The sequence below is a fragment of the Salvelinus namaycush genome, chromosome 21 (genome assembly GCF_016432855.1).
Source record: "Salvelinus namaycush isolate Seneca chromosome 21, SaNama_1.0, whole genome shotgun sequence".
In the NCBI taxonomy this organism is placed as follows: Eukaryota; Metazoa; Chordata; class Actinopteri; order Salmoniformes; family Salmonidae; genus Salvelinus; species Salvelinus namaycush.
The window spans coordinates 41,717,012-41,789,100 of NC_052327.1; the positions used below are offsets into that span (position 1 = coordinate 41,717,012).

General features: G+C 41.2%; 1 protein-coding gene across 1 annotated transcript; it reads left to right on the forward strand.

The window, feature by feature from the left end:
• The first annotated feature begins 25,016 nt into the window (after positions 1-25,016).
• LOC120066005 (leucine-rich repeat-containing protein 4C-like) lies at positions 25,017-26,957 on the forward strand. The gene has a single exon (XM_039017042.1). The coding sequence runs from the start codon at positions 25,017-25,019 to the stop codon at positions 26,955-26,957; it is 1,941 nt and encodes a 646-aa protein (XP_038872970.1).
• Positions 26,958-72,089: the final 45,132 nt, after the last annotated feature.

A 72,089-nucleotide genomic window follows, 5' to 3' on the forward strand; every position in this document is an offset into this window, starting at 1 on the left:
GAAGTTAATCTTTAAACCTATGTAAAATATGTTTTGTTTTCTGAATTTTTATAATGAGTATTTCTGTTTTTGAATTTGGCGCCCAGCAGTTTCACTGTCTGTTGAAAAGGTGGGACGCTACCGTCTCACGTGCCCAAGAGAGGGTAACTTGTGTCAAACGTTTCGGGTAGCCTTCCATAAGCTTCTCACAATAAGTTGGGTGAATTTTGGCCCATTCCTCCTGACAGAACTGGTGTAACTGAGTCAGGTTTGTAGGCCTCCTTGCTCGCACACGCTTTTTCAGTTCTGCCCACAAATGTTCTATGGGATTGAGGTCAGGGCTTTGTGATGGCCACTCCAATACCTTGACTTGTTGTCCTTAGGCCATTTAGCCACAACTTTGGAAGTATGCTTGGGGTCATTGTCCATTTGGAAGACCCATTTGCGACCAAGCTTTAACTTCCTGACTGATGTCTTGAGACGATGCTTCAATATGTCCACAGAATTTTCCTTCCTCATGATGCCATCTATTTTGTGAAGTGCACCAGTCCCTCCTGCAGCAAAGCACCCCCACAACATGATGCTGCAACCTCTGTGCGTCACGGTTGGGATGGTGTTCTTCGGCTTGCAAGCATCCCCCTTTTTACTCCAAACATAATGATGGTCATTATGGTCAATCAGTTCTATTTTTGTTTCATCAGATTAGAGGACATTTCTCTGGCTTTTTATGGCGGTTTTGGAGCAGTGGTTCCTTCCTTGCTGAGCGGCCTTTCAGGTTATGTCGATATAGGACTCGTTTTCCTGTGGATATATATACTTTGGTACCTGTTTCCTCCAGCATCTTCACAAGGTCCATTGCTGTTGTTCTGAGATTGATTTGCACTTTTCGCACCAAAGTACGTTCATCTCTAGGAGACAGAATGCGTCTCCTTCCTGAGCGTTATGACGGCTGCGTGGTCCCATGGTGTTTATACTTGCGTACAATTGTTTGTACAGATTAACGTGGTACCTTCAGTTGTTTGGAAATTGCTCCCAAGGTCTACAATTTTTTCTCTGAGGTCTTGGCTGATTTCTTTAGATTTTCCCATGATGTCAAGCAAAGAGGCACTGAGTTTAAAGGTAGGCCTTGAAATACATCCACAGGTACACCTCCAATTGACTCAAATGATGTCAATTAGCCTATCAAAAGCTTCTAAAGCGATGACATAATTTTCTGGAACTTTCCAAGCTGTTTAAAGGAACAGTCAATTTAGTGAATGTAAACTTCTGACCCACTGGAATTGTGATACAGCGAATTATAAGTGAAATAATCTGTCTGTAAACAATTGTTGAACAATTACTTGTGTCATGCACAAAGTATATGTCCTAACCGACTTGCCAAAACTATAGTTTGTTCACAAGACATTTGGAGTGGTTGAAAAACAAGTTTTAAAACTTCTTAGGGATCAAATCCCGTTAACAGGATCGATTTGAGAACAGCCATTGAAATTGCAGGGCGCCAAATTCAAACAATAGAAAACTCATAATTAAAATTCCTCTAACATACAAGTATTATACACCATTTTAAAGATACATTTCTTGTTAATCCAACCACAGTGTCCGACTTCAAAAAGGCTTTACGGCGAAAGCATACCATGCGATAATGTTAGGACAGCACCTAGTCACAAAAACATACAGCCATTTTCAAGCCAAAGAGAGGAGTCACAAAAAGCAGAAATAGAGATAAAATTAATCACTAACCTTTGATGATCTTCATCAGAAGGCACTCATAGGACTTCATGTTACACAATACATTTATGTTTTGTTCGATAAAGTTCATATTTACATCAAAAAGTCTCAGTTTACATTTGTGCGTTATGTTCAGTAATGTTTTGTCTCCAAAACATCCGGTGAATTTGCAGAGAGCCACATCAATTTACAGAAATACTCATCATAAACTTTGATGAAGGATACAAGTGTTATACATAGGATTAAAGATAAACTTCTCCTTAACCTTTCTAGGACACACGTTCCGCTAGCGGAACCCCCCCCAACATTCCGCTGAAAAGGGACATTCAAAAATATATTTTTTAAATATTTAACTTTCACACATTAAACAGCCACCACTAACATTGAGTGGCTGCTGCCAACATACTGACTCAACTCCAGCTCACTTTAATAGTGGAAATTGATGGAAATTGCTCAAAAATGTATCACTAGCCACTTTAAACAAGTCCACTTAATATAATGTATATGTATATACTGTACTCTATATCATCTACTGCATCTTGCCATCTTTATGTAATATATGTATCACTAGGCACTTTAAACTATGCCACTTTTATGATTACATACCCTACATTACTCATCTCAAATGTATATACTGTACTCGATACCATCTACTGCATCTTGCCTATTCCGTTCTGTACCATCACTCATTCATATATCTTTATGTACATATTCTTTATCCCTTTACACTTGTGTGTATAAGGTAGTAGTTGTGGAATTGTTAGGTTAGATTACTCGTCGGTTATTACTGCATTGTCGGAACTAGAAGCACAAGCATTTCGCTACACTCGCATTAACATCTGCTAACCATGTGTATGTGACAAATACAATTTGATTTGATTTGATTTGATATTTCACGACACATTAAGTGTGTGCCCTCAGGCCTCTACTCTACTACCACATATCTATAACACAAAATCCATGTGTACATGTGTGTATAGTGCGTATGTTATCGTGTATTTGTATGTATATGACTATGTTTGTGTTGCTTCACAGTCCCTGCTGTTTCATAAGTTGTATTTTTATCATTTTGTTTTACCTAATTCTACTGCTGGCATGAGTTATTTGATGTGGAATAGAGTTCCATGTAATCATGGCTCTATGTAATACTGTGCGCATCCCATAGTCTGTTCTGGACTTTGGGACTGTGAAGAGACTCTGGTGGCATGTCTTGTGGGGTATGCATGGGTGTCTGAGTTATGTGCTAGTAATTTAAACAGACAGCTCGGTGCATTCAACATGTTAATACCTCTCACAAATGCAAGTAGATACTGTTGATTACCAAGATACAAGTAGATACTGTTGATTACCAAGATACAAGTAGATACTGTTGATTACCAAAATGACTAAAGATTCCGGTAACTTTGGTATACAGCAGCTTCCACACTTCTAGCAACAATCCTTCTCAGGGGCTATCCCACCCAGAAAACACCCCTTGGCAGCTCGAATTCAATCACATCCACCACAGCAATGTTAACATAATGTTACATGGTGTTAGCAATAGGATTTGAAATATGGGTAAAAAGAGAGAAACAAATATGGGAAAAGGAGCTCCTGCTTCAATATTGCATTGCGAGTGTGACTGATTTGGTATTTTTGGTACCCTGTTCTCTCCTCTTATTGGAGTACTGCGTAAAACATCAGGCTCTGCCAGGAGCTGACCTGATTCAGTTTTTGTATCTCATTAATGTGTGTCTCTCTGTAGGCACCTCACAGTGCCATCATGTCTTTTCCTTCCACCATCCACAGGCCGTCCCAGCACACCTCCTCCTCCCTCACAGAACATCTTCTTGGTCCCCAACATCCTCCTTCTCCTGTCCTATCATACCATCCATGCTATCCATATCACATGCCAAGCTCTGTCAAAGCCCCACCATGTTACTGGCAGTCAGGACAAAAAAAACTCATCATGATTGCGCGCTGAAGCGATGACCAAGTGGAAAAAGCCTCAGCAGCATTTTTCACTGGTTTCTTCTCTCCCTTTTATCCCTGCTCTATGGCAGCCATGAATGTGGCTGCAGTGAAGGGGGAAAGAGAACGTTTGTGGGCCGCAATTTTTTTTAAAGTCCTTTCTACGTTGTGCTCCTTGCCCAGGGTAGAAGCAGACACCCTTGTATCTTTGTGTGCTGCTGTTACGGGGGCTGTGTGAGTTACTATGCTTGTGTTTATGTACACACGCATGTGCCTTTGTGCAGGCATACTTTAGTGTGTGTGTGTATGTATGTTTGTATGTGTGTGTGTGTGTTTCCCTGTTTCTCAGGTTCATCGAGGAAGGTATCTGACATGCCAGGGTGGGCTGAGCTCACTGAGCAAGGTGTCCTTTGTGTTTGTGAAGTGTGAGCCCCTCCACTGGAGGGATATTGATTTGGTGTATCATGCAAAAGAGGGGCCTTTCGTTTTTGCTACTACCAAAGTCTATTTCCACTTGGTTGCCTCCAGGTGCTGCGTTGACAGGTCCTCCTATCATGTCCAAAAGAGCGAGAGAGAGAGAGAGAGAGAGCGAGAGTGAGAGCGATAAAGAGAGAAAGAGAGGGAGAGGGAGAGGGTGTGAGGCAGGATCATACCAGGATTCTGTGAGTAGTTGTGCCATGTCCTGTGGGCTGTAATAGAAATTACAGTGTTTTCAGACACTGTGTGACTAATGCTTCCAGTCAAACAGAGTTAGGTTACATCTACAGTTTGCATACTATGGACATTATGCAGTTATCAGTTATGCCTTTCCATAGGTAAAGTATATCAAATGAAACATTGAAATTGGTTCAGATTATTGCAGATAATATTTATATTTTAACCTTAAAAAAGAACATCACTTCACTCACTACATAGCCTTTCATTTTCTGATTCAACCATTGACAAACCACATGGAAGCTACCTTATTTGAAACATTATTAAAAGTGTGAATGAGGTAATCCAACCACAGGATGAAGAAGATAACCCATCTCTAAATATGTGGTAAGAACTAGATATGTGACCGACCGCCTCGATTCGATCTTATGTGGCAACATTTAAAATTGTGTATTTTACATTGGGATAAAAGTAGAGACTCAGAGCTGAAAAATGTTATATCATACACTACAGCTGAGGAACAATGGGAAAGTAATTCTGATTTGACAGTTGAAAGTAATCTTGTAACCCCACTTTTGAGAAAATGGCCCTTGAATGTTTGGGTACACCTACTGGAGAGCTCTTCTTTGTCTAAACCCATTCAGCATCGTTCACACCCTCTTAAGCCTTAGCCACACCCATCTCTTTAAGGATTCACATGTGAGGCCATGAGGTAAACAAACAGTATATCAAATAAAATTGAAGTTTATTTTTCACATGCACAGGATACAGAAGGGTAAATGGTACAGTGGTTACTTGCATAGTAACAAAATCAAAACCAGAAAGTGTACAGCTAAAAAATATTGTATAAATATTTCATCATTATTAGATGACGCTTACCTGACACACTTCTCAAAATTGATGGGTCATGAAAGGAAATGCTATAACCACCCCCCGGCCACATCTAGCTAAGTGGATGGTTCACTATTGTCTAGACATGTACACATGAAATACAATAGATGGTCATAATCACCCCCAAACACACCTGGCTAATTTGATGGGTTATGTAATAATCCGGCTGAAGTGGAGTCTTTTATTTAGACATGGAGCTAGCTAGCTAGCTAAAAAATGAAACAGCATAATCCCAACTCATACTACGGTAGCTAAAGCTAACAAACTAGGTTAAATGTTAGCTAGCTAACATTAGGCTATTTCTGTTGACTAACCCCATTCCGTACACATTTGTGCATCCGCGGCATTCAAACGAGGTTGCAATGAAAACTAACGGGGCGGCAGGGTAGCCTAGTGGTTAGAGCGTTGGGCTAGTAACCGAAAGGTTGCAAGTTCAAATCCCCGAGCTGACAAGGTACAAATCTGTCGTTCTGCCCCTGAACAAGGCAGTTAACCCACTGTTCCTAGGCCGTCATTGAAAAATAAGAGTTTGTTCTTAACTGACTTGCCTAGTTAAATAAAAAGATAAAAAAGGTTAAATGTAAGTCGCTCTGGATAAGAGCGTCTGCTAAATGACTTAAATGTAATGGGACTGTAGCGACTGTGTTGCCATCAAAATCTTGGGTGTGAACTATGTTTCTATTCAAGCGTTGATTGACATGGTAAGGGCCCGATAGTATTGGAGAAAAGTTGAAAAAACTGAGCCCTCTGTCGATGTATGTTAAATTGTGATGTGTCATGACGTAATGTACAGCACGCATAATGCAACTCATTCTGTGTCATACAGCCTCTCTCCACCAGGTGTAGCGCTTCTCTCGCAGTTAAAAAAAAAGAAAGGGACAGGGACAGGGTAAGGGGGATACCAAATCAATTGTACAACTGAATGCATTCATTTTTTGCATCATCACTGCAAACCGTCATGACTCTCAAAAGCCGTGACAATCACTGTTTACGTCTGAAGATAACTTTAACTTTTTTTAAAATCTTTCTTTTGGTGTTTTTCAGAGTCAGTAGAAGGGCCTCTTTAGTGTTGTATGTTTTCATAACTGTGAACTTAACTTTTTATGGCTGCAGGGGCAGTATTGAGTAGCTCTGTTTAAGGTGCCCATTTCAAACGGCCTCGTACTCAATTCTTGCTCGTACAATATGCATATTATTGTTATTATTGGATAGAAAACACTCTCTAGTTTCTATAGCCGTTTGAATTATGTCTCTGAGTGGAACAGAACTCATTCTACAGCACTTTTCCTGATATGGAGTGAGATTTCAGAAATCTTGGCCCCTGCTCCCAGGTCAGTTCATAAGTCCCTGTGAATGCTATGATGCTACAAACACTGCCTACGCCTTCCTCTAGATGTCAGTAAGAGGTGACAATTTGAATGGAGTTGATTGCGCAATCAGGGCCTGTATAAAAGGCCAAAGACCGGATGTACCGTTCTTTTCCTGCTGCGCCTGACGCACGATGTACGTCGGACCTGCTCTCTTTCCAAGCTTGGGTTTAGCCAGTAATATTTCGCCGGTCATGTTTTTACTCGTTATAGGTGTTAAAAACATCATAAGGTAGTTAATTTAAACCGTTTTATAGCAATTTATATCCGTTTAGTGCGATTTTGAGGCATTGCTTTGTGTTGCACTTTGAAGCGCCGGGCACATTTCGGGGTCCCGGTCGAACGTTAGTGGGCATTTCGACGGACAAGAGGACATCTTTCGACCAAAAGAAGATTAGACCCAAGAAAGGATACATTGCCCAAGATTCTGATGGAAGATCACCTCATAGTAAGAAATATTTAAGATGATAAATCGTTGTTCTGTCGAAAAATTTTAAACGCATATTCCGCCATTTTCTTTGGTATAGCTTCGCTTGGCGAACCCTGTATTGCACAGTAAGGATAATTTTAGAAATGTAATTAAGCGATTGCATTAAGAACTAATTTGTCTTTCGATAGCTGTCCAACTTATATTTTTTTAGTCAAGTTTATGAATAGTTATGCATGAGACAAGATCACTGTTAAAGATGGCGCCCGACATTTTCAGGCTAGTTTTGCTAGTATTGTCATTGTATAACCACGTTTTTTTGTGGCTAAATATGCACATTTTCGAACAAACTCTATATGTATGTTGTAATATGATGTTACAGGAGTGTCATCGGAAGAATTCTGAGAAGGTTAGTGAAAAAATTAATATATTTTGGCGATGATTACGTTATCGCTCTCTTTGGCTTGAATCAATGCTCGGGTAACGTTTGCACATGTGGTATGCTAATATAACGATTTATTGTGTTTTCGCTGTAAAACACTTAGAACATCTGAAATATTGTCTGAATTCACAAGATCTGTGTCTTTCCATTGCTGTGAGCTGTGTATTTTTAAGAAATGTTTTATGATTAGTAATTAGGTAATTCTCGTTGCTCTCTGTATTTATTCTAGTCGAGTTGTGATGGTGGGTGCAATTGTAAACTATGATTTATACCTGAAATATGCACATTTTTCTAACAAAACCTATCCTATACAATAAATATGTTATCAGACTGTCATCTGATGAGGTTTTTTCTTGGTTAGTGGCTATCAATATCTTTATTTGGCCGAATTGGTGATAGCACCTGATGGAGTAAGAAACTAATGGAGTTAGAAAAGTGGTGTCTTTTGCTAACGTGGTTAGCTAATAGATTTACATATTTTGTCTTCCCTGTAAAACATTTTAAAAATCTGAAATGGTGGCTTTATTCACAAAATCTGTATCTTTCATTTGGTGTCTTGGACTTGTTAATGTGTGAAAGTTAAATATTTAAAAAAAATATTTTTTTGAATTTCGCGCCCTGCACTTTGAGCTGGATGTTGTCATAGGTGTACCGACCTCGGGCTTGCAGCCATAAGAGGATAACCTGTTATGGCTGCAAGGGGCAGTATTGAGTAGCCAGTTAAATCGTGCCCATTTCAAACGGCCTCGTACTCAATTCTTGCTCGTACAATATGCATATTATTATTACTATTGGATAGAAAACACTCTCTAGTTTCTAAAACCGTTTGAATTATTTCTCTGAGTGAAACAGAACTCATTCTGCAGCACATTTCCTGACCAGGAAGTGGAATGTCAGAAATCGATGCTCTGTTCAACTTCCTGCCTATACATGGGCATGACACGTAAGAGTCTACGTACACTTCATACACCTTCCCCTGGTTGTCAAGAGGCGGTGAGAGAAGAAATTTCGTGTTTATCTTGGTCTGAGGCGGAATTAAAGCTCTTTGTATGACGTGACCGTCCATTTCCTGTTTCTGGAGCGCGCGAAAGGGGACATGGATTTGCCTTCTGTTTAGCTGTCGTTATGGACGACTAACATCTCCGGTTTAGATTTTATTTGATACATGTGACCATATCATCGTAAAGTATGTTTTTTCAATATAGTTTAATCAGATTATTGAAATTTTTTCGGGAGTTTTGCCGTGTTCCGTTCTCTGACTTTGTTGACGTTGGAGAGATCCGTGCCACTTGGCAAGTGCCCATGCTAAATCAAGAGGGAAATTTGCCGTTCCAGATCCAAACAACGACTGTTCTGGACAAAGGACACCTTGTCCAACATTCTGACGGAAGATCACCAAAAGTAAGAAACATTTTATGATGCTATTTCTAATATCTGTCGTGCATGTGAACTGGTCGTGGGCGCCCAAGTGTTTCTGGCTATTGTGGCTACGCTAATATAACGCTATATTGTGTTTTCGCTGTAAAACACTTGATAAATCGGAAATATTGTCTGGAATCACAAGATGCCTGTCTTTCAATTGCTGTACACTATGTATTTTTCAGAAATGTTTTATGATGAGTAATTAGGTATTTGACATTGGTGTCTGTAAATATTATGGCTGCTTTCGGTGCAATTTCTGATTGTAGCTGAAATGTAAACTATGATTTATACCTGAAATATGCAAATTTTTCGAACAAAACATATGCTATACAATAAATATGTTATCAGACTGTCATCTGATGAAGTTGTTTCTTGGTTAGTGGCTATTTATATCTTTATTTGGTCGAATTTGTGATAGCTACTGATGGAGTAAAAAACTGATGGAGTAAGAAAAGTGGTGTCTTTTGCTAACGTGGTTAGCTAATAGATTTACATATTGTGTCTTCCCTGTAAAACATTTTAAAAATCGGACATGTTGGCTGGATTCACAAGATGTGTACCTTTCATATGCTGTATTGGACTTGTTAATGTGTGAAAGTTAAATATTTAAAAAAAATATCTTTTGAATTTCGCACCCTGCACTTGAGCTGGCTGTTGTCATAAGTGTACTGGTGTCGGGCTGCACCCCAAACAGGTTAATGCAACCGCTGTGTCAGATTTCAAAAAAACTTTACGGAAAAAGCATAATCTGAGTACGGCGCTCAGACGACAAATCAACCCAAAGAGATATCAGCCATGTTGGAGTCAACATAAGTCAGAAATAGCATTATAAATATTCACTTACCTTTGATGATCTTCATGAGAATGAACTCCCAGGAATCCCAGTTCCACAATACATTTTTGATTTGTACGATAATTTACATCATTTATGTCCAAATTCCTCCTTGTTGTTCGCGCGTTCAGGACACAATCTAAACTCACGACGTGCGTGCAAGTCCAGTGGAAAGTACGGACGAAAAGTCCAAAAAGTTCCGTTACAGTCCGTAGAAACATGTCAAACGATGTATAGAATCAATCTTTAGGATGTTTTTAACATAAATCTTCAATAATGTTCCAACCGGAGAATTCCTTTGTCTTCAGAAATGTGATGGAACGCAGCTAACTCTCACATGAACACGCATGGTCAGCTAGTGGCACTCTGGGAGAGACCTTACTCAATATCCTCTCATTCGCCCCCACTTCACAGTAGAAGCATCAAACAAGGTTCTATAGACTGTTGACATCTAGTGGAAGTGCAAGATGACCCCATTTCCACTGTATCTTGGATAAGCAAAGAGTTGAAAACCTACAAACCTCAGATTTCCCACTTCCTGGTTGGATTCTTTCTCAGGTTTTTGCCTGCCATATGAGTTCTGTTATACTCACAGACATCATTCAAACAGTTTTAGAAACTTCAGCGTCTTTTCTATCCAAATCTACTAATAATATGCATATCCTAGGATCTGGGCCTGAGTAGCAGGCAGTTTTTGAAATGTAAAAAACATTAAGAACAACTGTTCTTTCCATGACATAGACTGACCAGGTGCATCCAGTTGAAAGCTACAATATACAGCTGAAGTCTGAAGTTTACATACATAGGTTGGAGTCATTAAAACTAGTTTTTCAACCACTCAACAAATGTCTTGTTAACTTCTAGTTCCTCCCAAACCCGGATCCGGGAGCACCCCCACCAGTAAAAAAGCTGACTAGCATAGCCTAGCATAGCGTCACAAGTAAATACTAGCATCTAAATATCATTAAATCACAAGTCCAAGACACCAGATGAAAGATACACTTCTTGTGAATCTAGCCACCATTTCTGATTTTTAAAATGTTTTACAGGGAAGACACAATATGTAAATCTATTAGCTAACCACGTTAGCAAAAGACACCATTTTTCTTACTCCACTATTTTTTCACTCCACCAGTAGCTATCACCAATTCGACCAAATAAAGATATAAATAGCCACTAACCAAGAAAAAACTTCATCAGGTGACAGTCTGATAACATATTTATTGTATAGCATATGTTTTGTTAGAAAAATTTGCATATTTCAGGTATAAATCATAGTTTACAATTGCAGCCCCCATCACAACTCTCACTAAAATGACTAGAATAACTACAGAGACCATCGTGTATTAGCTAATTACTCATCATAAAACATTTCTTAAAAATACACAGCGTACAGCAATTGAAAGACACAGATCTTGTGAATCAAGACAATATTTCAGATTTTCTAAGTGTTTTACAGCGAAAACACAATATATCGTTATATTAGCTTACCACAATAGCAAACCAGACAACAGCATTGATTCCAGCCAAACACAGCGATAACGTATTCACCACCAAAATAAAATTAATTTTTCACTAACCTTCTCAGAATTCTTCAGATGACAGTCCTGTAACATCATATTACACAATCCATATAGGTTTTGTTCGAAAATGTGAATATTTAGCAGCACAAATCGTGGTTATACAATGTGATCAGTGGCAACAGGTCATGCATTCTGGCCGGCGCCATCTTGGAAAGGCACCTAATCTAATCAATAAATAATCGTAAACTTGACTAAAAAATACAGGTTGGACATCAAATGAAAGATGCATTAGTTATTAATGCAACCGCTGAGTTAGATTTTTAAAATTAACGTTACTAGACATACAGTGTGCGTTACAGCCAGACTAGTGCCGCAATAATGGCGGACAAATCCGTTTACATTTTTCCACATAAATACGGAATAACATCATAAATAGCTCTTACTTTTGGACGAGCTTCCATCAGAATCTTGGGCAAGTGGTCCGTTGTCCAAAAGAATCGTTGCTTGGTTGTAAAACGTAGTCTTCAACTTCGGAATTAGCAGCTAACAATAGCTATGTGGCCACAGCATGCCCAAATCCTCAAAACGCAATACTAAGTAAATTCCGAAAATAGCAATATACTCGCATAAACTGATATAACTCGGTTTAAAATAACTTCGTTATGATGTTTCTAACACCTATATCGAATTAAATTACAGACGGATATATCTAAGGTCGATAACTGAGCGTTTCAAAATGCCATTCTGAGGTCCTGCTTTGCGCAATGACGAACGTCGAAAAGAGAGCTCCCCTCGTTCCTTGGCCTTTTATAAACTCTGAGAATTACGTAGACACTCCATTCCACTTCTCATTGGTTACTGACATCCAGGGGAAGGCGGGTGCAGTTCATGTCGACCCATAGGATACATACAGAGCTTTAAACTGATCTGAGAACAGAGCCTAATTTTCAGACCTTCGCAGTTCCTGTCATGGATTTCGCTGCAGAAAGAGTTCTGGTTCACCCACAGACATAATTCAAACGGTTTTAGAAACTAGAGATTGTTTTCTATCCAATAGTAATAATAATATGCATATTGTACGAGCAAGAATTGAGTACGAGGCAGTTTAATTTGGAGACCAATTTCTCCAAGTTCGAAATAGCACCCCCCATAGGCTCAAGAGGTTAACAAACTGTAGTTTTGTTAAGTCGGTCATGACATCTACTTTGTGCATGACACAATTCATTTTTCCAACAATTGTTCACAGACAGATTATTTCACTTATAGTTCACTGTATTACAATTCCAGTGGGTCGGAAGTTTACATACATTAAGTTGACTGTGCCTTTAAACAGCTTGGAAAATTCCATAAAATTATGTCATGGCTTTAGAAGCTTCTGATAGGCTTATTTACATCATTTGAGTCATTTGGAAGTGTACCTGTGGATGTATTTCAAGGCCTACCTTTAAACTTAGTGCCTCTTTGCTTGACATCATGGGAAAATCTAAAGAAATCAGCCAAAACCTCAGAGAAAAAATTGTAGACCTTGGGAGCAATTTCCAAACAACTGAAGGTACCACGTTAATCTGTACAAACAATAGTACGCAAGGACCATGCAGCCGTCATACCGCTCAGGAAGGAGACGCATTCTGTCTCCTAGAGATGAACGTACTTTGGTGCAAAAAGTGCAAATCAATCCCAGAACAACAGCAAAGGATATTGTGAAGATGCTGGAGGAAACAGGTACCAAAGTATATATATCCACAGTAAAACGAGTCCTATATCGACATAACCTGAAAGGCTGCTCAGCAAGGAGGAAGCCACTGCTCCAAAACCGCCATAAAAAAGCCAGACTAATAGAACTGTTTGGCCATAATGACCATCATTATGTTTGGAGGAAAAAGTGGGAGTCTTGCAAGCCGAAGAACATCATTCCAACCGTGCTTTGCTGCAGGAGGGACTGGTGCACTTCATAAAATAGATGGCATCACGAGGCAGGAAAATTATGTGGATATATTGAAGCAACATCTCAAGACATCAGTCATGAAGTTAAAGCTTGGTCGCAAATGGCTCTTACAAATGGACAATGACCCCAAGCATATTTCCAAAGTTGTGGCTAAATGGCTTAAGGACAACAAAGTCAAGGTATTGGAGTGGCCATCACAAAGCCCTGACCTCAATCCATTTGAAAATTTGTGGGCAGAACTGAAAAAGTCTGTGCGAGCAAGGAGGCCTACAAACCTGACTCAGTTACACCAGCTCTGTCAGGAGGAATGGGCCAAAATTCACCCAACATATTGTGGGAAGCTTGTGGAGGCTACCCGAAACGTTTGACCCATGTTAAACCATTTTTAGGCAATGCTACCAAATACTTATTGAGTGTATGTAAACTTCTGACCCACTGGGAATGTGATGAAAAAAATAAAAACTGAAAAAAATCAGTGTCTCTACTATTATTCTGACATTTCACATTCAAAAAAAAAAGTGGTGATCCTAACTGGCCTAAGACAGGGACTTTTTACTAGGATTAAATTACTAGGATATACTTCATATGGCTGCAATCCCGGTGACGGGATGATGTGACAACAGCCAGTGAAAGTGCAGGGCGCCAAATTCAAAACAACATAAATCTCATAATTAAAATTCCTCAGACATACATGTGTCTTATACCAATTTAAAGGTAGTCTTGTTGTTAATCCCACCAAAGTGTCCGATTTCAAATATGCTTTTCAGCGAAAGCACTACAAACGATTATGTTAGGTCACACCAAACCACAATAAGCACAGCCATTTTCCCAGCAGGAGATAGCAGTCACAAAAAAGCTGAAATAGAGCTAAAATTAATCACTAACCTTTGATGATCTTCTTCAGATGACACTCATAGGACTTCATGTTACACAATACATGCATGTTTTGTTTGATATAGTTCATATTTATATAAAAAAAATCAGAGTTTACATTGGCGCGTTACATTCACTAGTTCCAAAACCATCCGGTGATTTTGCAGAGAGCCACATCAATTTACAGAAATAGTCATCATACATGTTGATGATAATACAAGTTATACACATTGAATTATAGATATACCTCTCCTTAATGCAACCGCTGTGTCAGATTTCAAAAAAACTTTACGGAAAAAGTAAACCATGCAATAATCTGAGACGGAGCTCAGAACAAGAGTCAAATTAGCCGCCATGTTGGAGTCAACAGAAACCAGAAATTACATGATAAATGTTTCCTTACCTTTGATAAACTTCATCAGAATGCAGTCCCAGGAATCCCAGGTCCACAATAAATGCTTGATTTGTTTGATAATGTCCGTTTTTTATGTCCAATTAGCTACTTTGGTTAGCGCGTTTGGTAAACAATTCCAAAGTCACAACGCGCGTTCACTAAAACGTGACGAAATGTCCAAAGGTTCCATAACAGTCAGTAGAAACATGTCAAACGATGTACTGAATCAATCTTTAGAATGTTGTTAACATACATCTTGAATAACGTTCCAATCGGAGAATTACATTGACTTCAGTTGAGCGATGGAACGGAGCTGCCTCTCACATGAACGCGCATGTTCAATGAGTGGTCAGCTCATGGCAGTGATTACTCATTCCTGTCTCCTTCAGCCCCCCTTCACAGCAGAGTGATCAGACAAAGTTCTTCTAGTGGAAGCCGTAGGAAGTGAAAACTCATCCATATCTCGCTGTAATTTCAATGGGAGCTTGGTTGAAAATCTACCAGCCTCAGAAAAAATCCAAACAGGAAGTGGAACTTCTCAGGTTTTTGCCTGCCATATATGAGTTCTGTTATACTCACAGACATAATTCAAACAGTTTAGAAACTTCAGAGTGTTTTCTATCCAATACTAATAATAATATGCATATATTAGCAACTATGACTGAGGAGCAGGCCGTTTACTCTGGGCACCTCTGTGCACCTTTCATCCAAGCTACTCAATACTGCCCCTGCAGCCATAAGAAGTTAAATGTCAGGAATTGTGAAAAACGGAGTTTAAATGTATTTGGCTAAGGTGTATGTAAACTTCCGACTTCAACTGTATATACAAAAATATGCGTACACTCATTCAAAATAGTGGATTCGGCTATTTCAGCCGCACCCATTGCTGACAGGTGTATAACATCGAACACACAACCATCTCCATAGACAAACATTGTCAGTAGAATGGTCTTACTGAAGATTTCAGTGACTTTAAACGTTGCAGCGTCATGGGTTGCCACCTTTCCAACAGATCAGTTCTTCAAATTTCTGCCCTGCTAGAGCTGCACCGGTCAACTGTAAGTGCTGTTATTGTGAAGTGCAACAATGGCTCAACCGCAAAGTGGCAGGCCACACAAGCTCACAGAACGGGACCGCCGAGTGCTGAAGCAGGTAAAAATCGTCTGTTATTGGTTGCAACACTGACTATCGAGTTCCAAAATGCCTCTGGAAGCAACGTCAGCACAATAACTGTTTGTTGGGAGTTTCATGAAACGGGTTTCCATGGCCGAGCAGCCGCACAGAAGCCTAAGATCACCATGCGCAAAGTTTGCTGACACTGGAGCAGTGGTGAGATGAATCACGCTTCACCATCTGGCAGTCCGACAGACTAAACTGGATTTGGTGGATGCCAGGAGAACACTACCTGCCTGAATGCAGAGTGCCAACTGTAAAGTTTGGTGGAAGAGGAATATTGGTCTGGGGCAGTTTTTCACTAGGTCCCTTAGTTTTAGTGAAGGAAAATCTTAATGTTACAGCCTACAATGACATTGTAGACAATTCTGTGCTTCCAATTTTGTGGCAACAGTTTGGGGAAGGCCCTTTCCTGTTTCAGCATGACAATGCCCCCATGCACAAAGAGAGGTCCATACAGAAATGGTTTGTCGAGATCGGTGTGGAAGAACTTGACTGGCCTGCACAGAATGGAAGCATGTCCCCGCAGCAATGTTCCAATATCTAATTGAAAGCCTTCCCAGAAGAGTGGATGCTGTTATTTCAGCAAAGGGGGGACCAACTCCATATTATTGCCTATGATTTTGGAATGAGGTGTCCACATACTTTTGGTCATGTAGTGTATGATCCCTTATTGATGTCACTTGTTAAATACACTTCAATCAGCATAGAGGAAGGGGAGGAGACAGGTTAAAGAAGGATTTGGCGTCCAACTCAATATTAGGAAGTTATTGTTTTGTATACCCAGTGTATATTCCTACCTACAGTATGTGGTGAATTTAGGTCAAATTTATATTGCAGTGGTTACGCCTTATATACTGTAAAGGTTGACCTTTTTAACCCTGGTATTTGTATTCATGTTTGATGTTGTATACAGTTTGTGATCCTTAACCTCAAAGTATTGTCCAGTCATTGCTCTGAACTGGGTCTGCATTGCTTACTCTTCCCCTGCTGTCTGATGGCTTGGAATTTAGTTGAAACATATGCCTCTGGCTACATTGGCTTTGTCGTATCAAAGGGCATATACATCCCCAAAATAAAGAGACTGGGCAGCAGAACTAGTGATGCTCTTCTCCTGCTGCCTGATGGCACATGGGCTGTAGTCATTACACCCACTGTACCTAGCAGTGTGGCGAGAGGACTATCAGGGAGCGTGATTGCATGAAGCTACGCCATGATGCTGGGCCATGCTCTGAGGGCAGAGAGCTACTGTGCTGATCAGGGTAATTGGCCTCTGCAGTCCAGCTTTAGGAGTCGGTAGTAATTGTCTCAGACTGCTTGTCCAGGGTCAGATGGTGTTATACTTCTAATGATCAAGGTTGGGTTTTCAGTCTGAATCTGATCCTACATCTTTGGCGAGCCACAACATCTACCCTGTGCATAACTCTAATCACCTGGAATTGCCTGATTGTTGACATTGTGGAGGCCTTTTCATTTCATGACAGAGATGGCACGTTTTTAACAGCTCTCCTTCTCCTTAAGCAGTTCTCCCCATTGTCAGCTACATAGAAAATTAATTCACAAATCTTGCTTATCTAATTTTTGCTGCATTCTGCCAATCTGGGTCATGCTTTAGCCATTTCCCCTGCTCTCAGGCTTCCAAGAAGCCTACTGCCAGTTCATCGTCTCTTATGGGGACAAAAGTTTAAAAACCTATTCATTTCTTAATCTCATTTTGTTTATCTTTTTTCCATCTAATTCCCTCCCAGCTCTAAATCCAATTTCGCTGCTCTCATTGTCAGTGAGGAGACGGATTGCTTCGTAAATCAACTTCATCTTCTTTTCTCTCTCGTCATGAATTGGATTGCGTACCTCTGATTTCATTGTTTAATTTATTTCAAGGCTCTATTGGTGGAGAATTAGGGGATGAGGAAATAAGTAGAGAATGACATTGCATAAGGGGATAAGGGATACAGCTGTCTATGGGGTGCTTTAAAAGTAGCTACTAATTTAACTTCTGCTGGATTTAGGTAGTGAGTCTTACTGTATCTTATGGGCAAAAGTTCGATCAGCTTAATGTACTGCACTGAATATATCCCCTCAAATAGTCACCTCCAATACAATGTAAATCCACAAGGCATGGTAACCAATGAGTTATGAGAAAGAAACCAGGCAAGCCAAAATAAAGTCACATTGTGCCCTAAATTTCTAACCATTGTCAATTGCTTTCTGTCTTAATGCCCAACAAATTAGAGGAGCTCGACTGGAATGCGATTTTCAGCCTTGTGTGTGATCCCTGTCACATTTCTCTGATCTCCCGAACAGAAACACCATGTCCACCCTCAGGCTATGGGCTGATCAGAATTGGGGTAAAGGTAATTAACTTTTACCGCCTCAGAAACCCGGATCCGGGATCACCCCCCACCCCCCCCACACTGATTAGCATCGCTAGCATAGCGTCACAATTAAATAGTAGCATCTAAATATCATTAAATCACAAGTCCAAGACACCAAATGAAAGATACAGATCTTGTGAATAAAGCCACCATTTCAGATTTTTAAAATGTTTTACAGGGAAGACAAAATATGTAAATCTATTAGCTAACCCCGTTAGCAAAATACACCACTTTTCTAACTCCATCAGTTTCTTACTCCATCAGGTGCTATCACCAATTCGGCCTAATAAAGATATTGATAGCCACTAACCAAGAAAAAACCTCATCAGATGACAGTCTGATAACATATTTATTGTATAGCATAGGTTTTGTTAGAAAAATGTGCATATTTCAGGTATAAATCATAGTTTGCAATTGCAGCCACCATCACAAATCTCCCCAAAGCGACTAGAATTACTACATAGAGCAACGTGTATTACCAATTTACTCATCATAAAACATTTCTTAAAAATACACAGCTCACAGCAATGGATAGACACAGATCTTGTGAATTCAGACAATATTTCAGATTTTCAAAGTGTCTTACAGCGAAAACACAATAAATCGTTATATTAGCATACCACATATGCAAACGTTACCCGACCATTGATTCAAGCCAAAGAGAGCGATATCGTTATCATCGCCAAAATATATTAATTTTTTCACTAACCTTCTCAGAATTCTTCCGATGACACTCCTGTAACATCATATTACACAATCCATATAGAGTTTGATCGAAAATGTGCATATTTAGCCGCACAATTCGTGGTTACACAACGTGATTAGTGGGCAAAAAATCAAGCAATTTGCCCGGCGCCATTTTGGAAAGGCACCTAATCTTATCGAAAACTATTCATAAACTTGACTAAAAAAATACAGGTTGGACATGAAATGAAAGATGCATTAGTTATTAATGCAACCGCTGAGTTAGATTTTTAAAATTAACGTTACTAGACATACAGTGTGCGTTACAGCCAGACTAGTGCCGCAATAATGGCGTCACTAATCGCCATTATTGAGTTTACATTTTTCCACATAAAAACGGAATAACATCATAAATAGCTCTTACTTTTCGACGAGCTTCCATCAGAATCTTGGCCAAGTGGTCCTTTGTCCAAAAGAATCGTTGCTTGGTTGTAAAACGTTGCATTCAACTTCTGATATAGCAGCTAACAATAGCTAACAATAGCTATTTTGCCCCAACGTGTCCAAATCCTCAAGACGCAATACTGAGGAAATTCCGAAAAATAGCAATATACTCGCATAATCTGATATAACTCGGTTTAAAATAGCTTCGTTATGATGTTTCTAAAACCTATATCGAATTAAATTACAGACGGATACATCTAACGTTGATAATTGAGCGTTTGAAAATGGCATCCTGAGGTCCCTCTCTGCGCAATGGTCAGCGTCGAAAAGAGGGCGCACCTCACTCCTTGGCCTTTTATAACCTCTGAGAGCTACGTATAAAGCCCATTCCACTTCTCATTGGTTACTGACATCCAGGGGAAGGCGGGTGCAGTTCATGTCGTTCCATAGGATACACACAGACCTTTAAAACTGATCTGAGACCAGAGCTTCGCTCTCAGACCATCGCAGTACCTGTCATGGATTTCGCTGTAGAAAGAGTTCTGGGTCACCCACAGACATAATTCCAACGGTTTATGAAACTAGAGAGTGTTTTCTATCCAATAGAATTAATAATATGCATATTGTACGAGCAAGAATTGAGTACGAGGCAGTTTAATTTGGCGACACCCAGAAAAAAAAAATGCTAACTGCTCCCCCTATTGACAAAAGGTTAAATAATTAATGGCCTTGGTAATCATGAAATTAACCGATAGTTACAGTAATAGCCTGCCCATCCTCCAGTGAAAATGGGACGTATTTTGTTCCAGAGCTGGCCTTATGGCTGGACTCACACAATGGAGAATGTACTGTAGCTAAGAACTTCTTCAAGACCACTAGTGTGGCTCCCTCATGCATACTGTAGGTTGCAACACTGAAGTCAAATGTCATTAAAATACAGTACTGCATCATGGTGATTCCACTGATCCATAGTGACAGTCAGACAGACACAAAGCTATATGAGCACAAGCATCAAAAATATATACTCATCTCTGAACCTGCTGCAAAAGAACATATAGAAACTTAAGAGCACAAACACATGAAAGTACACACGCATAATTTTTCTTACATACTAAGGCATGCATGCACACATGCCCGCAAACAAGCAAACACACACACACACACACACACACACACACACACACACACACACACACACACACACACACACACACACACACACACACACACACACACACACACACACACACACACACACACACACCAGCACAGAGGAGAGGCAAGCCTAGTACAGCATACACATCCCCTAACAGCATGACATATAATAGATCATCATTCCCTGCTATCTTTGTGGCTCTGCCTTTTCACAGTCCAGTCACAGAGGCCTCTGAGCATCACTGCGAAGTGTAATCAGAACTTTCCTAAAATGTCTGCTTGACTGAAGGACTGGTGGGTGGCAACTTTCCTGTTATTTATGTCCCCACAGTCTGAAATATAAATCACATCACAGCTTCAGACATGGCTGTGCCTGCCTCCACTCCTCCTCTCCACTGGAGAGATACAGCACAGATGTTGGAGGAATTATTGTGATTTTGTTTTATGTGACTGAGATTGAGACTGCAAGGGGAACACTCTCAGAAACAGAAATAGATATAAAACACACTGCCAAGGTCATCGCAGGTTCATATTGTGGTTCACAGTGTGAGTGAGTGAGTGAGTGAGTGAGTGTATTGTGGGGTAGACGGGATCATTTCTCTCTCTGTTTTTATGTTTGGGGTTTTGGCACCTTATGGTCTTGTCAGATCCTATCTGAAATGGTTGATGTGGCCATACCCTGTATGCACCTGTGAATGACAGGGGATTGCTTATATTTTGGGCTCTGTGTGGTGCATGTCTGTGTGCACGTGTCTCTGTCTCTGTCTCTGTCTCTGTTTTGTGTGTGTGTGTGTGTGTGTGTGTGTGTGTGTGTGTGTGTGTGTGTGTGTGTGTGTGTGTGTGTGTGTGTGTGTGTGTGTGTGTGTGTGTGTGTGTGTGTGTGTGTGTGTGTGTGTGTGTGTGTGTGTGTGTGTGTGTGTGTATTTAATCCTGTAACCTTTTTTTTAGGCAGATTATGCATAGGGGTTTTACGGTGACCGTATTACCGCCACACCAGCGGTCACAAGTCATGACAGCAGTCAAATTCCACGTGAACGTTTAGTCACGGTAATCATGGTTCTCCAAGCTCTGATGCTGCTGATGACCATTAGTAGCCTACCAAACTTGATAACTGCCTGGTACTCAGCACTCTACTGGCCCTCTAATCACTCTGACATCAATGAAAATTTGAAAATCTAATCAAACACTTCATGACAGCATAAGCTCATGTTGCTCAACATTTCTATAGGCTATGGAATTGCGTGAGAAAACAGAGTGATGGCCTCTGTTAAAAAAAGGAAGATCCCATCAGCTTTCTACACACTAGGCCTACTATATTTATTTCTCAACTTTCCTAATATTAAGCACATTGTTTCTCTTTACAACAGGAGTATAGCCTACCTGGCTGGCATGAAAAGGAACCACGGGAAAAGTGTCCTCCATATGCTATTTAAGTGCATAGATGACATGTATTTTTTTCTACTGCCCTTGTTTCGAGTAAGGTGCATGATAATGGTCCATTCTAAATCACAACAAATTTAACACATATTATTTAGTGTATGTAAAGACAAGATTACATCAAGAATAGTGTGATGGTTAACAATATTAGCCTATCACATGTGAATGATATATTAGCCTATCACTTGTGAATGATATATTAGCCTATCACTTGTGAATGATGCCCAGTTTATTGCTTTGCAATGGGTGTAGAGCCTAGCTGGCATACTATACATAGCGTGTGAGTTTGCGGAAGATAATTTTCACTATTAAAATGCACCTTTATAATAAAAGCATTACATGCATAATTGTATTTGTGGTCAATTTTGAGAATGTGTTTTCCTGCTAATGGAACATTTGCTCTTATAGCCTACTGCTGTGTGAACATTGCTGCGCTTATAATGTGAAGAAACAGCCTAATAGTTGATCAACACTCTAAGCTAAACGTTCTCATCTGTTGCATCAGGCTCATTGCTTAAAACAGGTGTTTTGATGATAGTGATTGTATTCATTTGGGATCTATCGCATCCCACAACTGTCCCAGACTATGTTTGGAATATTTGTTTCTCGCGCAGAATAGAATAGGTCAACTGTTGTACTACGGGGGATAGTAGATTGACATAGGCTTTTGCTGTTCGCTAGGCCTACTCATCTTATTGACTGACGAAAAGTAAATGTGGACAGTTCTTCCAATATCTTCCATATGCACCTCAGAGTTGGATAAGGACACAGATCACGAGACCGATAGCCATGTGAGTGAGAGGTGCTTCGACATGCAGCCGGGAGAAGGGAACTATCATTATTATATTCAGCCCAAGGGCACAATGGGCACTGGCCCCAAAAGGCATAGATTCTTTTAGGGGGCATTACGGCCACACAAAGTGAATGCAGCCGCGAAATTCGAGGCATTATCAAGTGCTTGTCAAATTGGGAATGAGAGACTGATGAAGTGTGTACAGCCTTTGCAAAAAACAATGAGCCCTCATGCCTTTCATGCAACTTTTTTCAAATCATCATTAGAGTTGCATCATGCAGCCTTAGAATGTATAAAACATCTAATCATAAAGCCCAACATTTGTATCACAATTAAAGTTACATAAATAACTCTAAATTAAAAGGATAGGCGTTCCATCAACGGGACAGTTGTAAATCATACAGTGCATTTTGTCAAGATCGCAGATTTTAGAGAAACAACAAACGTCGGTACATATAAGTGTCTTATATCGGCTGAAAACTTAAGTTGTTGTTAATATAACTGCACTGTCCAATTTACAGTAGCTATTACTGTGAAAAAATGCCATGCTATTGATTGAGGAGAGCTCCTAACAACAAAACACTTTTTTCAACGTGATAGGTTTGATAAATTCACCTCTGAAGGTGACATGTGTACTTACATTCTGAAATCTTGCTCTGATTTATCATCCAAAGGGTCCCAGAGATAACATGAAGTGTCATTTAGTTAGATAAAATAATTTTGTATGTCCTTAAAAGGTCCATATAGCACACACGATCGATTTTGTATTTCCACATGTTCAATTTGCAAATAAAGGAATCTGTGAAAATCTCACCCTGAACGTTGTTTGAACGAGTCAAATCATGTTTGTTTCTATTCCTCAGATATCCTAGAAGGTAACATGACTTCACTAGTTCATTAGGAGTGTAGTATATCCTATAGGACACCATATTTGGTCAGAGAGCGATGCCTTCATGGCACGCCGAAGACGCGGGCGGCCATCACTTGAACGACTGTATCTTTGTCAAATAAGCACCAATCGGGGTCAAACAAAGCTATCTAGATAGCCAATGAGCTGGGATTTACGGGAGTAAACCATGTATATGTCATAAAATGTAGGTACTAACCTTGTACGACAGCATGCCTTTTCATTTTGGAGAAAAAATACAAGGGTATTCAGAGTTATAAAGTTATGAAAAATGGTTGTTTTGCAAATGTTGAACTTATAATATGGATACTAATACTTGGAAAGCTAAATAAAATTCCAAGTATACAGATTTGACGATATTCTTGCAGAAAAATGGAATATGAACACGAATGGGTTTTTCATGATTTGCCCAAATGTACATGGGGACTTCACACTAAAAGTCTTGAGGAGCAGTCATACTCCAAGTTATCCATCTGAAACTTTGTACATACACTGCTGCGATCGTGTGGACACTATCGGAATTACAACCAGAGTGATGGCTATAACAGTGACCTTTCTCTTGCATTTCAAAGATTGTGGTAAAAATACACCGGTTGGTTTTTTCTTTATATTTTCTTTTACCAGATCTATTGTGTTATATTCTCCTACATTCAATTCACATTTCCACAAACTTCAAAGTATTTCCTTTCAAATGGTACCAAAAATATGCATGTACTTGCAACAGGGCCTGAGCTACAGGCAGTTAGATTTGGGTATGTCATTTAGGCGAAAATTGAAAAAAAGGGGGCTATCCCTATGAAGTTTTAAGCATATAGGAGTACCTGTTTCTTTCTTAACTGCTCAACACGGAATAGCCACTTGTGTGCACTCCCTCAAATCATTTGGGGAAAATATCCTTTCTATTTTATTCAGCTATGTTCAGTTGTATTATTCATACTACAAAATAATAAGAATAATGCCATTGATCTCTAAGAATATCTTGTCAGCTAAATTAATTAGTGTAGCCCATAGCCATTGAAATAGCCAGATCATGGCCTACAGTAACATAAGGACAACTCAAAGTATGCTACTCTGTTCCTCTAAAATAGACTACATATCATGTTTCGTTAAACCTGTCTAAAATAAATAATGTGTTTATTGTGATGGTGTAGGCTATATTACATGGATTTATTAGACTTTTTAAAATGTAGATGTTCCAAAGGTTTGCATCAGTGATTTGTAGGCTATATGTGGAAGCCAGGAGAAGCTAAATGTGTTTATGTTAATTAGCGGTCAATTACCGTGAGACCGGCAGTTATTTGCTTGACAATCACCGGCTGACTAAATGTAATGACCGCCACAGCCCTAATTATGCACGGTTTATCCTTTCAATGTTTCATTGCACAAGAAATGCATTAAAAGGCTTCAGAGCATGTGTCATCACTCAGCGCTCATGTACACATGTTATAATTATATCTTGCAAACACATTATAAATCACATCATATTGCAATACATGATGGCGTTGCATTTACATTCCTCCCTTTTAACCTACCCCTCCCCTTTCTCTCTTCTTCTCTCATTTCAGCCTTCCCCAACCCCGCCTCTTCCCAAAGAGTGGATGATCCAGCCAATGAATTATGAATGTTGAACAAAATGACCTCTTCTTGGCAGCAGCAGACGATGAGAGGTCCTAGGTGGAACCGGGTCCTGTCCGACCCTTTGTTCGTGCTGCTCCTGGCCCTCCAGCTCCTGGCGGTGGCGGGTCTGGTGCGCGCGCAGACCTGCCCATCCGTCTGCTCCTGCAGCAACCAGTTCAGCAAGGTGATCTGCACCCGGCGGGGACTACGTGATGTCCCAGACGGCATCTCCACCAACACACGATATCTGAACCTTCAGGAGAACCTCATCCAGGTGATCAAGGTGGACAGCTTCAAGCATCTGCGGCACCTGGAGATCCTCCAGCTCAGCAAGAACCACATCCGCAACATTGAGATTGGGGCTTTCAACGGCCTGGCTAGTCTCAACACCCTGGAGCTGTTCGACAACCGCCTCACCACCATCCCCAACGGGGCCTTTGAGTACCTCTCCAAGCTCAAGGAGCTGTGGCTGAGGAACAACCCAATCGAGAGCATTCCCTCGTATGCGTTCAACAGGGTGCCCTCGCTACGGAGGCTGGACTTAGGGGAACTGAAACGCCTCTCGTATATCTCAGAGGGAGCTTTCGAGGGACTCAGCAACCTGCGCTACCTGAACCTGGGCATGTGCAATCTCAAGGAGATTCCCAACCTCATCCCTCTGGTCAAGCTGGACGAGCTAGAGATGTCAGGGAACCAGCTGACGGTCATCAGACCCGGCTCCTTCAAAGGGCTGATCCACCTGCAGAAGCTGTGGATGATGCACGCCCAGATCCAGACCATTGAGAGGAACTCCTTTGATGACCTGCAGTCGCTTGTGGAGCTCAACCTGGCCCACAACAACCTCACTCTGCTGCCCCATGATCTCTTCACCCCCCTGCACCACCTAGAGAGAGTCCACCTCCACCACAACCCCTGGAACTGCAACTGTGACATCCTGTGGCTCAGCTGGTGGCTCAAAGAGATGGTGCCGGCCAACACCAGCTGCTGCGCCCGCTGCAGTTCCCCAGCAAGCCACAAGGGGCGCTACATCGGTGAGCTGGACCAGAACTATTTCCATTGTTATGCACCGGTTATCGTAGAGCCTCCGGCTGACCTGAACGTGACAGAGGGCATGGCAGCGGAGCTGAAGTGCAGGGCAAGTTCTCTGACCTCAGTCAGTTGGATTACACCTAACGGCTCCATTATGACCCACGGTGCATACAAGATCCGCATTTCCGTGCTAAACGATGGCACGCTCAACTTCACCAACGTCACCATGCAGGACACGGGCACCTACACCTGCATGGTGAGCAACTCAGCGGGCAATACCACAGCATCTGCCACGCTGAACGTGTCATCCACAGAGAACGTCCTGAGCTACTTTACCACAGTGACAGTGGAGACCATAGAGCCAGTGCATGACGAGGGGCGCACCACAGTTGGGCATAATGTGGGCCCTACCCCCTCTGCCGGCTCCTGGGAGACCGTCTCATCCACATCTACCACCACCACCACCACGGCCCGGACACCCCTCTCCACCCGGGTCACAGAGAAGACCTTTACCATCCCCGTCACAGACCTGAACGGCGGCTCAATGACCGGCCTGGACGAGGTGATGAAGACCACCAAGATCATCATCGGATGCTTTGTGGCCATCACCCTCATGGCCGCTGTCATGCTCATCATCTTCTACAAGATGAGAAAGCAGCACCACCAGCAGAATCACCATGCACCCCAGCGCACCATCGAGATCATCAACGTGGACGAGGACTGTGTGACGGGCGGGCCGGCCATGGAGGGCCACCTGACTCTTCCCCCGCTCGAGCATGAGCACCTCAACCATTACAACACCTATAAGACTGCGTACAACCACGTCTCCACCATCAACTCCATACACAGCTCGGCGCACGAACCTTTGTTAATCCGGGCCAGCTCGAAAGACAATGTACAAGAGACCCAGATCTAAAACTTTTTTCATAATGAGACGAACTGATAAAATTACTAAAAGGGACATTATTGGATATTAGTTATGAGGACTATGAATGGGAAGTGGAGGACTTGACTCACTGTGTGTCCAGGGTATCAGTGGTTGATGTTTATTCAATGACATTGGGAAGGAACTAGGGTATGTCTAATGTTTCAAAAAGTGTCTTTACAAAACAGAAGTTATTTATTTAAGAAAAAATATATTGTGGTTAATCAAGAAAAAAACTGTATTCTGCAAATATTTTTTCAGCACTTATTTCATCAGATGTTTTGTTTTTCTTCATTTGAGGGAGGGTGGTTTACTAATATGCTTACAAACTCTATGTGACTCTAATGCTAACCATAAGTCTGTATGTGATGGCAAGTTGGCAATCACTTTTTACCCCACATACTTTGAGAATTTCTAGATAACCGCAGAGATTTCCTCCTGCCACAAATTAATTGATGAAATCTTTTGTGACCATCTGTTAATTTAGATGGATTAAAAGCTTGGTCGTTATCTGAGGGTGAACGCTGGGACTGTCAGCGATGAAATCTGATAATAACACAATATTTCATTAAATCTTCCACTCAAATGCATTAGACACAGATGTACACTTGGCTGTGCCATCGATAGATTGGGGACGTTAAACGAGGGAAGTGTGTTCCAAACTAACCCAGGGCCAACTGTTAGCAACAAGCGATTCATAGTTGTTTCACTGTGTTTATTGCGCCAGAAAGTCACACGTTTCACACAGTGTTTTTGTCTCATTTACACGTTGTGCATTTATACTATTTGTGATTCCTTCTTTATTCTATTTGCTCTAATCCATAATAACTTTGTGAGTCACACAAAGGTGCTTTAAGATCACTTTGGCAAATGTAGTCAAGCATATGAGAGCTCCCTGAATGTCATTCCCCTTGTTTCCATCTGACACCATCTGTTATAATGGTGTGCCATTCCATCACAGATATGGGCGCATTTCCAGAAGATTGCTGTATCATATTAATGTGGTTCCTGAGAAATTAAGCACTTCTCCAGGTGTTGAAAGATCTAATAATTTGTCCAAAAGAAGATTCCTAGAACTCCCCCAATAATTCTGATGTAATAATCAGAATTATAATAATCCTGTATGAACTCTCTGTGACCTCTGACCCCTGACTTCAAGGAGCTGATTGGTGAGTGGGAGAGGGAGTTTAGGACCCCGAACACAGCTGTTTCTTCCAGCACATTGCCTGTCGTCTGTAGTCTGTTCCCACATTGGGCACGGCAGCCTCAGATTCACACCGGGCTCCTGCCAAGTGCAGGATGAAGCCCAGAGGACAGAGTGCCAGGGCTTTTGCAGAGAGAGGATTTAGGTATGAAGCGTGTGACGTCGGGCATCAAGCAGATGTTCAGGTCACACCTGCATCCCTCTACCTCGGCCATGGCACCATTTCCATTTTAATTGATGTGCCTGCAGGGGCTTTGGGTGGACAGCTTTTCACAGGCACCCTGTTCCCTGGAAAACGTTCAATAGGCCCCACAGTGAAAGATGGTGCCATAAATACAGAGGCCAGACAAGTACCCTTCACATCCAAGGCTTAGCCACATGCCCCAGGTGTCTCTTTATAGATGAGGTGAACTGATATTTTTTTCTCCCTTTTACTTTTGATCTCCACACCCTCCATAATGTCAAACATCTAAGAAAGAGTATGCAACAGTCCTTTTTCATTCGGTTCCATTCTGTTTCTTAGAAAATAAATGATTGTGTACTATTTTACATTTTCCAGAAGGTTAGGGGTAAATTCTCATCATTGTTTCCCATCCAGATGTCATCTAGTTCTTCTCTGGGAGAAAGCACTATTAATGATATGATGTCAAATACAGTAGTGGGCTGATTCATTCACCATAGAAACCATGACCTTGAGCGGAAAGGCATGAGCTAACAGAGTTCCCATTGGCTAGATGCTTTACTCATTACTCATAGTCAAATGGAAATATTTCTATGGATAGCATTAATGGAAATGCACCTCAACTATGTCACAATATTTTTACAGTGACGTAATAGTATGTCATCCCCTTGCACTTGACCAGTGTTTGGCAATAAACAGTAAGGTATAGAGGTTGTTGCAGATGATAATGCTATGTTGTGTCATCCCAGTTACTTTTCCACTTAAACTTAGACAGTAGGGGATGCAGGACCAGAGAATAGACAAATGATGCAATCAGTATAACAGTCACTTTTACAGTATACTTTTGGCAGCAAGTGCACAGAAAGACGTAATCCACAAAGATGAATGAATAACTCATTTTAATGTCATGTGGCACTTAATGACGTCATTAATAATTAAGTAAACTCCATCTCACATGAGCTTCTTCAACCCAGTTTTAGTCAACATGAAACAAATATGTTCCTCAGTGTGACATCCCTGCCAATACAATAACTACTCATGGTGAAACATGTTTACATGAAGTTTAGCACAGTGGTAAACCATGTCTTTGTGTGTTTGGGGATCATGGTGTGGTCTGGATCCAAAAGTTTGAAATAAGAGTTTATCTATCTTCCTTTCTCTTTCCTTCATTATTTTGAGACTTTTCTGGTGAATCTATTGAAATGTAGTCAATCCATCTCATTCTGTATGTACTGTACCTCAGTGTTTTGGTTGGGTAGATGGGGCAAGATGTTGTTCTTTCCACGTCATTTTTATTTTTCTCTGGAAGGGAATGCTGTTCTAGTGGTAGATTTATATAAAGATACATTTTGAAATAAAATAAAACAAAAAAAACATTTGTAAATTTTAATTTTACATGTGCCAACAAACTGTTCAACAAGTGAAAAAGAGAAACATGCTGTAAAAGAATAAGAAATTGATTATCATGTAAGTATACTTTCATGACCTTAAAAAATATGAAGATTGATTATAGAAACCAGAGTTTGTAGTTCATACACAAAAATAAGGTTACAAATAAACTATTGTTGTTTTTCTGTACGGTCTGGTTCTTATTTACAACCTTTTTTTCTCTGTAGTTAGAGCCACAAACAACACACCACCCAGAAGTGTTTTCTGTGCAAGGAAGGTCATCCGTTGAGGTTGCGGTATAAGTAAGTGAATATGACAGCTGTATATGAAGTGATAATAGCTTTTTCTCCTTCTATTCATTGCATACAGCATCACGGTCTCTGCATATAATTATGGAGATTGCCAGCAGGTTACAACGATGACTAATGTTCTTGTAAATGGTTGATTGTCTACAGTGGGAATGATTATCAAATTACCACTAGCACTCGTCCTTGTCAAGTTTCATATTAAAGACTTTGATATAGACCTGGAAAGTGTGAATGATGATGGTTATTACTTACTTTAATTGTTGTACAATCTGGTGAAGAACAGGAAACTGTAACAGGATCAAAGGATACAAGGTGCTAACAATATGCCTTGCTTCTCAAATGAAAGACCTTTTACAAGTAAGATAACACGTCTTGTACTGTTACTAACTACTTACTAACTAGTAATGATAACTAACTGTGATTTAACAACAGTAAACACATTGTCACCATCCCCGTAAAACCCCACACCATCAGCAGTTAGTCAAAGCATGTGTTCTTATAGTACCCTCCCGGGAGGAGAGGTCTGGATTTCCAACTGTGCTTGACTTTTTCACACCAAGGTTTATGAGATTTGGATTAATTAAACTAATCATAAAATCTGATTGTTATTACAGATAATCTAGGCAAGTCTATTGTTAGCACACTTTACATAACTGAGGATTCAGACGCTTGAGGGGAGGAGAAGAAGCATTAGCAATGAAATTCAATTGAAATGTAAATGTTCTGCAACTTGGATGAATTTGTCTTTTGTGTGTTTGTGTTTGCAATAACATGGTGTACAACAGGGTGTTGATACAAGCCACAGTGTCACGCCCTGACCATAGTTTGCTTTGTATGTTTATATGTTTTGTTTGGTCAGGGTGTGATCTGAGTGGGCATTCTATGTTGTATGTCTAGTTTGTCTGTTTCTGTGTTTGGCCTGATATGGTTCTCAATCAGATGCAGGTGTTAGTCGTTGTCTCTGATTGGGAACCATATTTAGGTAGCCTGTTTTGTCATTGTGGGTTGTGGGTGATTGTTCCTGTTCGTGTGTTCCTATGTTCCGTGTTCACTATTTCGGGACTGTAGCGTCTTCGGTTATTTTTGTCAGTTTATTGTTTTCGTTCTTGTTGAAAAGTATTTGAATAAATATGAATACTCACTACGCTGCGTATTAGTCCGACATTTCCTACTCCTCAGATGAGGAGGATGAAGAAGTGGATGAAGTTACAGAATCATCCACCACAACAGGACCAAGCAGCGTGGTAACGGGCAGCAGCAGCAGCAGCAGCGAGATCTGGACTATACAACTTGGGACGAAATAGAAAGGTGGTCGGTCGACCCAGAGAGAGTGCCGGAGCCCGCCTGGGATTCTCTGGAGCAGTGCGAGGAGGGATACCGGCGAATGGAGTTGGCACCGCGATCAAGAAAGCGCGAATGGAAGCCAGAGAGGCAGCCCCAAAAATGTCTTGGAGGGGGGCACACGGGGGGTGTGGCTAAGCCAGGTAGGAGACCTGAGCCAACTCCCCGTGCTTACCGTGGAGAGCGAGCGTACGGGCAGACACCGCGTTATGCGGAAGAGCGCACGGTGACTCCAGTATGTGTGCATAGCCCGGTGCGGTACATAGCAGCACCTCGTATCGGCCGGGCTAGATTGGGCATCGAGCCAGGTGCCATGAAACCGGCTCTACGCATCTGGGCTCCAGTGCGTCTCCTCGGGCAGGGGTACATGGCACCAGCCCAACGCATGGTGTCTCCTGTACGTGTACATAGCCCAGTGCGGCTTATTCCACCTCGCCGCACTGGCATGGCTACGGGGAATATTCAGCCAGGTAGGGTTGGGCAGGCTCAGTGCTCGAGACCTGTAGTGCGCCTCCACGGTCCAGTCTATCCGGAGCCTTCTCCAAGAACCAGCCCTCCTGTGGCAGCCCCATGCACCAGCCCTCCGGTGGCGGCGCCACGTACCAGGCCTCCGGTTCCAGCACCCCGCACTCGCCCTGAGGGGTGTTTTCCCAGCCCGGTTCCACCAGTTCTGGCACCACGCACCAGGCCTATTGTGCACCTCCAGGCTCCAGTATGCCCTGTTCCTGCTCCCCGCACTCGCCCAGTGCTGCGTGTCCCCAGCCCGGTACCACCAGTTCCGGCACCAGGCCTACTGTGCGCCTCAGCAGGCCTGAGTCTCCCGTCTGTCCAGCGCCGCCTGAGCTGCCCGTCTGTCCAGCGCCGCCTGAGCTGCCCGTCTGTCCAGCGCCGCCTGAGCTGCCCGTCTGTCCAGCGCCGCCTGAGCTGCCCGTCTGTCCAGCGCCGCCTGTCTGTCCAGCGCCGTCTGAGCCGTCCGTCTGTCCTGAGCCGTCAGAGCCGCCCGTCTGTCCTGAGCCGCTAGAGCCATCCGTCAGTCAGGAGCCGCTAGAGCCGTCCGTCAGTCAGGAGCTGCCAGAGCCGCCCGCCAGTCAGGAGCTGCTAGAGCCGCCCGTCAGTCAGGAGCTGCCAGAGCCGCCCACCAGTCAGGAGCTGCCAGAGCCGCCCGCAAGTCAGGAGCTGCCAGAGCCGCCCGCTAGTCAGGAGCTGCCAGAGCCGCCCGCCAGTCAGGAGCTGCCAGAGCCGCCCGCCGGTCAGGAGCTGCTCTTCAGTCCGGAGCTGCCTTTCAGTCCGGAGTTGCCTTTCAGTCCTGAGCTGCCCCTCAGTCCTGAGCTGCCCCTCAGTCCGGAGCTGCCCCTCAGTCCGGAGCTGCCCTTCAGTCCGGAGCTGCCCTTCAGTCCGGAGCTGCCCTTCATTCCTGAGCTGCCCTTCAGTCCGGAGCTGCCCTTCAGTCCGGAGCTGCCCCTCAGTCCAGTGGGGCCCTTTAGTAGGGTTGCCAGTCCTAGGTCGGCGGCGAGGGTCGCCGCTCAAAGGACGCTAATAAAGTGGACTAAGACTATGGTGGAGTGGGGTCCACGTCCAGCGCCAGAGCCGCCACCGCGGACAGATACCCACCCAGACCCTCCCCTATAGGTTCAGGTTTTGCGGCCGGAGTCCGCACCTTGGGGGGGGGGGGGGGGGTACTGTCACGCCCTGACCATAGTTTGCTTTGTATGTTTATATGTTTTGTTTGGTCAGGGTGTGATCTGAGTGGGCATTCTATGTTGTATGTCTAGTTTGTCTGTTTCTGTGTTTGGCCTGATATGGTTCTCAATCAGAGGCAGGTGTTAGTCGTTGTCTCTGATTGGGAACCATATTTAGGTAGCCTGTTTTGTCATTGAGGGTTGTGGGTGATTGTTCCTGTTCGTGTGTTCCTATGTTCTGTGTTCACTATTTCGGGACTGTAGCGTCTTCGGTTATTTTTGTCAGTTTATTGTTTTCATTCTTGTTGAAAAGTATTCGAATAAATATGAATACTCACCACGCTGCGTATTGGTCCGACATGTCCTACTCCTCAGATGAGGAGGACGAAGACTACCGTTACACACAGTCATTATAACCCAGTTGCCTCCTCAAAAACAAATCAAATCAAATCCCAGTTGCTTCCTCAGTGCAAACATATTTTGAAGTTTGTAATAGGCACCTGTAAACTATTTGAAATGGGATGTCTTACACCCTGTTTGCCTTACAAGCCTGTCTGGCTTCGTTTGCAGAATCAAGTAAAATGACATTTACCTGAAATAATGTGTTCTTGTATCCATTGTAGCCACATTTTCCCAAAACGTATCTATGTATGTTTTTTTTAATTTTTTATTTCACCTTTATTTAACCAGGCCAGTTGAGAACAAGTTCTCATTTACAACTGCGACCTGCCCAAGATAAAGCAAAGAGGTGCGACAAAAACAACAACACAGTTACACATAAACAAACGTACAGTCAATAACACAAAATAAAAATCTATGTACAGTATCTGATAGACTCAAAGTTCTCTGGTGTGTAAAATAACATCAAACTTTAGAGGACTTTAGATGCATGTTTATTAGACAAAAATGCCTACCAGCCTGTGACAGAATCTTGTAATTTTCTGCCTGGATTACATGTTGCAGGCATTATTGAATGAGGGATTCAGAAGCCTGAGTATAGGACCTGTGTATCAGTAAACACAGTGTGTGCTACTGTCTGATCCTGCAAGGAATGCTACAGCTGCTTTACAACACAGCAGGGAAATGTGTAGTTAGCAATGTTTAAATGTACTGTACCTGTTTTACTCTTACTATGTTTGAGCACTAAAAACAGCATGACAGTGTACTGTCGGGTTTGCTTTGTTATTGATGAGAATACATTTTCTCTCAGCCTCATGGAGGATAGCATGAGATTAGCTATACAACTTTAGCTATACAATTAGCTATACATTTTTTCTCTTTGCCCCACGGTGTGTGTGTTTGAAGGACAGGTTGGGGGTGGCGGGCTGCTTTGGTTCCAGCAGGTGTTTAGGCAAGAGAGTGGGCAGTGCTGAATATCTTTTTAGCTCTAGCAGGCTTGACTGCCAATGCGTAGGACTGATCCAGCATTACTACTTACTGATTTTGAATGGGGACAAAACGATACACCATGGTTTTAGCAGTGTGGTGCACATAATTGGTATAGATGTTGATACCTCTGTCTCTATCTGTTTCTATCTCTTTCAATGAATGCTATTTCAATTGCCAAAATAATTTATTTCAACCGCAATTCATTACACTACATTTTTCAAATGTTTTCCTTTCTGCTCAGAGCGATGTGCAAGGTGCACAAACAAAAAGCTGAGGCTCCTGCTGTTCCTTGAAGGAACAATGCATTACGATGCCAAGCACTTTTCCCTTTGATCAAGGTCGAGGATGTGCCATGGTTAGTATTCATAACATCAGTCTATTCAAAACACAGCCCAGGGCCCACTGTTCCACCTGCTTCTCCTTAATACACCATTAAACTCCTCATTTCTCTCCTTAGCCTTCGCTTGAGGCAGCCTGGGTAAATTAACGGCTGATCAATGCTAGGGCCTAGTGTGCCACTCTCATGTTCCTCTTAGCTGTGCCCTGTCTCTTTGGAACCACTCTTAGAGCTGTTTTATCTATCTATGTGTAGCTACATCTATGTGTTGCTTTGTTGTTGTGTACCTCTTAGAGCCTCTGACATTCTCATTTTTTAGGAAAATAAATGACTGATGTCAGTGAAACCATATTGGTCTTCCAGTCCCTTTCAGAGCACCCTTCAGAATGGATCTCTGGTTTGCATAGGTGTGGATGCTTTGTCACTCACTGCTTTTCATTTCATATGCTGGTGATTGGTATCATAATTACATCACAAAATCAATCTCCCCGTCCTTCAGAGGGCTTATTAATCCGCTTTGTCATTTATGTTTATCAATTAATCAATCAGCCAATTAACCACAATGAACTAGTCCTGCCTACAGGCTCTCCACACACACACACACACACACACACACACACACACACACACACACTGTAACGATAGTCGTCATATTCCTCCTCCTCAGACGAGGAGAGGAGAGAGGGATCGGAAGACCAATTTGCAGCGAGGTATGATGACATAATGAACTTTATTAACAAGACGAAACTAAACACACGAAGAACACTTGATAATTTTACAAAACAACAAAACGACGTAGACAGACCTGAACGAGAGAACTATACATAAAACATGAAGAACGCACGAACAGGAACAGACTACATATACTAACGACAACGAAACAGTCCCGTGTGGTGCGAACATACACTGACACGGAAGACAACCACCCACAACAAACAATGTGAAACAACCTACCTTAATATGACTCTCAATCAGAGGAAACGCCAAACACCTGCCTCTAATTGAGAGCCATACCAGGCAACCCATTAACCCAACATAGAAAACACATAACATAGACTACCCACCCAAAACTCACGCCCTGACCAATTAAACACATACCAAACAACAGAAAACAGGTCAGGAACGTGACACACACACACACAATCAAGAACTCTAAACAGGTTGTTCTGGGATATATATACAGTGTTTTTAATCGCTTTGGTGCAATTTTCACAAGTATTTGGTCAAATTTCACAACTGTACAAAACTCAAAACAATCATCTCTACTTTAAGCATATTTTAAATTGACTAAATGCAGCTCACAAAATCACACAGTAACTTTTTCACCAAACCTAATCAGTGTTTCATCTAGAAATACCTTTAATATAACCTACCTAGCCTTTCACAATGCAATGCTCACAATACTTTTCACATGATTCTCTGCTCATTTGTTTGAATACATTTGACTATCACTTAATCCAACTGCGCTTAATGGTTAATCACTTAACCATTTGATAAACCTATAGATTTTAAACAGGCTTGTTTACTTAATATGGATTTTGAGAACTACAGAAATAAACGTGTGTTTATAAATTACATGTATGATACATGATAACCATACATAATGACTAATCATTGTTGGTAACTGATTCCACTGTCATGACTTCCGCCGAAGTTGGTCCCTCTCCTTCTTCGGGCGGCGTTCGGCAGTCGACGTCACCGGTTTTCTAGCCGCCACCGATCCACTTTTCATTTTCCATTTGTTTTGTCTTCATTGTAGACACCTGGTTTCCATTCCCATAATTATGTTTCTTATTTAACCCTCTGGTTCCCCCCATGGTTTTGTGTGTGTTTGTTCTGTGTTAAGCTGTCGCTACATTTTTGTGAGCTGGATTGTTTTCCCTGCGTGGAAATTATTTTGTTGTCGTATTGAGTAAAGTTCGTTCATACTCATCCTCTATGTCCTGCGCCTGACTCCGTCCCACCTGCTGCACATTGACCCTTGATATCCACATAGTGGTAACCATAATCGATCACCATATAAAAGGGTGTGTGAACACTTGCAATGTCTTTCAACTTGGAGCAGGATAGACAGCAAGGGAGAGGAAGAAATGCAAGCGTTCGTGGACAAGGGGCCTGTACGAGAGGTGTGCAGGGGTCCCATCAAAGAGGTCAAAGAGGTGGGCATAGGCCCCGTCAAAAATGTCAAAAAGGTTGGCATGGGCCCCATCAAAGAGGTGGACATCAGAGAGGGGGAGGCAGATGGCAGGGAACTGTTGTGTCTAATGAAGTCCATACAATAATCGTTGACCATGTGGTAAACAGAGGCCTTACCATGGCAGAGGCTGCCAGATTAGTTCACCCCAATCTGAAAAGATCAACTGTCAATTTGATTATAAGAACATTTCTTCAAGAAAAATGCTTTAGCATTACATTTAAAGTAAATTATTTCTTGTAATACATGTAAATTGGCATTATTCTTACAGTATGATCTGTTGGCAGTATAGTCCATTATTTTTATTTAAACTTTATTTAACTAGGCAAGTCTGTTAAAAACAAATTCTTATTTACAATGACGGCCTACCCCAGCTTCCCCTAACCCGGACGACACTGAGCCAATTGTGCACCACCCTAAGGTACTGCCGATCACGGTCGGTTGTGATACAGCCTGGGATCAAACCAGGGTGTGCAGTCACACCTCTAGCACTGAGATGCAGTGCCTTAGACCGCTGCGCCACTCGGGAGTTCTATCCTCAGAACTGCTAGATGGCCCAATGGTGGGGACCGTGGCCGTGTGTTTGACCAACCAGCAGGAGTGGGCTGTGTGTTGGAAATTATGAGGGCCAGGAATGACATTTGGCTGTCTGAAATCAAGCAGGCCATTTAGGAGAACAATGACACCTTTGCCAATGTGGCAACCATCAGCCTACCAACAATTGCCCACCTTTTGAAGAGGCACTAGGTATGTATGAAACACATTTACCTGGTGCCTTTTGAGAGAAACAATGCCTGAGTGAAACAACTGCGGGTCGAGTATGTTCAGGTACAGCAATATATACTGTATTACTGTTACTATTTGATGCACATCCTACTTCACAATATCATCTTAGAATTATACTGCAAAAACAACTATCTTTATTGATGAAGCAAGCTTCAACCAAAACTCGGCACCGTGGGCGGAACCTCATCGGCGAACGAGCGACCATCCAAGTGCCTGGACAACGTGGGGGAGGCATCTCCATGTGCACAGCTATCTCTGAAGAGGGTGTGGTAGGACATAGGCCATTCCTTGGATCCTACAATGCTGCACACCTCATTGTGTTTCTCAATGAAATTGAGCAGGCCTGTCAAGGTGAAGGGGTCACCTACAGTGCATTGGGAATGTGTTCAGACCTCTTGACATTTTCCACATTTTGTTATGTTACAGCCTTATTCTGAAATGTATTACATACTTTTTTCTCTCATCAATCTACACACAATATCACATAATGAAAAGGCAAAAAAATAATTTAAGTTTTTATTTTTTTTACTGAAATATGTATTACAAAAGCATTCAGACCATTTCCTAAGTACTTTGTTGAAGCACTTTTGGCAGTAATTACAGCCTCGAGTGCTTTTGGGTATGACGTTACAAGCTTGGCACACCTGTATTTGGGGAGTGTCTCCCATTCTTCTCTGCAGATCCTCTCAAGCTCTGTCAGGTTGGACGGGGAGCGATGCTGCACAGCTATTTTCAGGTCTCTCCAGAGATGTTCGATCGGGTTCAAGTCCGGGCTCTGGCTGGGCCACTCAAGGACATTCAGAGACTTGTCGCAAAGCAACTCCTGCATTGTCTTGGTTGTGTGCTTAGGGTCGTTGTGCTGTTGGAAGATGAACCTTCGCCCCAGTCTAATGTCCTGAGTTCTCTGGAGCAGGTTTTCATCAAGGATCTCTCTGTACTTTGCTCCGTTCATCTGTCCCTAAATCCTGACTAGTCTCCCAGTCCCTGCTGCTGAATAACATCCTCACAGCATGATGCTGCCACCAACATGCTTCACCGTAGAGATGGTGCCAGGTTTCTTCCAGATGTGACGCTTGGCATTCAGTCCAAAGAGTTCAATCTTGGTTTCATCAGACCAGAAAATCTTTTTTTCTCATGTTTTGAGAGTCTTTAGGTGCATTTTGGCAAACTCCAAGCGGGCTGTTATGTGCCTTTTACTGAGGAGTGGCTTCCGTCTGGCCACTTTACCATAAAGGCCTGATTGGTGGAGTGCTGCAGAGATGGTTGTCCTTCTGGAAGGTTCTCCCATCTCCACAGAGGAACTCTTGAGCTCTGTCAGAGTAACCATTGGGTTATTGGTCACCTCCATGACCAAGGCCCTTCTCCCCCGATTGCTCAGTTTGGCCGGGCGGCCAGCACTAGGAAGAGTCTTGGTGGTTACAAACTTCTTCTATTTAAGATAATGAAGGCCACTGCGTTCTTGGGGACCTTCAATGCTGAAGAAATGTTTTGGCACCCTTCCCCAGATCTGTGCCTCGACACAATCATGTCTCTGCACTCTACGGACAAGTCCTTCAAACTCATGGCTTGTTTTTTCTCTGACATGCACTGTCAACAGTTTGTAGACAGGTGTGCCTTTCCGAATGCTCTGTATGTCATTGTGTGGGCAGTCCATAAGCGCAGACGAAGGATATCAAGGATCTGGAATGATTCTGTATGGAGGAATGGTCTAAGATCCCTTCCAATGTGTTCTCCAACTCATTACACTTTTTAGAAAAAGGTACTGAAAGGTATTGAAAATAGGAATGTCAATCATTTTGTTCCCTACTTTTTTGAGAAACTAAAATATTACTTGTTAAACAAAATCTCTTTCTCTGAGCTATTTAATTAGTATAAAATAATTGACAAATGTTTTCTTTGCGAACAATATAATAATTATTTATTTCATACAGTCGTTTTTGCTAATCTTTATAAAGGGTGTCAATAATTCCGTACCTCACTGAATATCCCAGAACTTGTTTACAGGTCATGACTTTGAGGTCATGATTTTGTGTGCTTTTCTATCAAATATCTTGGATTTTACAAAACTGCAAAAAGTTAAGAGAATGAAATGGCATGCACAATGTTACAGTATACAGTATCATACACAATTATTTGTATATCACAGCCCATAACCTTATCTTATAGCACCAGCAGGCTTGAAATCTTGTATTTCAGTCACATTTCAGTTATATTAAATATGGTCTTGGCAGCTTGTGTCTGTTGTTGCTACTGCTGTCCATCAATGAGTTGGATGTGGTCTTGCCCTGTACATTACCGATAAAGGGCATGCCCTGAAAACCACTCTGTTTATTAAGGGGCTGAAAATGCTCTCCCTCTCCCTCTACCTCCCTCTCTCTCCACAGCCAACCTTTCTTCAGCTTAGTCCTGCAGGGCCACGATGTCTAAAAATTCCATTCCACTTCATCTGCTTTCCCAACATATGCAACTACCGACAATAATTGCCCTCAGCAAAATCCCATTAAATGCATAGATCTGTGAAAAGAGGAAGCTAGCGTAGCATTCTGGAAACTCTATATCTAGGATCCAATGGAGTAGAGGAATGGGTCTTTCTGTATCAGATTTATGAGGTCATTTTTGATTCACTGAATATGTTTACCACTGGTGAATATGGAAAAGTTGCATGAAAATTATTACAGGGATTTTGTTGAATATACAGAGGCGGAGGACAGTCTGAGAGAAAGGAATGACTAAGCGCTGTTGAACATATACAAATGACACAGGTCACAAGGCCCATTTGTTCTGAGAGATTAACCTGTTTAGGCCAGGGGTGCCGCTAGCGGCACTCCTCCCACATTCCATTGAAAAGGCAGAGCGGCAAATTCAAAAAAAAAATTCTTTGAAATATTTAACTTTCACACATTAACAAGTCCAATACAGCATTTGAAAGATAAACATCTTGTCAATCCAGCCAACATGTCCGATTTTTTAAATGTTTTACAGAGAAAACACCACATATATTTATGTTAGGTCACCACCAAATAAAAAAAGACAGACAGACATTTTTCACAGCACAAGTAGGCTGCAGGTAGCATGCACAAGCCAACCTAACTAACCTAGAACCAACCTAAATAACCTAGAAAAAACTACCTCAGATGACAGTCCTATAACATGTTACACAATAAATCTATGTTTTGTTCAAAAAATGTGCATATTTTAGCTATAAATCAGTTTTACATTACTGCTACCATCATAGCTAGTCAGAAATCGCACGGGAGTAGCCAGAGAAAATACAGACACCAACGTCAACTACCTAATTACTCATCATAAAACATTTCAGACAAATATATGGTGGATAGCTAATGAAAGACAAATATCTTGTGAATACAGACAATATTTCCGATTGTTGAAGTGTTTTACAGCGAAAACACAATATATCGTTATATTAGCTTACTACAATAGCTAGCACACAGCAGCATTGATTCTAGTCAAACGGTAGCGTTAGCACAGTTCGACAGATATATGAAAAAGCATCCCAAATTGGGTCCTTATCTTTGTTGATCTTCCATCAGAATGTTCTCCAAGGGGTCCTTTGTTCAGAAACGTCTTTATTTCGATCCAGAACGAACAATTTCCCTCTTGAATTAGCAAGCACACTTGCCGTGCGATGCTAACCTCTCATTCTTGAACCAATTCTTGCGTCGCATCACGTCTAAAGTCCAGAATAAATTTCAATAATATAATTAAACTATATTGAAAAAACATACTTTAGGATGATATTGTGACATGTATCAAAGAAAATCGAAGCCAGAGATCATATTCACCTTTAAAAAGGTTCTTCCATGAGCCGAGTACAGGTCCTACTTCGCGCCCAGGGAAAAAAAAAAAGTGCGCACGTCTCAGTCCAAGAGGTTGTGTTCAGTCCCTGATCGAGATAATCAAGTGATTTCTTCTCTCACTTCCGCATGACACCCAGGCGAAGGCGTATTACGTGTTTCTACAGTCATAAGTGACATGCCCTTTTATAGACAAGCTCTTGAAGAGAGAGTTCGCTTTTGGAAATCTCACTTCCGGTTAGGAAATGGTCTGTAAAAGGAGTTCTGTTTCACTTAGAGAAATAATTCAAACGTTTTTAGAAACTAGAGACTGTTTTCTATCCAATAGTAATAATAATATGCATATTGTACGAGCAAGAATTGAGTACGAGGCCGTTTAAAAATCATACGATTTTCACCAAAAGTGAAAATAGCACCCCCTGGTCCTCAACAGGTGAGATTAATGTCCTGTGCTCTGCAACAAAATTTCTGTTGTGACTTTCAGGGGAGGAAGAGCTGAGTTACAAACAAATTATATATGCATGTAATTGGTAGGCTAAAAATATATGGTCCTCCAATTCATCTTGCCATCAATGGTGTGGAGAGGCTTATTATTGCATTACTCCTCCATAGGCCATTTGTTAGCTGTGTATGTGGACCACGTTGAGGATAAACAAAATGTACAGGAGGAGTCCTTGGGTGTACAGCTGGAGACCTTGGAGATAGAATAGAGAATGAGATCAAATAAGATGCATGCACATGAGTTACTTCAGGACAAGAAAAGGGTCTACTTCAGGGAAAGAACATAGTAAAGCTTCTGGGAGAGTTGTCAGTTATGCCAAACCCTTTCAGATCCAAAAAAGATTTACCCCTAGGAGAAATTTGATCACGCATTGTGGAGTGCTTGACATTTAAAGGTAATTTCAGATTCTGCAGTGTTTACAGTGAACGTGATCTCTGCGAACGTGGGACCATTTCCTTTAAAAGCCGTATTGTTGACAGTGCTCTACAAAATTAAGTCGTGATGAATCCCAGTCAAGATCTTGTCTATCAATCAAAAATCCTCATTCTGACTTGTCATCTGTATGTGCAGCAGACCAACTCTCTCATAGAGGAAATAAAAAGGTATTCATTAAGACTGAAGTTAATGTATGCCAGTCTGCAGATAGCTGCTGGGTATATGGTATCTAGCTCTCTCTATGACCTCTGAGTGCACATGCTAACTAGAGAGCCCTAGTTTGAGAGTAAAAAATTTGCAACACTTTAAATTAAGTTGCCCCTATTACTATGTAACTGCACAGTAAGAACTGTAGTAACAACATAGTAGTTACATTGATAATACTATGTTAATGCAGTATCATAGGTTGTAGTGGTATTAGTTATTACACAATTGGAACAAGGACTGTGTAATTACACATCCAGTTGCTGGAGGTTATTCCACACGTGTAATTGCTGATGTTTTTACAAATGTTGTAGTTCCATTATGTAACTAATGTTTAGTAATTACATGTGTAATAACCTCCAGCAAGTGGATGCACATGCATTAACATCAGCTAATTTTGTGAATTTTGTGTACGACAAATAAAAGTTGATTTTAATTGGTTTGAAAATCACCTGTGAAATACCATGTTAATAATTCAAACCAAAATGTGACCTTGCTACTTGTAACTACACACTTTGAAATGGGGGATTTGAATTTGAAAGGTTTCAATATGAATCTGTCAAATCCATTCAAGAAAAGTCCAACTGAAAACGTTCCTCCTTTCTCCTAATTTCTCATGTTTAGCCTATTCTATCCACAAAGGTTGCTATATTGTAACTACATTAGTAATTAAACATATCACTTCACTTTACATTCAATTGCTTGCTCCTGGATAAGTACATTGTAAATACATGTATATACCTTGTAAAAACATTGTAATTACATAATTGGTTGTTAAAGATTATTATATTGTAAGTACAATGTAACTAAAAGGGTTATTTGTCTCCTAATTTTTCCTGGTAACCCAATTGTCTGCAAAGGTTGTTACATTGTAATTAAAAAGGTTATACCCTGTTGAGTTTCACTTTACATTAAGTTGCTTGCTCCTTGGTAGGTGCATGATAATTATAATAATAATGTATGTAACATTAGTTACAAATTGGAACAAGAAAATGTGTAAAACATCAGTAATTACACATTCCTCGTTCCAACTGTGTAATGACTGATACCGCTGCAATCCTATTAGCATGTAATTACCTAGCAATGCTACACTATGATGAGACAGACTGCCATACAAGCAAGATATCTACTTATGTAGGCTACACCTTTTGTAAAAAAGTTTTCCAACTTTACCTTAAAATGGGCTAATTTGGAACACATAAATATATTCCCATCTTACTGAAATGTTATTCATGCTTTTTCTTTAGACAGTGCCGTCAGACTGTCTACAAGAACACAATATGGCTATTTTGATGAATTGTCTATGTCAGCAAGTGAAATTTGAGCAAGTAATCCATATAAAGTTGTGATGAAATTAAACTGGCAGAAAGTTGATGACATTGATAGATGTGCTCATTTTGCAAACCCAAAATATATCTCTTGTATCTCTGTTTCCCAATAACTGCTTCATCCTGACAAAAATATTGATCTAATTTTGGACTAAGTTTGTCCCTTCACAGTAAGTTATGCATTCTCCAGTACCATTCTGCCGAGTCCTACAGCATGCTGAACACATGTAACAGACATTGTATACTGTACAGTACATTAGGGGTGTTAAACTCATTCCACTGAGGTCTTAGTGTCTGCAGGTTTCTGCTTTTTACTTTAAATTAAGACCTAGACAACCAGGTGAGGGGAGATCCTTATTTTTATGGTTAAGTGCCTTGTTTGATGGCACATCGACAGATTTTCATCTAGTTGGCTATGGGATTTGAACCCAACACTCTTAATCGCTAGACTACCTATGCCTTCTTGCCCTGAGGTAGAACCTTTTCGTGCCCTGAAGTAACTTATGTGCATGCATTGTTTCTGTATGCTTTTGTATGTGTTCCTATGAACTTGACAGAAGTGCTCTTTTACGTGCTGTCATGACGTTGGCCTGTGGGTGAGGTTTATGACCCCCCCATAAATACCTTTCTCCCTTTCCTCTCTCTTGACTCTACAGAAGGACTCTTGAAAAGACTTTGTTAACCTCACTGGGATATGTGGGACGCTAGCGTAGTGTTTCAACTCTTTGCCTATCCAAGATACAGTGGAAATGGGGTCATGTTGCACTTCCTAAGGCTTCCACTAGATGTCAACAGTCTATAGAACATTGTTTGATGCTTCTACTAAAAAGGAGGGGGGAATGAGAGGGGATTGAGTCAGAGGTCTGGCAGAGTGCCACGAGCTGGTCATGCGCATTCACATGAGAGGTAGCTTGCGTTCCATCGCATTTCTGAAGACAAAGGACATCTCCGGTTGGAACATTATTGAAGATTTATGATAAAAACATCCTAAAGATTGATTCTATACTTAGTTTGACATGTTTCTACGGACTGTAATATGACTTTTCGTCTGAACTTTCGCCTGGACCTGCCAGCGCGTGATCAGTTTGGATTGTGTACTAAACGCGCAAACAAAAGGAGGTGTTTGGACATAAATGATGGACTTTATCGAATAAATCAAACATTTATTGTGGAACTGGGATTCCTGGGAGTGCATTCTGATGAAGATCATCAAAGGTAATTGAATATTTATAATGCTATTTCTGACTTTATTTACTCCACAACATGGCGGATATCTCTTTGGCTTGCTGGGCTCTGAGCACTGTACTCAGATTATTGCATGGTGTGCTTTTTCGGTAAAGCTTTTTTGAAATCTGACACAGCTGTCAGGACCCGGTTACGAACTCGGGTCTCCGGTGTGAGAAACAGTCACTTAGCAAACTGAGCCACTAATAGTCGGCAGAACCCAGAAGATGAGGCAGACACAGCAGTATTTGAGACAGTGTTTTAATAAAGTAAAAAGGAAAGTTCTTCAGGCAAAAATATAAATCCACAACGTCAAAAGTAATTCCAAGAGAAAAAGGTATATCCTCCAAGTCAAAAGGTAAATCCACAAAGTGGTAAGTACAGCAGGGAAAAAACCTCAAAAGAATAATCAAAAAATAAATAAACGAGAACAAAACCAGAGTACCTCAAGAGAATCCAACAGGAGTAACAAATGCTCACAGCATGGCTGGGTGCTAACAGTCAAACACAGAGCAAAGAACTGAGGAAAACTAAGGGTTTAAATACATTCAAGGGAAACGAGGCACAGGTGCAAATAATAACTGGAAACAAGGGAAAACAAAAGGGTCAAAAAAGCACAATGGGGGCATCTAGTGACCAAAACCGGAACAATCCTGGCCAAATCCTGACAACAGCGGTTGCATTAACTTCTCACGAGTCACCATCCCGGATCCGGGAGCACCCTCATCAGTAAAAAAGCTGACTAGCATAGCCTAGCATAGCGCCACAAGTAAATACTAGCATCTAAATATCATGAAATCACAAGTCCAAGACACCAAATGAAAGATACACATCTTGTGAATCCAGCCATCATTTCCGATTTTTAAAATGTTTTACAGCGAAAACACAATATGTATTTCTATTAGCTAACCACAATAGCAAAAGACTCAACCGCATATTTTCACCATTTTTTTACCGCATAGGTAGCTATCACAAATTCGACCAAATAAAAGATATAATTAGTCACTAACCAAGAAACAACTTCATCAGATGACAGTCTTATAACAGATTTATTGTATAGCATATGTTTTGTTCGAAAAATGTGCATATTTCAGGTATAAATCATAGTTTTACATTGCAGCTACAATCACAAATATCACCAAAGCAGCTAGAATAACTACAGAGAGCAACGTGAAATAACTAAATACTCATCAAAAAACATTTATGAAAAATACATGGTGTACAGCAAATGAAAGACAAACATCTTGTAAATCCAGCCAATATTTCAGATTTTTTAAGTGTTTTACAGCGAAAACACAATATAGCATTATATTAGCTTACTACAATAGCCAACCACACAACCGCATTCATTCACCGCAAAGGTAGCGACAGCGAAAAAACCAGCAAAAGATATAAATTTATTCCCTAACCTTGACAAACTTCATCAGATGACAGTCCTATAACATCATATTACACAATACATATATGTTTTGTTCGAAAATGTGCATATTTAGCGGTACAAATCGTGGTTTTACAATGTGAATACGTAGTCAAAATGCACAACATTGTCCGGAGAAATCTTGGAGAGTCACCTAATCTAATCAAATAACTCATCATAAACTTTACTAAAAAATACATGTTGTACAGCAAATGAAAGATACACTAGTTCTTAATGCAACCGCTGTGTTAGATTTTTTAAAATAACTTTAGTACAACATACAGCTTACGTTATAGCGAGACAGCGCCCAAAATCAGGGCGGAAAATATGACTAAACATTTTCAACAGAAATACGAAATAACATCATAAATGGTTCCTACTTTTGATGAGCTTCCATCAGAATGTTGTACAAGTTGTCCTTTGTCCAGAATAATCGTTGTTTGGTTGTAGAATGTCCTCTTCTCCTGTCGTATTAGCAACCAAAGCTAGCCATGTGGCGCAAACGTGCCCAACTTCACATAACGCAAAGAAAAGAAAATGCAGAAAATCGCAATAAACGTTCAATAAACTGATATAACTCGGTTTAAAAAAACTACTTTATGATGTTTTTAACACATATATCAAATAAAATCAGAGCCGGAGATATCTAACGTCTATACCGAAAGCTTTTCAGAACGCAATCTAGGGTCCCTTCTCGCGCCTTCCAAGACAATGAAAATTCTGGTCACGTCATTCCAAAAGCTCTTGTTCGGCCTCAGATCAAGCTAGACACCCCATTCCACCTCTCACTGCCTGTTGACATCTATTGGAAGGCGTATGCAGTGCATGTAGATCCATAGATTTCAGGCAAATTAATAGGAAGGCCCTGGAACAGAGCCTCGATTTCAGATTTTTCACTTCCTGACAGGAAGTTTGCTGCAAAATGAGTTCTGTTTTACTCACAGATATAATTCAAATGGTTTTAGAAACTAGAGAGTGTTTTCTATCCAATAGTAATAATAATATGCATATTGTACGAGCAAGAATTGAGTACGAGGCAGTTTAATTTGGGAACGATTTTTTACAAAGTGAAAATAGCGCCCCCCCTATTGACAAAAGGTTTTAAGGAGAAGTTTATCTAAAGTTCCATGCATAACACATGTATTTTCATCAACATTTATAATGAGTTTTTCTTTAACTTCTCACGAGTCACCATCCTGGATCCGGGAGCACCCTCATCAGTAAAAAAGCTGACTAGCATAGCCTAGCATAGCGCCACAAGTAAATACTAGCATCTAAATATCAATAAATCACAAGTCCAAGACACCAGATGAAAGATACACATCTTGTGAATCCAGCCATCATTTCTGATTTTTTAAATGTTTTACAGGGAAGACACGATATGTATTTCTATTAGCTAACCACGATAGCAAAAGACATAACTTTTTTTTCCCACCATTTTTTTCCTGCATAGGTAGCTATCACAAATTCGACCAAATAAAGATATAAATAGTCACTAACCAAGAAACAACTTCATCAGATGACAGTCTGATAACATATTTATTGTATAGCATATGTTTTGTTAGAAAAATGTGCATATTTCAGGTATAAATCATAGTTTTACATTGCAGCCACCATCACAACTCTCACCAAAGCAACTAGAATAACTACAGAGACCAACGTGAATTACCTAAATACTCATCATAAAACATTTATGAAAAATACACAGCGTACAGCAAATGAAAGACAAAGATCTTGTGAATCCAGCCAATATTTCAGATTTTTTAAGTGTTTTACAGCGAAAACACAATATAGCATTATATTAGCTTACTACAATAGCCAACCACACAACCGCATTCATTCACCGCAAAGGTAGCGATAGCGAAAAAACCAGCAAAATATATAAATTTATTCACTAACCTTGACAAACTTCATCAGATGACAGTCCTATAACATCATATTACACAATACATATATGTTTTGTTCAGAAATGTGCATATTTAGCGGTACAAATCGTGGTTTTACAATGTGAATACGTAGTCAAAATGCACAAAAATGTCCGGAAAAATCTTGGAGAGTCACCTAATCTAATCAAATAACTCATCATAAACTTTACTAAAAAATACATGTTGTACAGCAAATGAAAGATACACTAGTTCTTAATGCAACCGCTGTGTTAGATTTTTTTAAATAACTTTAGTACGACATACAGCTTACGTTATAGCGAGACAGCGCCCAAAATAAGGGCGGAAAATATGACTAAACATTTTCAACAGAAATACGAAATAACATCATAAATGGTTCCTACTTTTGATGAGCTTCCATCAGAATGTTGTACAAGTTGTCCTTTGTCCAGAATAATCGTTGTTTGGTTGTAGAATGTCCTCTTCTCCTGTCGAATTAGCAACCAAAGCTAGCCATGTGGCGCAAACGTGCCCAACTTCACATAACGCAAAATCGCAATAAACGTTCAATAAACTGATATAACTCGGTTTAAAATTAGAAACTAGAGAGTGTTTTCTATCCAATAGTAATAATAATATGCATATTGTACGAGCAAGATTTGAGTACGAGGCAGTTTAATTTGGGCACGATTTTTTACAAAGTGAAAATAGCGCCCTAGAGGAAATGAGTTGGAAGGGGTGGACAAGTAGATACTGTACAACACTCCTGTCTCATCGTGAGGGACAAGGCTAAATACAGGAGGAGACCATGGATGGTCTTTAAACATGGTTGCTAGGGAAACATTGAGCCTTCAGCTGCACTTATATTCCTGAAGAAAACTTCATCCAGATGTAAAGGTGCCAGTCCAATTACAGTTCAAACGGTACAACGACCGCGCGAGAAAAAAAACCTGTGGCGCAAACACGCACCACTAACAGAGCAAACAACAGCAAAATAATCCCGCACAAAGCATAGCAGGCAGCAGAGGTTAATAAACCGACCGAAATTAACTAATAGGACACAGGTGTAAACAAAACAGACAGACACAAATGAAAAAGAAAAAATGGATAGGTGGCAGCTAGTAGGCCGGCGACGATGACCGCCGAGCACCGCCCGAACAGAGAGAGGAGCCACCTTTGGTGGAAGTCGTGACAGAACCCCCCCCTGACGTGGGGCTCCCGCAGCGTGCCAACGCCGGTCTCAAGGATGACCTGGAGGACGAGGCGCAGGGCGATCCGGATGGAGGCGGTGAAACTCACTCAGCAGAGATAGGACCAAGACGTCCTCCACCGGCACCCAGCATCTCCCCTCCAGACCGTACCCCTCCCAATCCACGAGGTACTGCAGGCCCCTCACCCGACGCCTGGAATCCAGATCGCACTGAGTACGTCGGGGCCCCCTCGTGTCCGGGGGGGGGGGGGGGGGGGGCGGAGGGACCTCCCGTACCTCAGCTTCTTGAAGCGGACCAGCTACCACTGGCCTGAGGAGAGACACATGAAACGAGGGGTTAATACGGTAATACGGGGGGAGCTTTAACCTATAACACACCTCGTTTATTCTCCTCAGGACTTTAAATGGCCCCACAAACCGCGGCTCCAGCTTACGGCAGGGCAGGCGGAGGGGCAGGTTTCGGGTCGAGAGCCAGACCCGGTCCCCCTGTGCGAACACCGGGGCCTCACTGCGGTTGCGGTCAGCACTCGCTTTCTGCCGCCCTTCGGCCCGTTTCAGGTGCCCGTGGACGGCCTCCCAGGTCTCCCTCGAGCACTTCACCCATTCCTCCACCACAGGAGCTTCGGTCTGGCTCTGATGCCATGGCACAAGGACCGGCTGATACCCCAACACGCACTGAAAGGGCGAAAGGTTAGTTGAGGAGTGGTGGAGTGAGTTCTGGGCCATTTCTGCCCATGGAACGTACCTCGCCCACTCCCCTGGCCGGTCCTGGCAATACGACCACAGAAACCTACCCACATACTGGTTTACTCTCTCCACCTGCCCATTACTCTCGGGGTGAAAACCCGAGGTCAGGCTGACAGATACCCCCAGACGTTCCATGAACGCCTTCCATACCCGGGACGTGAACTGGGGACCCCGATCAGAAACTATGTCCACAGGCACCGCGTAGTGCCGGAAGACTGTGTAAACAGGGCCTCCGCAGTCTGTAGGGCAGTAGGGAGACCGGGCAAAGGGAAGAGACGACAGGACTTAGAAAACCGATCCACAACGACCAGGATCGTGGTGTTGCCCTGGAATGGAGGAAGATCGGTCAGGAAGTCCACCAACAGGTGTGACCAAGGCCGCTGTGGAACGGGGAGGGGTTGTAACTTCCCTCTGGGCAGGTGCCTAGGAGCCTTGCACTGAGCGCACACCGAACAGCAGGACACATAAACCCTCACGTCCTTAGCTAAAGTGGCCCAACAGTACTTCTCCCTAAGGCATTGCACCGTCCTATCGATACCCGGATGACCAGAGGAGGGTAACGTCTGAGCCCACCGAATCAACCTATCACGAACACCAAGCGGGACGTACTTCCATCCAGCTGGACACTGAGGTGGAGTAGGCTCTGACCGAGATGCCCGCTCGATGTCCGCATCCACCTCCCACACCACCGGTGCCACCAGACAAGAGGCCGGAAGTATTGGGGTGGGATCGATGGACCACTCCTCTGTACCATATAGACGGGACAGTGTGTCTGCCCTAGCGTTCTGGGAACCTGGTCTATACGATATCGTAAATCTGACTCGAGTGAAAAACATAGCCCACCTTGCCTGGCGAGGGTTCAGTCTCCTCGCCGCCCAAATGTACTCCAGATTACGGTGGTCAGTCCAGATGAGGAAAGGGTGTTGAGCCCCCTCAAGCCAATGTCTCCACACCTTCAGAGCTTTTACGACAGCCAGCAACTCCTCATGACACGTCATAGTTTCGCTCTGCCGGGCTGAGCTTCCTCGAAAAGAAAGCACAGGGGCGGAGCTTCAGTGGCGCGCCCGAGCACAGTGAGAGCACGGCTCCAATCCCAGCCTCGGATGCGTCCACCTCCACTATGAATGCCAAAGAGGGATCCAGATGAGCCAACACGGGAGCCTCGGTAAACAGAGTCTTCAAGCGACAAAACGCTCTGTCCGCCTCAGCCGACCACCGCAGACGCACCTGTTCCCCCTTTAGTAGTGAGGTAATGGGAGCAGCCACCTTCCCCAAAACTGCTGATAAACCTCTGGTAGTAATTGGCAAACCCTAAAAACTGCTGCACCTCCTTTACCGTGGTGGGAGTCGGCCAATTACGCACGGCTGCAATGCGGTCACACTCCATCACCAACCCTGATGTGGAAATGCGATACCCCAGGAAGGAGACGGCCTGTTGGAAGAACAAGCATTTCTCAGCCTTGACGTACAGGTCATGCTCCAACAGTTGCCCATGTACCCTGCGCACCAGAGAGACATGCGGTGGAATTCGTGACAGACGTTCAGTAGAGGGATGCTGTGATTTGGTAGAAAATTAGGGAGGGAGGGATGGAGGGGATGCAAAGGTGCCATAGGTCTTTAACTTCTTATGGCTGAAGGGGCAGTATTGAGTAGCTTGGATGAAAGGTGCCCATATCAAACGGCCTGCTCCTCAGTCATAGTTCCTAATATTTGCATATTATTAGTAGTATTGGATAGAAAACACTCTAAAGTTTCTAAAACTGTTTGAATTATGTCTGTGTGAATTATGTCTAACAGAACTCATATTGGCAGGCAAAATCCTGAGTTGAAATCAAAACAGGAAGTCAGAAATCTGAGCCTGTATGTATTCACCAGAGTCCCTTAAGAAATCCACTTGAGTTATGAATGATGTTGCACTGCCTAGGGGTTCCACTAGATGTCAATCATCAATAGAAATTACAATGAGACTTCTATGATGTTGTGGGAGAGAATGATAGCAGAATCAGTCAGGTGTCCATCAAGCAGCCATTTTCTGATCATGCTTTTTTTTCATGGAAGTCACCTACGTTCCATTGCTCACGCAGACAAGAACGAATACTCCGGTTGGAACTTTATCGAAGCTATATAACTCTACCGCTTCTCTCTCCCGGATCCGGGATCCTCCTCATCAAAAAAGCTGACTAGCATAGCCTAGCCTAACGGGACAGGGATATCATATAATATAATTTCATGAAATCACAAGTCCAATACAGCAAATGAAAGATAAACATCTTGTGAATCCAGCCATCATTTCCGATTTTTAAAATGTTTTACAGCTAAAACACAATATGTATTTATATTAGCTCACCACAATAGCCAAACACACAACGCCATGTTTTCACCATGTTTCCACCGCATAGGTAGCTTTCACAAAATGCACAAATAGAGATAAAATTAATCACTAACCTTGAACAACTTCATCAGATGACAGTCATATAACATCCTGTTATACAATACATTTATGTTTTGTTCGAAAATGTGCATATTTGAGGTATAAATCGTAGTTTTACATTGCAGCCACCATCACAAATAGCACCAAAACAGCCAGAATAATTACAGAGAGCAACATGAAATACATAAATACTCATCATAAAACATTTATGAAAAATACATGGTGTACAGCAAATGAAAGATAAACATCTTGTGAATCCAGCCAATATTTCCGATTTTTTAAGTGTTTTACAGCGAAAACACAGTGGTGGGCCGTCAGGGCCTGCAAGGCCTTCTCTGCTGGCCTAAACATCATCAGAATATAATTTTTTTTTAAATATATTTTCCCACAAATATGTATTAAATTATTCCCCAGAGTAAGAGTTATACTCTTCATTTCATAGCTTTCCTCTTGGTTGCACTGCTTCCAGCCCCAGGTTGAGATTTGGAGGGCTGGTCTTTATGTTAGATCTTTTATCCAATCATATTCAGCCATCATGTGTTGCCAGGGGTCTAAAATCTGCCCTCAGGCCTTCAGAATCAACAGTGCGGGCGCTTGTAGCTTATAGTGAATGGAAATGAAAATTTAGTGTCAACCAATCAGCTTTAGAGTTGGCTATTGTACGCCTGCTGGCTGGCTCCAGTGTTACACAGGAGCCAGCTAGCAGGCGTAGTGCGTGCACGTCTTTTGATTGGATTACCAATATTGAGAGGCAGGTCCTATGGAGATCTAGGAAACTGAATTTGATAAACAAATTAATTCGCGTACTACTAAGCTGTTTTTTCAACCCACAATGGCGGAAGGAGGAGAAGATATCGATTTGGTCGAGGATATAATTATAACGCCATTCTCAAGACGAACTTTTCAAGAAAAGTTAGACATTGTAAGGAGAGGTCGCCCGACGCCACAAAGCCTGTCACAGGCGGGAAAGGGCTTCGTTCGCTCGCCACTTTCAAAGTTTCAACTACGAGCGCTGTCAATGGCTCACAGGCTCCTTGGCTCCGAGAAGCACTGCAAACTGTACTGCTGGGAATGCCTATTATTTGCAAGTGATCGATTTGGTGTTTGGAGCCACACTGGCTTTGCAAACTTGAGTTGTCTAACCAAGGCAGCAACGAGACACCAAAGTACGGCTGGGCACTAACAAGCAATGGTGCTTTTGAAAACTTTTGGGGACACCGGAGTGGATCTACAGCTCAAAGAACAAGCGCGCAGGGCAACGGAGCTGCACAATGAAAAGGTGAAGGGAAATATTGAAAAGACTCATTGATTGTGTCATGTTTTTGGGTAAACACTGTTTACCCAAAAATGTCAATTTGTCAATTTCAAGGTGACGCAACGCCTGGTTATACTGCGTTTCTGTCTAAATGTATAGTGTCTAGAACCATGGCATCACAATGAGGTGGATTAATTCGGGTGGGACTGTGTAGTACCTCACTGAAGGCCCAGGCCCCAGGCCCACGGCACGCCACTGCGAAAACACAATATATATTTCTATTAGCTCACCACAATAGCCAAACACACAACGCCATTTATTCACCGCCAACATAGCTTTCACAAAACCCAGCAATAGAGATAAAATTAATCACTAACCTTTGGACAACTTCATCAGATGACAGTCTTATAACATCATGTTATACATACATTTATGTTTTGTTCGAAAATGTGCATATTTAGAGCTGCAAATCGTGGTTATACATTGTGAATACGTAGCAACAATTCCCCAGAATGTCCGGAGATATTTTGGACAGTCACCTAATCTAACCAAAGAACTCATCATAAACTTTACTAAAAAATACATGTTGTACAGCAAATGAAAGATACACTGGTTCTTAATGCAACCGCTGTGTTAGATTTTTAAAAATAACTTTAGTACAACATACAGCATGCAATATTGTGAGACAGCGCCCTACAATTCTCCGCCTTGTTGGAGCCAACATAAAACACAAAAATACGAAATAACATCATGAATATTCTCTTACCTTTGTTGGTCTTCCATCAGAATGTTGTGCAAGGAGTCCTAGTTCCAGAATAAATCGTTGTTTGGTTTTAGAATGTCCATTTCTTCTGTCGAATTAGCCACTTTGGCTAGTCATGTGGAGCTCACGTGTCCAAGAAATGTTTGCGCATGGAATGAAAAATTCCAAAAGTCCCAATAAACGTTGAATAAACTGGTCAAACTCGGTTGAAAAATCCTACTTTATGATGTTTTTCTCATATGTTTCCAATAAAATCAGAGCCGGAGCATTTCGTTGTGTAAACCGAACGCATTTCAGAAGACAATGTTAGGTTCCCTTGTGCGCAGCTGACTACTGACAAAAGAGCGGACCTGTCACTCCAAAAGTTCTCATTTGGCCTCACATCAAGCTAGACACCCCATTCAACCTTCTACTGCCTGTTGACATCTAGTGGAAGGCGTATACAGTGCATACAGATCCATAAATATAAGCCAGTTGAATAGGCATGCCCTGACACAGAGCCCCATTTTCAGAATTTTCACTTCCTATTTGGAAGTTTGCTGCCAAATGAGTTCTGTTTTACTCACAGTTTTAGAAACTTCAGAGTGTTTTCTATCCAATAGTAATAATAATATGCATATTGTATGATCTAGAACAGAGTACGAGTCCGTTTAATTTGGGCACGATTTTTTCCCAAAGTGAAAACAGCGCCCCCTATTAACAAGAAGTTAAAAACATCCTAATGATTGATTCAGTACTTAGTTTGAAATGTTTCTTCGACCGGTAATATCACATTTTGAAGTTTTTGTCCGATATAAAGCTGACCAGAATTAGCGTTTGGACATGATTACCAAACGCGCTAACAATTGGACATAAATAAATATTCCTGGTGTGCTTTCTGATGTAGATCATCAAAGGTAAGGGAATATTTATCATGTATTTTCTTGTTTATGGTGACGCCATCTTTGCAGCTGTGGTATGTTGCTTTTGAGCGCTGTCTCAGATTATAGCGTCCATTTCTTTTTCCGTAAAGTTTTTTGAAATCTGACATAGCGGTTGCATTAAGGAGAGGTATATCTATAATTCAATGTGTATAACTTGTATTATGATCTATATTTATGATGAGTATTTCTGTTGAAACGATGGGCTATGCAAAGTCACTTGATGTTTTTGCAACTAGTGAATCTAGTTGCCTCAATGTAAACTCAGATTTTTTTATATAAATATGAATTTAATCAAACAAAACATGCATGTATTGTGTAACATGAAGTCCTATGAGTGTCATCTGATGAAAATAATCGAAGGTTAGTGATACATGTTATCTCTATTCTGGTTTTTGTGAAGTTCTCTTTAGCTGGAAAAAATGGCAATGCTTATTGTGGTTTTGTGGTGACCTAACATAATCGTTTGTAGTGCTTTCGCTGAAAAGCCTATTTGAAATCGGACACTTTGGTGGGATTAACAACAAGATTACCTTTAAAATGATATAAGACACATGAATGTCTGAGGAATTTTAATTATGAGATTTCTGTTTTTTGAATTTGGCGCCCTGCACTTCGACTGGCTGTTGTCATATCGGTCCCGTTACTGGGACTTCAGCCATAAGAAGTTTTAATCTCACCTAACAATAGCAGCGATCAGGCTATATAAATCATTCCCCTATTTAATCATTGTGATGCCCTAAGATGTACAGAGTACTATCATTAAGCAAATAGTCTGCATCACTTTTGGCCTCACTGGCTACACTCTGCTTCACCCATGATCCTGGCTGCTTGTGTCCTCATCTCGTCCAAGACATTGCTCATTCAAGTTTAACTGCAAACAATGTCACACTTATTTTTTTCTCTAACTAACAATCCATCTATATGTTCTCTGTTTCCCCCCCTATTGCACACCAGGCTGGTTTACCCTCTCTCCTCACCCAGGCTGATTCTCCTGGAAGGCCCATGATGGGTAGGAGCAGAGGTCAGATGGCCCCTGGGGGGCCCTGATACCTGTACCATGATCAGACACTCATTTCACTATGCCTGCTCCTCCGCTCTGCTCTGCTCAGCTTTTCTCCTTCTCTGGGGAGAGAGGCTGTATGCCTGGGCTGTTTAGGGCTCTGCCTAGCTCTCAGGTATGTTCTCCCATTCACGCTGAAGGAAAACCTCCCTTTTTAATTTGAACCTCCCTGAAAATACAATAAAGCCCTGAAGGAGAGACCTCTTCCACTGAGAGAAATATAGACGTCTTCTCTTGTTGATGCTCTTTATTCGACAACAAATAGAAGGAGGAGAATGGAAGTGCTAGCTATTTTGAGGGCCGGGGAGAAAATTAAGTATTAGTTGTTCACTATTAATCTCAAATGCAGGTCTTCATTAGGAAAATGCACACTGCTTTGCATAGGCCTTTTTGAGCAAGAGCACATTTCTACCTATATTCATTAAGCTCACGTCTCTTAGTGTTTTCTGGCGGTTTATGGCCATACAATAGAGCTTATATGTGAAATTGGCCTAATTTTAGAACTGAAATATAGATGTGCTAAACTGATTCCACCAAGCTGTAAAATATGATCTTCCTATAAAAAAAGTAAATTAATAAGTAATGAACTTCTGAACTGCCAATGAGCTCATAGCCATTAACACAATGTCTTCCTGGAGAAAACAAACATTCATTATTTTCATATTTGTCCATCTAAATCTTTTAGTAATATTCTATCTGAGAGGTCATTCAATCTTAACTTAGTTCCCCCTCTAGTCTATGCAACACATTTGTTTGTAACAGGGTACTGGTCTGAACATTATGTTCCTTCAAATATACTAAACAAAAATATAAACGCAACATGCAACAATTTCAAAGATTTTACTGGGTTACAATTCATATGAAATCAGTTCATATGAAATCAGTCAATTCAAATAAATTAATTAGGATCTAATCTATGGAGTTCACATGACTGAGCCGGGGCGGAGCCATGGATGGGACTGAGAGGACAAAGGCCCGGGACTCGGGAGCCACAGCCCACCCACTGGGGAGCCAGGCCCAGCCAGAGTTTTTCCCCTCAAAAGGGATTTATTACAGACAGAAATACTCCTCAATTTCATCAGCTGTCTTGGTAGCTGGTCTCAGACGATCCCACAGGTGAAGAAGCCGGATGTGGAGGTCCTGGGCTGTTGTGGTTACACGTGGTGTACGATTGTGTGGCCGATTGGCCAAATTCTCTAAAACGATGTTGGTGGCAGCTTATGGTAGATAAATGAACATAAAATTCTCTGGCAACAGCTCTCGTGGACATTCCTGCAGTCAGCATGCCGATTGCATGTTCCCTCAAAACTTGAGACAGCTATAGCATTGTGTTGTTAGAGTGGCCTTGTATTGTGCCCAGCACAAGGTGCACCTTTGTAATGATCATGCTGTTTAATCAGCTTCTTGATATGCCACACCTGTCAGGTGGATAGATTATCACAGCAAAGGAGAAATGCTCACTGACGGATGTTAACAAATTTGTGCACAAAATTTGAGAGAAATAATATTGTTGTGCGTATGGGAAATTTCTGGAATCTTTTATTTCAGCACATGAAACATGGGACCAACAGCAGGCCAACACTTTACATTCACTGAGATAACATCATAATGGCTAAAACTTCCTTTTAAAGTGGGTAGCTAGAAAGTAAACATTAAGGTATTAAAAGTTGTGATTTAAACTTACTTGGTGATTTAGTGCCTATAGACACTTTCTTTAGTAACGTTGCTAACTATGAATGTCAAACACAATGATGACCCATGTTCAAGAAACAGTCACAATACCTCAAGATGAGAGGGGAAGAAGGTTTCATACATTTTGTAGGACAAAGTGTGCATTGAGTCTAACATATGATAATATCATCCTCATCATCATCATCAAAGCATGAATGCAGTGTTAACAGATATGAGTGTAATTTGTCAGTCTGCAATGCAGACAAGCAGGGCCTAATCATTGAGCCTATACCAGCCCCAGTAGCATGCGAGGCTACAGGTGTATTTCAAATCCAAGACCTGTCTCAAGAGGAGGAACATTTGCAGGTCTGACAACCAAGCATTGGAGAGTGCTCATTTCAAGAGCTGTCATTGAGATGAGAAACAAAGCCATTTTGCCATTAAATAATACTTACAGTACATAAGAAATATCAGGAGATATTTCCTTTGTCCTCGGCTCTTTCCCTCCCATAGTTACAGCCCCTGTCTTCTTTTCACTTAGTGTGTGGATGCCTAATGGATCCTGCCCAGTATTATACATCCATGTTAATATTTACATATTGGCTGGTCCTATGCTGCAAATCTAACTCTAAAGGAGAGGCTTGGGAATGTGCCAAAGACTTGTGTTAGTGTTCAATTGAGCTCCCGTGGGGATTGGAATCCTCCAGGATCGACCTGGCCCATTCCCCTTAATCATGACTCATGCCAGATGTCGTCAGCAGCCATAGAGATAGTGCCTACAGGTACTGGCCTTGGTATAATGTAGTGACCATTGAAAGACAGTACACATGATATGTAGAGAGTTGGCTGCCATTCATAAGGTTATTCAGTTAGGGCCCGATTACGACTAAAGATAAGTAGACTTAACATGGACTTAAGTCAATAAAACATGGACTTAAGTAAAAATGTGTTGACTTAAGACCATGACTGGAACAAACTGCAAAAATCACTGAAGCTGGAGACTCTTATCTCCCTTACTAACTTCAAGCACCAGCTGTCAGAGCAGCTCACAGATCATTGCACCTGTACATAGCCCATCTGTAAATAGCCCATCCAACTACCTCATCCCCAAACTGTACATATTTATTTATTTTGCTCCTTTGCACCCCAGTATCTCTACTTGCACATTCATCTTCTGCACATCTATCACTCCAGTGTTTAATTGCTATATCGTAATTACCTCGCCACTATGGCCTATTTAATTGCCTTACCTCCCTTATCTTACCTCATTTTCACACACTGTATATATCCTTTTTTTCTACTGTATCATTGACTGTATGTTTGTTTATTCCATGTGTAACTCTGTGTTGTTGTATGTGTCGAACTGCTTTGCTTTATCTTGGCCAGGTCGCAGTTGTGAATGAGAACTTGTTCTCAACTGGCCTACCTGGTTAAATAAAGGTGAAATAATAAAAAATAAAAAGTTAAGTCAACGTATCTCAAGTCTGAATAGAGCCCTTAGTCTAAAGATGAGCAAGGTCCAGTGTGAATGTTCTATTGTCGTGTATCATATACTGTCTCTAGGACCAGGAGTTCTTTATGGTCAGGTCACGTGGCCAGGGAAAAACGCCTGATCATGGAAAGGAAAGAAATAAGGAAAGGTAGCATAGACAGAATCAAAAATTGAGAAATAAGGTAAGGGAATATTTTAAAGATGTGAGGGTCTACAGTAGCTCAAGATAATGTGCCTAGTGGATGTTGGGAAGAGAAAGGGAGTGGGGTGCCGGGAGCAGAGACTTACTCCATGGCTTTGTCCGAGGAAAACTAATTAACTGATGCATTCCATTCCATCAGGGTCTGGGGAACGATCCATCACACTCAGGGGGGGACCAAAAAAATACACTACTCATGTAAATTAAACCCCCAGAGCGCCTCTGGTTTGGGACAGATAATTTTCCTTCACTTATTCATTGATTTTCCTCACCGCTCTCTACCAACGGTGGGATCTGCCTTCCAGGACCTATATACTACGCGGTGTCAGAGGAAAGCCCAAAAATTGTCAAAGACTCCAGTCACGAAGTCATAGACTGTTCTCTCTGCTACCGCACGGCAAGTGAGGCCGGAGTGCCAAGTCTAGGACCAACTGGCTCCTTAATAGCTTCTACCCACAAGCCATAAGAATGCTGAACAGTTAATCCGGCCACCGGACAATTTACATTGACATCCCCTCTCCATTTGTTTTTTACACTGCTGCTACCCGCTGTTTATTATCTATGCATAGTCACTTCACTCCTATCTACATGTACAAATTACCTCGACTAACCTGTACCCCCGCACATTGACTAACTGTATATACTGTAGCCTCGTAGCCTTGTTATTAAATGCAAATTAATTACTTAAACCTTCTTGTCAATAGGGGGGCGCTGTTTTCACTTTGGAAAAAATCGTGCCCAAATTAAACGGCCTCGTACTCTGTTCTAGATTATACAATATGCATATTATTATTACTATTGGATAGAAAAAACTGTGAAGTTTCTAAAATTGTTTGAATTATATCTGTGAGTAAAACAGAACTCATTTGGCAGCAAACTTCCAAACAGGAAGTGAAAAATCTGAAAACGAGGCTCTGTTTCAGGGCCTGCCTATTCAACTGGCTTTTATTTATCGATATGTATGCACTTCATACGCCTTCCACTAGATGTCAACAGGCAGTGGACGGTTGAATGGGGTGTCTAGCTTGATCTGAGGCCGAATAAGAGCTTTTGGAGTGACAGGTCCGGTATTTTCTTTGTTTTCGACGGCGCGTGGGGGACCTCGACATTGTCTTCTGAAAAGCGTTCGGTATACACGGCGAATATCTCCGGCTCTGATTTTATTTGATACATATGAGAAAAACATCATAAAGTAGGTTTTTTCAACCGAGTTTTATCAGTTTATTCAACGTTTAATGGGACTTTTGGAATTTTCCGTTCTTTGCGCCAAGAGATGATGGGAATGTTCGTGCCACAATGCTAGCCAAGGTTGCTAATTCGACAGAAGAAATGGACATTCTAAAACCAAACAACGATTTATTCTGGAAATAGGACTCCTTGTACAACATTCTGATGGAAGCTCAGCAAAAGTAAGACAACATTTATGATGTTATTTCGTATTTCTGTGTAATATGTTGATGCCTATTCTCCGCCGTGTTGGTGAGCGCTGTCTCACAATAACCCAAGCTGTATGGTGTGGTAAAGTTATTTTTAAAAATCTAACACAGCGGTTGCATTAAGAACCAGTGTATCTTTCATTTGCCATAAAACAAGTATTTTTATGTAAAGTTTATGATGAGTTCTTTGGTCAGATTAGGTGAGTGTCCAAAATATCTCCGGACATTCTGGGGAATTGTTGCTACGTATTCACAATGTATAACCACGATTTGCAGCTCTAAATATGCACATTTTCGAACAAAACATAAATGTATTGTATAACATGATGTTATAAGACTGTCATCTGATGAAGTTGTCCAAAGGTTAGGGATTCATTTTATATCTATTGCTGGTTTTTGCGAAAGCTACCATTGCGGTGAATAAATGCCTTTGTGTGGTTGGCTATTGTGGTGAGCTAATATAATTCTATATTGTGTTTTCGCTGTAAAACACTTAAAATATCGGAAATATTGGCTGGATTCACAAGATGTTTATCTTTCATTTGCTGTACACCATGTATTTTTCATAAATGTTTTATGATGAGTATTTATGTATTTCACGTTGCTCTCTGTAATTATTCTGGCTGCTTTGGTGCTATTTTTGATGGTGGCTGCAATGTAAAACTATGATTTATACCTCAAATATGCACATTTTCGAACAAAACATAAATGTATTGTATAACATGTTATAAGACTGTCATCTGATGAAGTTGTTCAATGTTAGTGATTAATTTTATCTCTATTTTGTCGGTTTTGTGAAAGCTACCTATGCGGTGGAAACATGGTGAAAATATGCGGTTGTGTGTTTGGCTATTGTGGTTAGCTAATAGAAATACATATTGTGTTGTCGCTGTAAAACATTTTAAAAATCGGAAATGATGGCTGGATTCACAAGATGTTTATCTTTCATTTGCTGTATTGGACTTGTGATTTCATGAAAATTATATTATATGATATCCCTGTCCCGTTAGGCTAGGCTATGCTAGTCAGCTTTTTTGATGAGGATGCTCCCGGATCCGGGAGGGTGATGAAATAGAGGTTAAAAATCATACAATGTGATTTTCTGCATTTTTCTCTCGCAGTTGAAGTGTACCTATGATAAAAATTACAGACCTCTACATGATTTGTAAGTAGGAAAACCTGCAAAATCAGCAGTGTCTCAAATACTTGTTCTCCCCACTGTACAACAACACAGAGTTACACATGGAATAAACAAACATACAGTCAATAATACAGTAGAAAAAGTCTATATACAGTATGTGCAAATGAGGTAAGATAAGGGAGGTAAGGCAATAAATAGTCCATGGTAGCAAAGTAATTACAATATAGCAATTAAACACTGGAATGGTAGATGTGCAGAAGATGAATGTGCAAGTAGAGATACTGGGGTGCAAAGGAGCAAGATAAATAAATAAATACAGTACGGGGAAGAAGAAGTTGGATGTACTATTTACAGATGGGCTATGTACAGGTTTAGTGATCTGTGAGCTGCTCTGACAGCTGGTGCTTAATGCTAGTGAGGGAGATATGTGTCTCCAGCTTCAGTGATTTTTGCAGTTCGTTCCAATCATTGGCAGCAGAGAACTGGAAGGAAAGGCGGCCAAAGGAAGAATTGGCTTTGGGGGTGACCAGTGAGACATACCTGCTGGAGCGCGTGCTGCGGGTGGGTGCTGCTATGGTGACCAGTGAGCTGAGATAAGGCGGGGCTTTAACTAGCAGAGACTTGTAGATGACCTGGAATCAGTGGGTTTGGCGATGAGTATGAAGCGATGGCCAGCCAACGAGAGCGTACAGGTCACAGTGGTGGGTAGTATATAAGGCTTTGGTGACAAAATGTATGGCACTGTGATAGACTGCATCCAATTTGTTGAGCAGAGTGTTGGAGGCTATTTTGTAAATGACATCGCCGAAGTCGAGGATCGGAAGGATGGTCAGTTTTACGAGGGTATGTTTGGCAGCATGAGTGAAGGATGTTTTGTTGCGATATAGGAAGCCGATTCTGGATTTCATTTTGGATTGTAGATGCTTAATGTGAGTCTGGAAGGAGAGTTTACAGTCTAACCAGACACCTAGGTATTTGTAGTTGTCCACATATTCTAAGTCAGAACCGTTCAGAGTAGCTCGGTTGAAGAGCATGCATTTAGTTTTACTTGCATTTAAGAGCAGCTGGAGGCCACGGAAGGAGAGTTGTATGGCATTGAAGCTCGTCTGGAGGTTAGTCAACACAGTGTCCAAAGAAGGGCCAAAGGTATACAGAATGGTGTCATCTGCATAGAGGTGGATAAGAGAATCACCAGCAGCGAGAGCGACATCATTGATGTATACTGAGAAGAGAGTCGCCCCGAGAATTGAACCCTGTGGCACCCCCATAGAGACTGCCAGAGGTCCGGACAACAGGCCCTCCGATTTGACACACTGAACTCTATCAGAGTAGTAGTCGGTGAACCTGCCGAGGCAATCATTTGAGAAACCAAGGCTGTTGAGTCTGCCGATAAGAATGTGGTGATTGACAGAGTCGAAAGCCTTGGCCAGGTCGATGAATACGGCTGCACAGTAATGTCTCTTATCGATGGCGGTTATGATATCGTTTAGGACCTTGAGCGTGGCTGAGGTGCACCCATGACCAGCTCTGAAACCAGATTGCATAGTGGAGAAGGTACGGTGGGATTCGAAATGGTCGGTAATCTGTTTGTTAACTTGGCTTTCGAAGACCTTAGAAAGGCAGGGTAGGATAGATATAGGTCTGTAGCAGTTTGGGTCTAGAGTGTTTCCCCCTTCGAAGAGGGGGATGACCGCGGCAGGGGTTGCCAGGAGGAAAGCATGGCCAGCCGTAGAAAAATGCTTTTTGAAATTCCAGATTATAGTGGATTTATCGGTGGTGACAGTGTTTCCTAGCCTCAGTGCATTGGGCAGCTTGGAGGAGGTGCTTTACAGTGTCCCAGAACTGTTTTGAGTTTGTGCTACAGGATGCAAATTTCTGGTTGAAAATTATTAGTTTTTTACTTTAGTTTATTTGGTAAATTTTTTCTTAACTCTTTCTTGAACTGCACTTTTGGTAAGTAAGATGTTCACGGTAAGGGCTACACCTGTTGAATTCTGCACATGTGACAAATAAAGTTTGATTTGATCTGCTCCTCAGATGGCTTGAGGGGGAAGTGCTGAGACAATGGCTCTCACTGAATAATAGAGAGGCCCTCAGCATTCCTTAGTGAGGAAGTGGAGTTTACAACATGGCCTTCGATTGTTGAGCTTACAAGATTGTATTTTTTACAAGGGTTTTTGTGATCGACATGAACATGAGTGGGTTGTCACATAATAATTCATGACAGACCTTCTCATGATGGAAAATCCTTGAAGATGTTGAGTTTCTTGAGAAAGAATACATTTTCCGCCATAACAGTCTGCCAAAACACGTGCTTTTGCTACGTCTAAATGGATTCCTCTTTTCTTACACAAGTGTCTTTCAGGATCTCCTACGCACTTAGCAGAAAGGCAGTCTACTTCCTGCTTACACGATGCTCACTTCATCTTGGTTGTTTTTTCAAACAGTCAAAAACAAGATTTGCATGTTTTGGGGAGCAGAAATGAAAATCTGGATTAAATCAAGCTAAGCTTATTAACGGATGGGAGATTTTTAATAAGATTGAGAGAGGCTAAGCCTGAGCCGCTGCCTGCCTCCATATGGGCCTCATTCCACCATATACAGCAGGTGATTAGTAACACAAAGTGTGTATGTTTATCTTCTCACCGAACACCTTGGCACTGAAGAAAAACAGAGATATTAGCGGCTGAAGCCCAAACTCAACAAACTGGACCAGTAATGTAAAGACGGTGTCACTGCAACTCAACTAGGTAATATCCAGCTGGGTGCTTTTCCCTCAAGTATAAAAGTGGCCTTTTATTTACCAAGAAGTGATATTTGCATGTGTAAATTGATGGCCTGAAAGGGTCCACTTGCAAAAAATGTATGAAATAACTCTCTTGGGTCTTATCTTTAAAAAAAATTGGAAAGTATTCAGACCCCTTGACTTTTTCCACAGTTTGATACGCTACAGCCTTATTCTAAAATGGATTAAAAAACAATAATCCTCATCAATCTAGGCACAATATCCCATATTGACAAAGCAAAAACAGGTTTTTAGAATTTTAGCTCATTTATTCACCCCAAAAAACAGAAAAAACTTATTTATATAAGTATTCCAAAACAAATTATGTTTGCTTTGTCATTATGGGGTATTGTGTGTAGATTGATGAGTGGCAAAAACTATTTAATCCATTTTAGAATGAGGCTGTAACGCAACAAAGTGTGGATAAGTCAAGGGGTCTGAATACTTTCCCATTCACTTTAAATCATAAAGCAATTGAAAAGACCAGTGACCTGCACTAATATGAGCTAATGATGTTGGAGTTAAAATATATTATGAGGATAATGACATCATTATAACAATGTATTTATGATTTACAGTATGTTCTGCTCTGTTAGGTTCTGGGACATGTTATAAATAATCTATTTGAGGTGCATTGAGGCTGAAATGACATGTAAATGTGACAAGGTTCAAGACTGTACACCAATGTACAGTTGAAGTTGAAAGTTTACATACACCTTATCCAAATACATTTAAACTCAGTTTTTCACAATTCCTGACATTTAATCCTAGTAAAAATTCCCTGTCTTAGGTCAGTTAGGATCACCACTTTTAAAAATGTGAAGTGTCAGAATAATAGTAGAGATAATGATTAATTTCTGATTTTATTTCTTTCATCACATTCCCAATGGGTCAGAAGTTTACATACACGCAATTAGTATTTGGTAGCATTGCCTTTAAATTGTTTAACTTGGGTCAAAAAATTCAGGTAGCCTTCCACAAGCTTCCCACAATAAATTGGGTGAATTTTGGCCCAATCCTCCTGACAGAGCTGGTGTAACTGAGTCAGGTTTGTAGGCCTCCTTGCTCTCACATGCTTTTTAAGTTCTGCCCACACATTTTCTATGGGATTGAGGTCAGGGCTTTGTGATGGCCACTCCAATACTTTAACTTTGTTGTCCTTATTAAGCCATTTTGCCACGACTTTGGAAGTATGCTTGGGGTCATTGTCCATTTGGAAGACCCATTTGCGTTCAAGCTTTAACTTCCTGTCTGATGTCTTGAGATGTTGCTTCAATATATCCACAGAGTTTTCCTGCCTAATGATGCCATCTATTTTGTGAAGTGCACCAGTCCCTCCTGCAGCAAAGCACCCCCTACAACATGTTGCTGCCACCCCCGTGCTTCACGGTTGGGATGGTGTTCTTCGGCTTGCAAGCCTCCCCCTTTTTCCTCCAAACATAACGATGGTCATTATGGCCAAATAGTTATATTTTTGTTTCATCAGACCAGAGGACATTTCTCCAAAAAGTACGATATTTAACCCCATGTGCAGTTGCAAACTATTTTATGGCGGTTTTGGAGCAGTGTCTTCTTCCTTGCTGAGTTGCCTTTCAGGTTATGTCGATTTAGCACTCGTTTTCCTGTGGATATAGATACTTTTGTACCTGTTTCCTCCCGCATCTTCACAAGGTCCTTTGCTGTTGTTCTGGTATTGATTTGCACTTTTCGCACCAAAGTACGTTCATCTCTAGGAGACAGAACGCGTCTCCTTCCTGAGCGGTATTGTCACGTTCCTGACCTGTTTTCTCTTGTTTTTGTATGTGTTTAGTTGGTCAGGGCGTGAGTTGGGGTGGGCATTCTATGTTTTGTGTTTCTATGTTTAGGTCAGTGGTAATTAGCCTTATATGGTTCTCAATCAGGGACAGGTGTTTGACGTTTCCTCTGATTGAGAACCATATAAAGGTAGGCTGTTCACACTGTTTGTTTGTGGGTGGTTGTCTTCCGTGTTTGTGTCTGTGCACCACACGGGACTGTTTCGTTTGTTCGTTCGTTTGTGTAGTCTGTACCTGTTCATGCGTTCTTCGTGTTTATGTAAGTTCTCTAGTTCAGGTCTGTCTACATCGTTTATTTGTTTTGTAGTTTATTCAAGTGTTTTTCGTGTTTCGTCTTCATCTGTAAATAAATCTATATGGATTCAACATACGCTGCGCTTTGGTCCAATCCCTACTCCTCCTCTTCGGAAGAAGAGGAGGAGGACAACCGTTACAGGTATGACGGCTGCGTGGTCCCATGGTGTTTATACTTGCGTACTATTGTTAGTACAGATGAACGTGGTACCTTCAGGCGTTTGTAAATTGCTCCCAAGGATGAACCAGACTTCTGGAGGTCTACAATTTATTTTCAGAGGTCTTGGCTGATTTATTTTGATTTTCCCATGATGTCAAGCAAAGAGGCACTGTGTTAGAAGGAAGGTCTTGAAATACACCCACAGGTACACCTCCAATTGACGCAAATGATGTAAATTAGCCTATTAGAAGCTTCTAAAGCCATGACATAATTTTATGGAATTTTCCAAGCTGTTTAAAGGCACAGTCAACTTAGTGTATGTAAACTTCTGACCCCTTGGAATTGTGATACAATGAATTATAATTGAAATAATCTGTCTGTAAACAATTGTTGGAAAAATGACTTGTGTCATGCACAAAGATGATGTCCTAACCGACTTGCCAAAACTACAAAAAATTTGTGGAGTGGTTGAAAAAAGAGTTTTAATGACTCCAACCCAAGTGTATGTAAACTTCCGACTTCAACTGTAGATGTTTAAGGAATTAGATGTTTTGCTTGATTAACTCAACCAACAATGGGACCAGAGCCAATTGCACGTTTTATTATGTATACTCACACATGTTTGCATGTCAGATTAACAACCCATTATTTAGCACATACCATGGTTTCCTATTATGGCTGAGATCCCGTTAACAGGATCTACTTGACAACAGCCAGTGAAAGTGCAGGGGGCCAAATTCAAACTAAGGAAATCTCATAATTAAAATTCCTCAAACATACAAGTATTTTACACCATTTTAAAGATAAACTTGTTGTTAATCCCACCACAGTGTCCGATTTCAAAAAGGCTTTACGACGAAAGCACACTAAGGTCAGTGCCTAGTCACAGAAAAACACAGCCATTTTTCCAGCCAAAGAAGAGTCACAAAAAGCAGAAATAGAGATAAAATTAATCACTAGCCTTTGATGATCTTCATCCGATGATACTCATAGGACTTCATGTTACACAATACATGTATGTTTTGTTCGATAAAGTTCATATTTATATCCAAAAAGCTTAGTTTACATTGGCGCGTTATGTTCAGTAATGTTTTGCCTCCAAAACATCTAGTGATTTTGCAGAGAGCCACATCAATTTACAGAAATACTCATAATAAACATTGATAAAAGATACAAGTATTATACATGGAACTTTAGATAAACTTCTCCTTAATGCAACCGCTGTGTCAGATTTCAAAAAAGCTTTACGGAAAAAGCACACCATGCAATAATCTGAGTACAGCGCTCAGAGACCAAAACAAGCCATACAGATATCCGCCATTTTGTGGAGTCAACAGAAGTCAGAAATAGCATTATAAATATTCACTTACCTTTGATGATCTTCATCAGAATTCACTCCAAGGAATCCCAGTTCAACAATAAATGTTTGTTTTGTTCGATAATGTCCATAATTTGTGTCCAAATACCTCCTTTTTGTTTAGTTCCAAAATCCAAATTGACGAAGCGCAGGCCAGACGAAAAGTCAAACAATTCCATTACAGTTCGTAGAAACATGTCAAACGATGTATAGAATCAATCTTTAGGATTTAACAACTTCCTAATACACGCAAATCTAAGTAAAGGAATGGAATAATAATATATACATGTAAAAATATGGCTGAGCAATGACCAAGCAAACAACTATACCAAATTCTCTTCAGTGCAATATAAAGTGGGAACATTTCACAGTTACGACAAGCACTCAACTCAGAGTGAAGTTTATTTTATGAAAATCAGAGGTCAGTAGAAAAACATTTGTATTAATGTACGATCATAAAATCATACAAGCTAGCACCACAACAAAAGTGACCTGCATTCATTTCTATGTGGTAACCAATCTGCCAGGCTAAACACCATTAATTTAAAAGGACGGCTAATCCATTCATAGATAGCGATAATTTAATTCCGGTAAAAAGTACAATGTTCGACTAAATAACAACATGGTAATGCTCATATCATTATAATCAATATGTGTACTCACAGATAATGCTACTATTAAGGCTATACAAATATATTTCCTGCATGATTCCTTGCCCTAGAGTCGTGCAGGACCTCGACAGAGGGCAGGTGGCAGCCAATGACCCTCTCAGACAATCCGTTGCAGTGATCGAGGTGAGGATAATTTAGAACTGAATCAGTACACAAAACATTAAAAGGAGGACTGAGGACAAAACAACACCATGTATTCACCAAATATTGCACTGAGGAAAACATACTGTATGTGTTATACAGTAATTGTTTGATTGGAAACAACTTGTCTATCAATTGCAGAATCCCAAATTATTTCAATTTGGCATTGGAAGTTTTATTGAATACAGTCAGTAATACAGGAGTCAAATCACGTAGGGAGAGTCACCAGATCAGATGTAATCAGCAAGCCAGAGCCATACAGTGCCAGTCAAAGGTTTGGACACACCTGCTCATTCAAGGGTTTTTCTTTATTTTTACTATGTTCTACATTGTAGAATTATAGTGAAGACATCAAAACTATGAAATAATACATATGGAAACATGTAGTAACCAAAAAAGTCTTAAACAATTCAAAAAATATGTTATATTTGAGATTCTTCAAAGTAGCCACCCTTTGCCTTGATGACAGCTTTGCACACTCTTGGCATTCTCTCAACCAGCTTCACCTGGAATGATTTCCCAACAGTCTTGAAGGAGTTCCCACACATGCTGAGTACTTGTTGGCTGCTTTTCCTTCACTCTGCGGTCCAACTCATTCCAAACTATCTCAATTGGGTTGAGGTCGGGTGATTGTGGAGGCCAGGTCATCTGATGCAGCACTCCATCACTCTCCTTCTTAGTCAAATAGCCCTTACACAGCCTGGAGGTGTGTTGTGTCATTGTCCTGTTGAAAAACAAATGATAGTCACACTAAGCGCTAACCAGATGGGATGGCGTATCGCTGCAAAATAATGTGGTAGCCATGCCTTGAATTCTAAAACATTGAACAGCCTGCTGTCATTTCATGCCCAACCCACCTCGTGGTAAGCTGTCCTCCTATAGGTTTTCACTTCATACCTTACCTGCACTACTCATATTGTTTAGCAATGACAATCACATACATTCAGTACAGAACCATCCTCTGTCTAGAGCAATCTTTCTAACCAATAGAAAGCAGTTGGTCATCATCCTCTCTATGTGACAAATGTCCAATGCACAATGCCTTCATGGATTGTACAAGAAATTTGAGGAACTCTCAGTACCACTAATGATTAATTAAAGGAAAAATCCCCACAAAACTACTCATCGCTATAATTTACAGTGTTACTAATATGTGAGAACAATATTTTTTCGTCGTTAAAATAAGGTTGGTAGTAACGTGAAAATCGTTGTTGAAATCTGTTTCACCTCAAGTCGACTTGAAAGCCCACAATGCAATCTCTATGGGCTGGCTGGCTAGCAAACGTAGCTATACACAATGATACCAAAGTCAATATCCGCATGGGAATTAGCTAGTTAGTTAAAAAATCACATAAACAAACTACACTCTCACCATGTTCCATCTGCAGATCGATGTGCCTCAGAGTGGAGTCTGACATTTGTAACGGCACAATGCAATGCACCCTGGACTGAAGAGGCAGACAAATAGGAGAAATGTGTTAGACCCTCTGTTAAATTGCACATTTCTCAAGGTAGGAATATTGCAAAAATATGATCAATGGCTTATTCGAAAGAAGACAACCTACCGCATTATGACATGGCCAGTATTGAAATCATGATCTAAAATTTGTATTCCTATTATCTTCCAGTGTAGTGAGAGCGGCTTTATCTCAATGCTACGTCATACCGGCTGAATTTCTGCCTGCTTGAACGACAATATCTCAGATACACATGAAACATGAATTAACCCAGGGAATTGATATAACATCGCTCAGAGATGCACAAAAACAGTATAACATAAAAATGTGCAAATATTTACTGTAAGTTACGGGGGTGATTGGTTAATGTAAAGTTACCTGTAGGAATTCCCTAGAGCTTTGTGCATAGAGGCAAGCTAAGGTAACCTACAGGAGAATGGACTCCTGTATCTCCTGTATCTCCTTAATTTACCACCTTAAGAACTAGTGTATCTAGTGTA

Excerpts from the sequence above, each read along its gene's own strand:
- LOC120066005 (XM_039017042.1), top strand. The coding sequence starts at position 25,017 with ATGTTGAACAAAATGACCTCTTCTTGGCAGCAGCAGACGATGAGAGGT.